Below are 70141 nucleotides of genomic sequence, written 5' to 3' on the forward strand. Positions count from 1 at the left end.
AGAAGGCACCAATGGATCGTTCTACTACATTCAGGCTTACGACCCGGATTTGAATCAGACTGGGACTCTGTTGTACGAGATAGCTGATCAATCTGTAGCAGGAGTGTTCTCTGTGGACCGAAGCAGTGGATTAGTGAGCGTGGCTCAACCAAAGCTTCTTGACTTTGAAACAGTGGAACTTCACCAAGCGTGGGTCAACGTGCGTGTGATGGATACCGGAACACCTTCGCTCTCTTCAATTGGCCATTTGGTGGTTCAAATTCTGGACGTCAATGAAGCACCTACTAGCGTCAGTGTTCTAGATGTAGTAGTTCCAGAAAATACCACGACTGGGACGGGAATACTTACGTGGAGCGTCCGTGACGAAGACGTAGGCCAGCAATTGACGTATCAAGTGATGAGTGGAGTACATACTGGCTTGATTCGTTTCCGTGATAATGGCAGTCCTGACGTGACTTTGGAGACTTCACTAAACTACGAATCGCTGATCCAGTATGAGATTATACTTCGAGCGTGCGATCCGTACGCCATGTGCACGTCTACCCTTCTACGTCTTGCGGTTGTGGATTGCAACGAACCTCCTTCCTTCTTCCCAAACACCAATATGAATTTTGAACTCGCGGTGGCAAGTCACGCTACTTCAGGCACTGCGATGGGTGTACTACAGGCCGGCGACCCGGATTTGGGGGATGTGTTGACGTTTTCTCTCGTACCGTCAACAAGTACTCTAACCACAAACGTGAAAGATGGTATCAGTGTCTTTGCTGTAAACCCTCAATCTGGTCAGCTGTCTGTGGCCTCTTCGCAAAGCATTCAGCAGCTCCAAACAGGTTACAGCTTCATGCTCACAGCTAAAGTGACCGATTCGAAGGGGCTCGCAGCGACTACCCCGATTATAGTTAACGTGGTTGCCAACAATGCTCCACCGGTTTGTCAAGCTGGCATCTCTGTCTATATGAGTGAAAACGCCCCAGTTGGGGCTCAAATTGGATCGCCGCTATCCTCCTACGTGACCGATGCTGATATTGGAACCACCTTCACATTCTCGCTACAGCATCCGTATCTCTCTGTGAATCCGAGCAGTGGTCAACTATTTGTTACGAGCGGAAGTAATCTCGACTTTGAGTCCAGTACACAGAACTCGACAACGGCAAGTGTGGTTGTTACGGATGATGGCGCCTACCACAACGGTCTTAATACTTTAGCTACAAGCTGCATCGTGATTGTGACTGCGTTGGATGTAAACGAGGCCCCGACGACAACAGATCTTTCTCTCAGTATCACTGAGGGTACGTAAAAGAATTTAAATGTTTATTGATATATTAACAATTATTATGGTATTCGTAGGTACTAATTCGAATCCATCACGCGCTCTACCGACCGAGACGTTTACATTTCCGATACGGTCACCTCAAGATGATTATGTCATCGCAAAGGAAGCTACTGGAGGTTATGCCACGAACTCGACTCGAAAAACACTTCCAATGGGCTACGACTTCTTTAGCCGAACTTCAGTCGGAGTCGTACTACGTTTCACGGGTGTTCGGCTTCCCGATGTGATCGATCGTCTTTCGATGGCGCAGTTGCGATTCGCTGTTCCATCTGGAAAAATTGGTCCCTTTTCGATTCAAATACGAGTGATTAACGAATCTGCCGTTTCGTGGAGCTCCAATCAGCCACTGGAAAGCTTTGGTATGCCGGCCTTTGTCACGTGGACGGTGGAAAAGGAACTGTCGGCTACAACGATTTGGTCTCCGAGTATTACGTCGCTTCTAGTGGGTTTATTACCTAACATTCTGAGTACTAATAACGTCGCGATCCTAATCACCGGAGGAGGAATCGGAGAAGTAAGCGCCTTCGATCGCGGTGCTGCCACCGCTGCTGTTCTCGAAATGACTGTCGCTCAAGGTAAGACGCAATATCTGTACACAAAACATTTTTTTTACTAACACGTTGACTGATTTCCGTATGCTTATTCTTGCACATTTTATAGTTTCACGAGTATCAATTATGGGTGGGATGGTGTCGTATGCAGACCCGGATGCCCTGGACAGCGTCCGGTTCGCAATCGTAAAAGGAAATCCCCCCAGCCCCGTGTTTTTTGTGGACAAGAAGAATGGCGAGATCACTGCGAACATCGACCTCCTCAACTTCGAAGTTCAGAACACCTACGAGCTTCAAATCTCGGCTACAGACACGTCGGGCTTGGCGGCTCTATCAACGATCCGAATCGCGATCGCGGATGCGAACGAACCACCGGTTGTGAGTGAAATGGTTTGTTACGTTGCTGAAAACACACCTGTTGGGTCGTCAATCTGTGCTATCCCCGCTTCCGACCCGGACAACTCTGATTTGGCTACTGGTAAACTGGTATACTACCTAGCTCAATCGTCCAATAGTGAGGACACGACGTTCCAGATCGATCCACTTTCAGGAATGTTGCTGGTTGCCAATTCGACTCTTCTTAATTTTGAAGTAAGACAGAAGTTCGTAGTGACTGTATGCGCAAAGGATGACGGGAATCCGTCGTTAAGCGGGTGTGGCTTCACGACAGTCTACCTTACCGACTCCAATGATGCGCCCACAACCATTACTCCACAAATATGTACAATGGACGAGTACATGTACGATTACACTGATGAACAAGTCGGTCGACTGGTTGGCACCGTGGTATGCAATCTCACGGTTCTTGACGAAGACAACGGTGGATCAGCGAATATTTCCTGGAAGAATCACGTTTGGCAGGTGGTCGAAGCGGATCGTGGATGCCCGTTTAACCTTACTTCTCAAGGTCAGGTTGTAGTGAATAACCCTCGCTCCGTCAACTACGAACACCAAAAAGTCTGGTCTTTGCTGGTGCAAGCAACGGATTTGGGAGGTCTATCAAGCACCCCACAACGAATCGAGATCATTATTCAAGACGTCAACGAAAAACCGCAGATAAGTGCATCTACGTTCTACATCGACGAAAATTCGGTCGCTGGTACCTTGGCTACAGGAAATGTTACAATATTTGACCCTGACACGCGAAGCGATGGTCAACCCGACACTGTTATCATTCGATTGGTAACCGAGCTCGACACGTTTAATGTTGTTAGCAACAACATTCGATTGGAGAGTGGTACACTAGATTTTGAGTCCAAGTCCTCCTACTTGATCTCCGTTGTGGCGACTGACCAATCTGGAGCTAGCAGCAGCGTTCAGACCATCAATATTGTGGTCAACAATGTCAACGAAGTGCCGACTATTGCTTCAATGCAGGTGTCAATTCCCGAGAATCAGCCTGCTATGACGAAGATTTTACCGGCGGTTAAAGCCAACGACCCGGACGGAGATAGCGTGTCGTTCAGTTTAGTGTCAGAGACACCAAAAGGAGCTGCGACACGAGCTCCGACTGCGTTCGGGATCGATGCGATTACTGGTCTTTTGTTCCAGCAAGTGGGTCAACTAGACTACGAAGATGCTACAGAATATGCCTTGGTCGTGAAGGCGCGAGATACCGCTGGACTGTTTTCAACCGCTATTGTTACAGTCACCATTACGGATGTCAATGAAGCACCAAGTATTCGACATCAGATCGTCAGTATTCGTGAAGACGCAAGTGTTGGCACCTCAGTAGGTCAAGCGTTTGCAGCTCTTTCATCAGACCCAGACTTGAAAAATGGAGTCGAGGTGCTGACATTCACGATGGCTAATGCGAGCCAATCGCCGTTTTCTATTGACTCGAAATCGGGTCAAGTGGTAGCTTCGGCCCATCTCGACTTCGAAGCAGTGTCAGGCTACAATTTACGTGTGCGGGTTGTGGACTTAAACGGCCTATCGGGTGAAGCTGACTTCGTGGTAACAATTATCGATGTCAACGAACCACCCGTCATTGGGTCTTTTAGTATATCTGTGCCCGAGAATCTCGTGCCAGGATCCACTCTTGGTGACCCTGTTATAGCCATAGACCTGGATACTGGGTCCAACCTTTACTATGATCTCATTGGGACAAGTGACATTGTGACGGCCTGTATTCGAGTTAACTCCTTTACTGGACAACTGGCATTAAAGGTCGATTGTTCGCTGGACTATGAGGCTTCGACGGGTAACACCTTGTCAGTTATCGTGCGAGCTTCCGATGGAGAGTTCACTGTGTCAACGAAAGGAACCATTTACATTATCGACGTGAATGAGGCACCTGTGCTAGTGGCCTCGGAGTCAACGCTGTTGAAGGAAAACTCCATCGACGAGACGGTTGTCACTCTCATTATGGCTCAGGACCCCGACGTGAACGAGTATCATCAATTTTGGATCTGTGAACAAAGCCACTCAAACGCCTTTCGTATCCAAACCACTGGTGTCAACACCGCCGAGATTGTCGTGAAGGACGCTGCAGTGTTAAACTATGAGAAGAATCCGTCGCTCTGGATTGATGCGTGCGTTAAAGACAGAGGCAACTTAACTGCAAGAGCACGGTATACTGTCAATCTCGTGAATGTGTTCGAGCCACCGTATTTTGTCCAAGAGACCATCCAGTTCACAGTAGACGAGTCGATTCTGGTTGATAGTACTATCGGGTCGCCGTTATGTCGCTTGGTTGTTGATGAAGAGAATTTAAACACTGTCATCGGATGCTTCGTCGAGATGAGCATCGTGAACACCACGTGTGGCCGTCGTGCATCGTTTTCTTTGGATTCGTGTGGCCAAATGACCTTGTCAAGTGGTGAACTGGATTACGAGACAATGTCGACGTGTGTCGTGTATGTTCAACTGCCTGTGACGAATCTTTACAACGCCAACACTTCATCTTTGTCTCTTGTGGATACTATCGCTGTGGTTTTAACGATATCCGACGTGAACGAACCCCCTACATTCGCACAGAAAGTGTATCAATTTGGTCTTGCTGAGTCTAGTACCGAAGGAACTTTAGCTGGGGTATTATCAGCAACCGACGTCGATGCCGGGGATATTGTATTGTTCCAGATACTGAATGCTGAAACAGGGTATGAAGGGGTGTTTAAAGTGTCAATATCGGGTGAAATTACGCTTGCAGGGTTGCTGGACTATGAGAAAAAGCAATCTTATCATCTTTCGGTGCGCGTACTTGATCGGCTAGGAGCTTACGCTGACGCAAGCGTCATTATCAGTGTTACAGATAGTGATGAGCCCCCCGTGTTTCAAGCTAGTCGCTATAGTTTTACTATGGTGGAAAACGCACCCGTCCAGACAGTTCTTGGAGATGTTACAGCGATCGACAGTGACACGTATCAGAACAAAACGATGGTATATAGTATTATCAGTGGGAATGATCTGGGAGCATTCGCAATGCTGTCGGTAGCTGGAGACGGTAGGATAGTGGTGAGCTCTCAACAAGCGCTCGATTATGAACGACAAGGATCATTTACTCTTCTAGTAGAAGCGACTGACAGCATTCAAGGAGGATTGCGGAGCTTTGCAACGGCTTACGTGGACATCAAAGACGTGAATGAGCCCCCTCAAGTTTCTCCCGTGACGGTCTATATCCCTGAAGATGCTGTGATTGCAACGTCAGTGTTCTCGTCTGCCACGCTTAACAAAACCTTCATTGGAAGAATATCTGCTTTGGATCCCGACGCCAATGACACATTAACTTTTACAAAGACAGACCAAACCGATACGTTTTCTGTGGATCCTGTCTCTGGTGCAGTGTTCTCGAACCGATTGCTAAATTTCGAGAGAAAATCGCTCTATTCGATCTACATCACGGCAACGGATAGAGGTCATCTGACTGCAACCGCAGTGCTGGAAATCGTCGTTCTGGACCGTAATGACGCTCCGATTATCACTTCGACGGCGTTCTCATTCGCCGAAAACCAACCTCGAGACTCTGTTGTTGGCGTTATTCAAGTCACTGACGAAGACTTCGATCAGCAGCATTTCTTTACGGTGGTTGGAACGACGCTGGTCTTAAGAAACAACTCGACGGAAGTTAGAGCCAACAATGACGTGGTTTCTGTTGGACGGTCATCGGGCTCTATTCAAGTTTTGAATGACACGGTGTTTGACTATGAGGCGGTGCGTCAGGTGGTGGTCGTGGTGACTGTGAGTGATGATGGCAACCCGATTAAACAAACGACGGGATCTCTGACGATTGAATTAACCAACGAAAACGAGCGGTGCGCGTTTCCTGAAGCTGTTTTGACACTTTCGATCTCTGAGAACGTGGTAGGAACGGCTGGTCAAGTCCAAGCTGTTGATCCGGACTCAAACACGTCGCCGCCCTGGGGCTCGTTGAGCTACTACATGATCGATGACGAAGCGTTGGATAACGCTGTGTCACTTTCGAACACTGGCGAGGTCGCGGTAAAATCTCCTCTAGATTATGAGACTCAACGCAAAATCGTATTCAAAGTCGCGGCAGTAGACGGCGGTGGCTTAGTCTGCTCGGCTTCAGTACAATTGCTAGTCCAGGATAGAAATGAGTCTCCAGTTATTCAATCGGGGCACTTTTGGGTACCAGAATCGGTTGATGGGAATCTGGATTGGGTGCGATCGGATGACGGAAGCCACGCTCGTCTGTTGGTTTGGGATCCAGAAAATGACACGGTGACGCTCTCCCAGAACTCGTCGGACTATTTCTCCATTTCAGACGACGGATTCATTTATATGGAGAAGCCTGTTAATTACGAAGTCAAGTCGTCGTATGATCTGCTAGTTACCGCCATCGACTCGTACGGACTCCAGACGAGTGCGATAGTACGGATCGATATTGCAGACCTGAACGAGCCTCCGGTATTCACGTCTCAGCCAACACTATCAGTGTCTGAAGGCGCATCAAGAGGAACAGTACTGGGAGTGGTGGGAGCAGCATATGATCCAGACGAGTACGATGTGGTTTCCTATCAACTCATGTCGGCGACAGACCACAATGGTTTGTCTGTCGACATGTTCATGCTTCATTCTTGCGATGGAGAACTTCGTATGAGCAAGTCGGATGCGCTGGATTACGAATCACATGATCGGTATGTTCTTACAATCAGTGCAACCGATCGAGCTGGTTTAATGGTATATTCGGAACCTCTTATTATTGAATTAACCGACGTGAACGAGCCACCACAGTGCCGTGATGCGACACTATCCATCTTGGAAAATGCCACAGCAGACGAGCGGTTTGGGCCGATTCAGTGGGAAGATCCCGACTCAACCGCCAAAAACAATATCACCGTGTTTGAAGTGATCAGCGATACCGATGAAATTAGCTATGGGATGTTTGAGATTCGACAGACCAACGATGACTACTGGATGGCTTTACAAAAGTCGGGTAGTCTCGATTATGAGTCGGTGAAGTTGTTTACTATACAGGTAAGAATTGGCGACTCTTTCGATTCAAGAAATGACCCTTCCGCGACTAGCGTTGTGTCTTCTCTGTCTACGACGTGCTCTATTACAGTCCATGTAGTGGATGTGAACGAACCGCCCATCGTGGCTAGTGTAATCAAGCGAGAAGTTGAAGAGAACGCTCCACTTTATGCCAATGTGGGGCTACCGATTGAAACGAATGATCCGGATGCCCAAGACGTGGTCCGCTTCTCCATTGTGACTGACAAAAGCGGTCCAGTTCCATTCACGATTGACTATAATACCGGCCAACTCCGTGTATCTGGAGATGTAGACTACGAAACTCAAGACCTGTACTCATTACATGTTACCGTCGAGGATTCAGCGCTAAATGTGGTTGCAACGCTGGTTGAAATCTCAATCGTAGACGTCAACGAGCGTCCACAACTACCTCGAAACTGTTATGTCCGTGAAGATGGTAACGCTGAAGACCGCTACGAATACAACAAAGACGTGTGCATCGAAGCGAGCGAAGATATCGAGGTTGGGGCTTTGTTACACCAGTTCACAGCTCTGGATCCGGATAGTAGCCAACGTCTGTTTTATTCCGTGAGCGAGTCTTCGAACCCTTTTGTTCGTGTTACTCAAAATGACGATCGAAGTTGTGAGTTGATCTACAGTCGAGCGATCTTTGACTATGAGAGTTCCAAGCTGCATCGAGTACAGCTCACCGTCACTGACACGGGGAAAGGGTTTCTGTCTGATACAGTAATGGTCTTTATTTCCATCGTGGATGTCAACGAGCCTCCGAGTCTCCTACAAGCTTCAACACTTAATCTTGTGGTTGCGGAGAATTCTGTAAGTGGTCAGGTACTTGGCCAACTGCAAGGTGTTGATCCCGAAGGAGATGCCTATAAATTCTCATTCAAAGACTCGAGTCCAGTCCCAAACGCTGTTGAAATTCGCCAAGACGGCCAGATTCTTACGACTGGCGCTTCTATCGACTACGAAGCGTTAGCAAACATGAATTCTGTATGGGTGGAGCCAGTGCTGACGATCCGAGGTGCAATCACCTCGTTAAATGCTGTTTCAACGACCTTCGCCTTTGTCATCACAGTGGCAGATGTCCCTGAACCACCTTCGTTTAGTAACAAGCAATACGCTCTGGCTGTTCATGAGTTAGCCACTGCAGGGTCCATTGTTGGGGCACTACTAGCTACAGATCCAGACTTGAATGATACGCGAAAATTTACGTGGGACACGAGCGATGCAGCTACTAGAGCTGCCAGTGGCGTGTTTGACGTTGACGCAATGTCTGGAATGATTTCGCTGCTTCAAAAGGGGGTTCTGGACGCAGAGACGACTCCAACATACAAACTCAAGACAATTGTGACCGATTCAACTGGTTTAACGGATGTTTCGACTGTGGTTATAACAATAGTGAACGACAATGAGCCACCGCTTTGCTCTTTACTTCAGTGCTGGGTTCTAGAGAACTCGGCGGGGCTCTTTAAGGGACTGCCCGGTACTCAAGGATTATGTCAAGTGGAAGTGCAAGACTTGGATATTGGTCAGAAACACACGTTCCAGTTGCTCTCCTCTCCTGATAGTACTTTCTTCTCCATCGATTTTGCAACTGGACTAGTCCGCTTCACGTCGGGTCAACAGATCTACGCTAATTTCGAAGTGCAGAGCGTGTATCGCCTCCGTTATCAAGCGAATGATATCCCCGATACCGGCTTATCATTGAGCTGTAGCAACGAAATCGCGATCAGCGTCGTGGATGTCAATGACGCACCAGTAATTCCAGGAAGACAGTCTCTTGTTGTAGCAGAGATGAGCGCAGAGGGGACCATTGTGGGCACTATTAGCGCAGTGGATGAAGACAAGGGCGACGTGTTGACGTTCACTTTACAAGATTCAAACTTACCGTTCACACTTGAGCCAGCTACGGGGGTTCTGACGGTTGCTGATGGCTCTATGATTAACTTCGAGTCTACATCGGTGATGTATATTACTGTGGCTGTGACTGACCGCGAGGGCCTTCAAGCTGTGGCGATATTAACTGTCACAGTGATAAATATCAATGACCCGCCGGTGTTGCAGTCAGCGAACTTCACTGCGAATGAGTATGCTTTATCAAAGACCAGTGACTCGTCTGGAGCTCGAAACTTGGAGTTGCTGGGGTCTATCCACTGCTTAGACGAAGATGTCGGCGATGAGTTGTCTTTCACTCTACTAAACGATACCCCTGCCTTTGTGATCGAAGCGAAGAGTGGAATGTTGTACGCGGAAACGAGGTTTCTTGATTTTGAGACAACGCGAGCTTTTGATTTGGCAATCCAGTGCTCAGACGGACAAGCAGCTGCTGTGTCAACGTCTTGGGTGTTTGTGACGAACCTGAACGAAGCACCGACAGTCACTGGAGAAGTGTATCGAGTCCAGGAGAACACGCCACTTGGCTCCAGTATAGGATTCATCCGTGTTTCTGACGTGGAGCACGACGATGAAAGCTTTTTGACGATTGCTAGTCATGCAACAGGAAGTACCAACGTAGTGGCCAGACTCCAAGATCAAGCGCCTGTGTTTTCCGATTCTCTGGACGTTGAGTGGACGAACATTCCCAAGATTCTACCGGACGCTTTCTTTGTTACCACTTCGATGTCAGCGCCGCTATCAAACGTCAAGCTCAACTTGGCCAGCTCCGGAGACATATTTGTACTGGTAGAAGACGATTCCGATGTTCTTCCGGCCTGGATGTCACAAAACGCGTTCGTGAAAGTGGAAGGTCAAACGATTACAGCTCAAAGCAGTACTAGTGCAACCAGCTATGAGATCTACATCCGAGAAACCTCAGGCGGTGACTTTGAGATCCCTGACACCGCAGCGTTCAACATGTTGTGTGTTTTTGGCGCGTATCCTTCCCCGTTGGAATATTTCATTCACGGACCTAGAAGTGATTGGTTCGATGTCTCAACGTCTGGAGAATTGCTACTTGCTACCGCCACTCTCGACTTTGAATCCATCGCAGCTAGCGCCCAACCGCTTCAGATCAGTGTGAATGTCGTGGATAGTGGAGGCTTAATGGGAGAGGCGACACTGCCCATCTATGTAGACGATGTAAACGAGGCGCCAGTCATCACGAGCTGCTGCTTTGAGATCGCAGAGAACCCTGCTATTGGTACGATGATCGGCGAACTCACAGCAACTGACCCGGATTTATCCGATCAGATAACTTTCGAGTTGGCCTTCCCTTCCACGGATATATCACTGACTTCGAGCGGTAATTTGTCCGTGCGTGATAGTTCATTGTTCGACTATGAACGAAATTCTTTGGTCACAATTCGCGTACGTGCTTCAGATAGAGCAGGGCTCTTCCATGAGCGTGAAATTCAGATTAAAGTCTTGGATGTGAATGAACCACCGGCGTTCCAGCAAACGTCGTACTCTTTTGGTGTTCCGGAGAACGCTGCATCCGGATTGAATTTCGGAACGCCGATACGTGCGATGGATCCGGATCGTGGTCAGACTGAAACATTACGATACGAACTAGTGAACAAAAACGCTGGAGGGCTACCATTCCGACTTGAGAGCTGCTCTGGTCAACTTGCAGTCCAGTGGGATAAATTGGACTACGAAGGTACGAACCAGTATTTCTTTGGCGTGCGTGTGGTAGACTCCGGCTACCCGGTCGCGTTGGACGCGCAAGTGCAAGTGGTGGTGGATATACTTAACGTGAACGAGGCGCCACAATTCGCTGAGTCTGGGTCTTTGGTTATTCCGGAGAATGCTCCAACTGGAACGTATATCGGGAAAGTAATCGCCACTGATCCGGATCACGCGTCCGTGTTGACATTCCATACTAATGCGAGTACCTACGTGTCGATAACGAATAGTGGGGAGCTCTATGCGGCAACGTCTTTCGACTACGAAACGATGCCTGTTCTCTATGTTTCGATTACAGTCAAAGACAACGGCGTGTCCTGCGATCCTACAATGGATGTTTCGAACTGTAAATCTATCTCGACTACTATGAACGTTGCTGTATTGGTTCGAAATGTGAACGAGCCCCCGTCTCTTACTGCGGGTACATTTACTATCCAAGAGAATCTCTCTCCAGGGTCACTAGTTGGAAAACCGATCCAAGTGGCTGACGTGGATGGAACAGTGGGAAATAGCTCTGGATTCTGGATTCAAAGCGGCCTCTCAAGTGGCAATGCGTCCGAATTTACTATACGTAGTGATGGCCAACTTCTAACACTTCAGACTTTGGACTTTGAAAGCAAAGCTCAGTACAAATTACAAGTAGCATACTCGGACGGTGAATTCACGGCCTTCCTCAGTATTTCGGTCGCTGTACTGGACGAAAATGAGCCCCCATCGGTTGTAGGAGGCATTCCAGGGTTCATTCAAGAAAACAAGCCTCCAGACTCCAAAGTTCTCGTTGCTCAGTTTACTGATCCCGATCAGACTTCAGCTAACGTGTTCACACTCATGGACAGCTATGCTCCTTTCCGGATTGACCCGATCAGTGGAGAACTGCGAACAACTCGTGTATTGGATTATGAAAAAGATCCTACGACGTTCAGTCTAAACGTCCGAGTTTGTGACGCTGTTCAGACGACTTTATGTGGGAGTGGCTTTGTCACTGTCCGTGTTGATGATGTACCTGAGGCACCGTCGATGAATGCTGTGATCTGTACACAAGTGGAGAATACAGCCGCAGTATTAAACGACCAAGGAGCTGACGTGTGCACGTTTATTGCCAGCGACCCTGATAAGGCTTCGTGCTCTTACTATGCCCTTGTCGAAGCGAATTCTCCTTACCAGTTGGTGCATGACACGATCGTGAATGGTGTTGCTACAACCAAAGTTCTGGAGTCGACGCTATGCACTAGTGAGCGAGTTGGACTTGCTTGGAAAGCGTCATCTTTGCCGGATTTCGAGATGGTAGCTCAGTATTTCGTCACCATTCGAGCTTCAGATGAAACAGTGAAGACGACTGGCTATTCAGTTGATAGTCGAGTTACGGTGAACGTTCTGAACGCCAACGATTGCCCGACATTAGCCACAGTGTCCTTCACAGTACGTGAGCGCTCAGAATCTGGTACGCAGATCGGATATCCACTACCTGGCAAAGATCAAGACGTGGCTGATACTCTCACGTATTCGATCGCAAAGACGAACGCTACGTCCGGTTTAATTGGAATTGACGCGATGACTGGACAATTAACGGTAGCGAGGACACCCTCGGGCACAGAGTTCGTGTATCCGGAGCAGTACGACGTGACTGTTTCTGTCACGGATAGCAGCGTCAGTCGCTGTTCGACCACTGCAGTCATCAAAGTACTCACGACAAAGTCCAATTTTGCGCCAAGATGGCGTAGTATACTACCCTTTTCGTTTGATATCTATGAGAATGCCGCTGCAGGGACCCAAGCTGGTAGTGTACTGTCGGGTTTTGTGGAAGATCCGGACAACGACGTGATCCAGTTTACGCTGCAGTCCAAGACCGACACGTATTGTGCTGATACCTTTAGTCTTGGGCTGACAAGTGGAGCAGTTGTGCTTCGTGCAGGAAGAGTCTTGGATTATGAAGAGCGACGAACGTACGTCTGTACGGTAGCAGCTTGTGATCCGGCGCAAATGTGCAGTACAAGAGACGTCACTGTTCATGTCTTGAACGTTAACGAGGCGCCAGTTTTCAGCGATCAGACGTACACATTCGTGGTGCAAGAAAACAATGCGGCAAACCTGGCGCTGCCACGATGTATCAGTGCTATGGATCCTGATGAAGGCGATGGCTACGCACTTACGTACACAACGTCATGTTCGAATGCCAGCGACTGCTCCTTCTTCTCGGTAAAAGTTGAAAAGGACTGCAGTCAGACGAGATGTGCTCGAATCATTGTCAAACCAAGTCTCAACTTTGAGGCTCGACGTCGCTACAGCTTCAGCCTTGTCGCTCAAGACCCTGGTAGACTTACAGCCACGACGACCATTGTTATCGACGTGGAAGATGTGAATGAAGTACACTCCTTTGTTGGCTTCATCGCAACGAAATCCGTGCAGGAGAACACAGCGATAGGCTCGGTGATTCTGCGAGTCAGCACAACAGACCCAGATATTTACTCCGACCCGTTCAAGACCGTCCAGTATGCGCTAAGTGCAGTGTCTCCTCCTGGTCTCAATGTGTTCCGAATTGACTCAACAACTGGAGATTTAATCGTGAATGATCTCATTGATTTCGAGGCCGTTCAAGCCTATACACTTACCATCGAAGCTCGAGACTCCAGTGGTATCAACGCTTTAGCTATCACCAAAGACCTCGCTATCACAGTGAAAAATGTAGAAGATACGACGCTGGAGTCGTTTGAACTGGTAACAGATAGCTCTCGCAGAATGGACACCATAGGTGGCGAGAAGTTCCTCCTGACGGGTACAAATATTGGATTCAAGCAACGCGCTGATGGCTCGGTGGTAATTAAACAGCTCATTGTGCAGTATGGTACATACGGAACAACGTCACCTTATACGGCGACGAAATGTTCTCTAGTTAATGGAAATACTGGCGTTGAATGCACCTCAGCCCCAGGTGTTGGAGCCAATCTCTACTGGAGTATTACTCTCGTCATGAACGTCCCAAGCCTTGGCGATACGACGTTCCAAGCATCCTCTTCCGTTCCGTTGTCATCGTATGGCGCTCCAGTAATTCACTCGGTTGTGTGCAACACTGCGTTCCCTACAAACGGCAGCAATGTGGACAATATTTTCATTTACGGCGACAATTTAGGATCTACGGCATTGTCAAGTTCCGAGCCGCCTGTAGTTCTCTATGGCTTCGACTTTGAGGCACAGAACTGTAAGCTGCTCGCCTCAAATGTTGCTTGTCGTAGTGTTCTGGGAACGGGTAAAGATCTTCCCTTCACGATAGTAATTTGCGGTCAGGCCAGCGCGATGTTCGCTACCAGCTGTCAGTACGCTGCTCCTATCATCACTGCAGTGACAACATCAACAGGGATGCCAACATCTGGAGGTTCTACAGTGTTGGTGAACGGCAGTGGGTTTGGATGTCAAGGCTGTGCCAATGTCACAGTAACGTACACGAATTCCCTCCATTCTTTCGAGTTAAATGACTGTAAGGTTGTGGTTGACCACGTCCAGTTGACGTGTGTGTCTCTACCGGGAGCAGGCGGGGGGTTCCGATGGCAAATCTCTGTAGACAACCAAGTGAGCGCATTGACTAGCACACTCTCGACTTCTTACGATCTTCCTGAAATTCTGGAAGTCCTGGGCTTCAGAGACGCCCCCACTGCAGGCGGGACAGTGTTCCAGATACGGGGTCAAAACTTTGGTCCTGATACGGCGATTTTCGTGGATCCAATTGTTGAATATTCATTCGATGACGTGACAATTCTTCAAGCTGTGCAGTGCAAACGGAAGTACACGGATCCCAAGACCCATAACTTGATCCAGTGTGAATCAGTTGCTGGCAGTGGCTCATTCCACGCGTGGCGTGTTACTATTGAGGGTCAAGCATCGCGATGGTCGACACATAATACGTCGTATGCAGGACCAATTGTGAATAAAGTGTTCCGCCCGGATGGAGAAGCAGAGATTCAAACGAGTGGGGCGCAACAAGTGGTTATTACTGGCAAGAATTTTGGTATTATCAACGAATCCGTGATAAATAAGGTGACGTATGGTATCAACGGAGACGAGTTTACTGCTACGAATTGCTCCATCGTGATCGATCATGAGCGTATCTTGTGTACGACGGCACCTGGTGTGGGGAATCGTCTTGCCTGGATTGTTACAATTGACGGGCTGACAAGTGCGACGCCTACTATCAGCTATGCGAAGCCGTATATCACTGCGCTGGACGGAGAAGGTGCGACGAATGCCCTTGTCCGTGGTGGACAGAGAGTGATTATTCGCGGTGGTAACTTCGGACCTAGTAATGTGGCAATTGATACGATTTCCTACGGCTCCTCTGGACGAGAGTATCAAGTGACAGACGTGATTGAACACAACGATTCTTCTATTATCTGTACGACTGCAGCTGGTGTTGGTGCGAATCTCTCTTGGATTGTGTCTGTGGGGGATCAGGAATCGAGTTTATCAGCTGTAACAAGTTCGTACGCACCTCCTGTAGTGACATCCTTCTACCCTACTGTAGCGCTAACGGACGGCTCAACGCAAGTCACCATTATTGGAGACAACCTGGGAGCGAATGTGACTCTCGCAGCCTCTCGAATGATGTTCTCGCCACCTCAAGCCAGTTTATCAACGCGGCGTATTCCTACGGTCAATTTCGGAGACTTTGGCGACACGAATACCAGCGAGTACGTCGTTGTTCGGGTTCCTGTGGGATACGGCAGTGGAGGCTCCTTGCAGCTTCTGGTCGGTACCACAAGTATCCAAAAGAGTGCGCTACTGACGATAAGTTACGGGTGTCCTTCGATCGACTCGGTGTACACTGATGAAGGCCCGGGTGATTGTCTACCTTCTTGTATACAACTCACTGTTACAGGCACGAATTTTTACACCACTGGCCGTGTGCTTATTTCTAAATACCCTCTTACTTTGAGCAATTTGGAAGCTGCAAGCTATGAATTGTCCGTTGAATATTCATCCTGGTCTCACGATACGATTATTATCCCGAAATATGTTGGAAAACTCGGATACGTAACAATTGTGATCGGCCGAGAGAAGATCCTGAGTAACTCGGCTCCGTTCAGTTGGGACGATCCTGCTATTCTTGATTGGTACACATACAGCCCTACTTGTGGAGTACTCGATTGCTCGACAAGCTACCGCTTGGATGGAGATACGAAGCTTTTCCAGACTGAAACAATTGGAACAAATGGAGAACTTAACTATCTATCAGCAACGAAAGGCGGGGCGACACTGAGTCTCTACGCCAAGTACGTTGGTCGAAATCCGCGCGTCTCCATCGGAACCAGTGCGTGTAACAATGTCGTGATAACAACACCCGTCATTCCGTCGAGTTTGGTACTGTCAGGAACAATTTCTGGTGTGAGTAGCATTCGCCTGATATCGTGCACTGTCCCAAGCGGTCAAGGAAAGATGCTCACGCTCATTGTTACGCGTGGAACAACACCAAGTAGTCCAAAATCGTTTAGCTACATTCCGCCTATCGTCGATTGGACTGGAAGCTCTGCGACGCTGTCCTCTACCGCAGGAAAAGTGGTAACATTGACGGGATCAAACTTCGGTACCAACCCAATTGTTTCAATGACTTCCAGCTCCAATGTGTCTGTTTTACTTGACATCACAGCGTTTGATCATGGTCATGTCACGGTAACAATTCCTCCTGGAGAAGGTAAAAGCTACACGTTGAAACTTTTCGCTGGGAATCAAGAAAAATCGACCACGTTTAGTTACAATCCTCCCGTAATAAGTAACATTGAAGTAGTTGACGCAACTACTGCCGGTGGGTCCACGATGACAATTCGCGGGGAGAACTTTGGAACAAACACATTCTCGAATGAGCACAAAGTTACACTTGGCGACGAATTCTCTTGTATCATTAAAAGTATTGACCACGAGTTGATTCTGTGCACGACAAGTGAGGGTCAAGGCAGTGGACATGACGTGGTTGTGACCGTGAGTGGTCAAACCAACGTGGATAGAGCGAGGAAGTTCAACTACGACGCCCCCGTTATCTACAGTATCAGTAGAAGCGATGGCCCAACCTCAGGCTACACCTGTAGATGTACAGATCCTGATCAGCCCTGTGCTACACTGGGCACACCAATTAAGTGTCAGTATCTCGAGGCAAGCTCGGCAAGCTCTTCTCTCGATTCGTACTGTGTGCAAGCCATTTTGGACGGAGTATCACAAAAAGTTACAGTCACGGCGGTGGAAGACGTGTATTCTAGTAACAAACCTGTGTATCTGAGTGACGAGGTAGATATACAGCTCTTGTACACGGGTGGAATGTGGCAGTTGATTGAAAACGACGAGAGCATTTATCGTGCTAGTACAGCCACAGCAAGTCCACCTCCGACAGGCTGGCTCGATGTTACAGTGGATCCGTCTGTCGATGCAACAATGAAAGTATACCCAGGTACGTGCTTGAAGACAGCTTCGCGGGCTTGCCCTGCGACTACGGAACTGTGTGAACGTGTGTCTGTCACTCTTGTGGGCAAGAATTTCGGCGTCCGAACGCTTGACTGGCATCTTGAGCTAGCAAGTAGCGATGGCACAATTGAAACAGTGAATGTTACCGACGACGATATCGTCTACTTCAGCCACACGAACATCAAGTTTAACCTGCCACCTGGACAAGGAACTTCGAGAATCGTTAACCTCACTGTGTCTGAGCTTCAGCTGGTCAACACTTCGATTGGATTCGGCTATCAAAGTCCTGAATTGATCGGATACGAGACCAGCACACGCAACTTGTCGACTTGTGGGGGCTACACGATAACTTTGTACGGGAAAAACTTCGGATTCAGTCGATCCAAAGTCCTCATTGGCGGTCGAGATGCTCGTGTCGATGGACAAAGTTCTCATCCGAAGGCTTGTGGGTCCGACACGTGTGAGTTTTCATCAAGCGGGCCTTGTATCGACATCGATACATTGGTGTGTTATCCTTCGCTATACGTCGTCAGTCCGACCTTCAGCTTCCTCGATCTTTGTGACGACAACAAAGGAACGCAAATAATGTGTGAAGCTGTCGACTCGGCGGTAGAATTGGCTGAAAATTTCACAAGTCACTCAGATTTTGTGATCGAAACCACAGTCCCCGCAGGGTATGGGGCCGATCTGGAGGTGTACGTGATTGTCGACGACCAACCGAGTAATGCGTTGACGTTTTCATACAATCAGCCAGTGATAACAGCTCAAATGCCGAACCAACCGGATGCCAATGGAGCCAATGCGATCACAATCAAGGGCACCGACTTCGGTTGCTTCCCGAACGACGCTATCACTATTTCCTTCGTCCCTACCGACTCCGTTCAGTCAATCACGCGAAAACTGGAAACAACAAGTAGCATATCGGTCTTGGAAACCACGTTTGAAGACGGAATGTATCGCCAACTAGCTGAAACAACAGCTCCAGCTACAACAGATAATAGTACAAATTCCACCGGGACCGTTGTCTGGAATAGCTCTTCGGAATTGATCTGGTATCCTCCCAAGACGAAGGCTGGCATCACTAGCATCACCTTGTCGGTGGGTGGGAACGTCATGTCTGCTACAAGTCAGACGCAACTCAAGTTCCAATGTAGTCCAGGCTACTACCGAACGTCGACCGAGTTCTGCGACGAGTGTCCCGAGGGCGCTACTTGCGCGGGTGGAGACGAGATGCCGTTGGCGAAACCTGGTTACTGGCGTGAAGGCGAAGTGGTCTTTGCATGCGACCCCATGTACGCGTGTTTGGGTGCCAACCGATGTGCTGTAGGCTACATGGACATCCGATGTGGTGAATGTGAGAAGGACTACCACAAACTCAACTCCGAGTGCGATCTCTGTCCTGACAACAAGTGGAGTTCGGTTGCAATCGTGGTTATCTGTCTCGGAGTGGCATCCATCGTGAGTTATCTATTAACTCGAAAAGGAGTGAGTCTCGGTCTCCTGTCAATTGGTATCGACTACTTCCAGACTTTATCCATTTTTGGGAATGCTCGGATTTCCTGGCCCTCGTCGCTGATTAACCTGTTTTCGACGTTGTCGGCCTTCAATCTGAACTTGGAATTGATCGCACCCGAGTGCTTTGCTTTCCAAGTATCGTTCGTCAACAAATGGTTCATCATCGAGCTGTTCCCGCTCGTGGTAGCGGCCACTTCGCTCGCAATATTTGCCGCGCTATATGGGTACAAACGTTTTATCAAGAGACGACGCACGAGACTAACGTCACATTTGCCTCAGCTGTTCGGCTCGACGCTTGTGATGATGTACTATCTGTTCCTGTACCTGACACGAACAACGTTGGATGTCTTCAACTGCGTTGGAACTATCCCATCCGATGGCAAACTATACATGGTAGCCATCTACACGCAATGTTTCAAACCCGGTGGCATCCATATGCAGCTCTTCCCATTTGCAGTACTGGCCTTCGTGGTCTACTCTCTGGGGTATCCTCTCTTTGTGCTGTTAACGCTATCACGTAACCGAGCGTTAGTTATGGAGGACCAGCTTCTGAGAGCCATGCAGCGAGGAACAAGTCGACGCACGAATCCCAACTGCTGGGTGTTCCGCAAGAAGTTCTCCAAGCTGTACTATCAATTCAAGCCCGATTATTGGTTCTGGATGGTGCTTATCATCCTGCGAAAGTTCTTGTTGGCGGGTATCGGCCTGCTCTTCCGTCAAGACCCAGTCTTCCAACTAGCTACAGCCACGTTCGTATTGTTCGTAAACTACGCGCTACAAGTGCGTTGCCGGCCCTACATGAGTGCTTACGAGACTCAGAGAGTACTAGCCGATTACGCCAAGCGAGTGTTACTGGAGACTCGACGTGCTAAGGCTAAAGGCGAAGCTTTCATTCAGCCAGCACATCTTCGAATGGAAATGCACGCGTCTACTGTGACTGCGTGGAAGAGTGGCCATGGAGATCACAGTGGCAGTGGCATGGCTGGAGGTTCTGCCTCGCCAACGTCAAGTGTACGCGGAGCTAACGAAGCGATCCTTGCGTCACAGGAGCCGCAGAATCTGGTGGGATATCTCTGGGACCACAATACTGTGGAGGCGTGTCTACTCTTCAGCGCTTCTCTTGTCTTACTAGCCGGTGTCATGTTCGAGAGTGGGCGACTTGGAAGCAACGAGACCGGTTTCAGAAACGCTTCAGCTCAGATGCTAGCGATTGCGACCACGATTCTTGTGGTGGTTAGTTGTGTCTACTTCGCGCTTGTGTTGATCACGGAGCTGGTTGTTGCACTTCGACCAGACTACTACAAACGCATCACTCGAGTCCAGAAGGTCTTCAGTAGCCCTCGTCGCCATCTGAAGGATGACGTTGATGTAGATCACGGGAAGCGTAAAGGGCTTTCGACGGGTGACGATGATAGCGACGACGACGAGGATGATGAACTGGAAATGGTAGCGACTATGACTCAAAACCCACTGCACTTTAATCGTGCATTGGCTGGTGCTCGTATACGAGCCATGCGAGTGAGAGAGCGTGACGCGCTTGCTGCTTTACAAGATATTCAGCGTCGGGGATCAGACCCGAGAAGGAACTCGCCTCGACGGCAAAGCGAAGAAGGAGCCCTTTCTGTTGAAGATAATGTGAGGAGAAGGTCCCAACGTCGACGAGGTTCTAAGCGAGATGGAAACATCCTGGCCGAGTTGGCGTCGACTATCGAGGAGACCGATGATGTGAGCAGGCAATGACGTGATACCAACGATTCCTAGACACCAAAAATTCATGATACATTCTTACATTACTTGGTATTCCCATTCAGTTGTCGTAGTTTTTGTAGCACTGTCAAGGTCTTTAAGTCAGTTTGAAAACTGCACGTCTGCTGCTCTGCAAGCTCTTGCCAGTGGTTTGGAAGCTCGTCGTCTTCGGTTGCGTTAGGTTGACTGCGTCGAGCAGCATTTAGGAACAAGTCTTGGTGTCCAAGATGTCGAAATGCATCCGCAAGGTTCCACCAAGTCGCGTGTTTCTCCTGGTCCGAACACTCCACACGTTCTAACGCGTAGAGGTAGACTCTGCAGGCTAGCAGAAAATGGCCTTGCTCCAGCGCTCGCTTCCCTAAATTTGTAAGTAAATCCCACTTTTCTTTCGAGTTCATAACTCGACCATTACCTCGAATTGCTGCGCTGCTGGGTCTTTCATCGTTTACTTTCTCCAGATTCCATTGCCGTAGTGCAGCACGCCACGCCTCTCTCGCCATCGACGTATTTGAAGTTCGCTCTTCTGACATATTACCACCAACAATTGCCAATTGTTCGTATCCCATAGCTGCTAGTGCTAGAATATCTCCCTCTACATACGGTGGCGGTGGGATATCGTGAAGATACGTCAAATATTCCACGCTTTGCTCCCACTCACCTAGTTGTTGTAGCTCTACCGCAGCTAGTAATAACCATAGCGGGAATTGGGGATGTCGAGCGAAATACTCAATCAACTTGGCTAATAAGCGCAAGGAATCGCCAAAATGTTCCATGTGCATCATCACAATTGCAACATCTTGTAACACTAGTGGATCGACACGTTTACCAGGTGTACAGCTTTCGAGTACGTTGCAGTACAGTTCATGTGCTCGAGACAAATTGAGCTGATCGTAGGACGTGTACCACGTCATGTGATGCGAATAGGCAAGTGTTTTCTGCAGCTCCAACGTCATTTTCCCGTCTCTCATCTGCCAAAGTCGTTCCAGAATGGACGCAGCATTCCAAAAATCGCCTTGCTGGTGCAGTTCAACGCCTCGTTTTTCAAGAATTCCATCAAGAGAGGCATCATCTGGTAGCGTGTTGTCATCCGTCGAGGCTAACTGCGCAGCTTCGTATACAGCACACCGCTTGGCTTCCTTCTTAGCAAGACGTGAAAGCAGCCACCTTGTGAGAGTTCGTCGCAGTTTTCGGCGTGCATTCGCTTCAATTAACGCTTGAAATCGCTTCCGAACTCGAGAACTTCGGTAAAATTTCTGGATTTGAATGCTTGCCTTGTTACGATGGGCAAGTCGGGCAGTGATGGCTGCGTCTCGCCATTTGTACGGATAGTACGTGCTCTTCCAGAAGCGTTGAAGACGTCGAGCCATCACGTGTTTCTTGATTTTCACATAAGGATACACGCGTCGCACGAAAAAGCGACGAATCCGCACCTCTGCTAACTGCACTTTTCGCTGTCGTTCCATGAGTCTTGTTGCCTCGGAATCTTTCGCTTCTCTTATCATAACATCGTTCTTTACGCGAGTTTCTTCGGCTGCATCACGGAGAGCCAGCAACATTGATTTCTTCGTACGAGCCTGACCCAGCAGTTTCATGAGGACGACAATGAACTGAATGCAAGTTCGTAAGAGCGACACTGACGCTCGAGCCCTGGCTCTGCGTCGAGCTTCTTCACGTGCACGACGTCGTCGGTTAGCTCGCTCATTTCTTCGACGACGAAGACGACGGCGAACGAACGACTGGATAAAAGTTACAGCAGCGTGAACTTTTACAGTGTCATGCCTTTGGTCCATTGAGCTATTAGCAAGCTCATCCGCGTCAATGGAGAAGTCAACATTATCTTGGATCTGGAGTAGCGGTGCGTCAATGTCTTCACTTGCTAAGCACAGTCGTTCTACGAGCTCCTCGATCACATTAGCCATTTCTACACGCTCTCCTGTTGTCCAGCACATCAAAGCACTTGGTGGTTCACCTTTCCACAACAATGGAAGCCGTGGACGTCTTCTTGAGTATGGAATATAATAGTTGATACTCACGAGATTTTCATCGTCCTCTTCAAATTCTTCTTCCTGCGTTGCCCTCACCGTGAGCTTTTCGTTTGGCTGCGGTACGTGCATCACATTGAGCTTCTTGTCGTAGAAACGCAACGCTTTGATTTCAAGCTCCTGTTGGTATCGATGTCGTCGCCGACGCATCACGTGCGTACGCCAAATTGCAGTCGTTTTTTTCATTACCGCGTAGCTCTTCGAGTAGAACACCAGATCATCCACTCCACTCCGACTCTGAGTCTCGTTGTAGCGCAAAGTCTCGGTCTATTCACTTCGGTATCGATACCAATCAAACACAACTTTCGAGCTCTCGATCCATTGGGGCTGCACTGGTTGCATCCACCCTGAATCCGTGTTAGTTACTTCAATCGATGGACCCACCTGAAGCGGGGATGCATCCACTTCTGCATCGTTTTGGCGGACTCGCTTCTTTGTCGGAGATCCAGCTGACTTTGGTTTAACGTTGAAGACAACCGACGTGCCTTCGCACTTTTCGCATTTCCAGATCGGCGATGTATCGCTTTGAGAATTCTGCTGCTGTTTCCGAAGGAGAAACCCTGGATGCTGCTTGAGTGGAGGCGAGAAGCAATAGAGATGACAGCGGAACGAGCACGTCGAGCATCGCACCATGAGTTTCCCATTCAAGTCGCTTTTGCAGCGATCGCAACACTTTGGAGCTAATCCGCGCTTCGGGTCGCCATTTAGAAGTGCGGTTGCTTTTCGTCTCCGCTTGAATAATTTGGTCTGAATCACGTTGACGTTCTCATCGTCCAAGGCTGAATGTTGTCCATCGAGGCTTGGACTACCGAAGTCTACTGCTTGGACCCCCACCGTCCCCATTAAATACAGAAGTAGGGTGAAATCCACCAAGAATAGGCTTGTATGGAGCAGAACACGTGTGTATTTCCAGAGTGCAGCTCTATGTATTTGTATTATCTTGACTTTTTAGCTTGACACTTGCATCATTTTCCTTACGTGGTTCTTAAGGATGCTCCACGTACTTCCAGTCCCACCCTTCTCGACGCAACTCGACGGTAGGCCAGTAGTGGTAGTCTGTCTTCAACGTGAACACCTTGGGCTTAGTGTTAATGGAAATTGTCTTCAGACGCACCGACTCGCGATTGTCCAGGCGTTCGACCACACGCAAGAAATCGTCCAATGTGCGGGTCGGCTCGCCGTTGACTTCCACGAGCCAAATCGTAGCACGCAGACCGTACTTGTGCGCCGGAGAGCCATAGCACCACCGCGAGCAATACACACCGCCTCCTTCCTCTGGGATATAACCCAAGCTCGCTACTGCATAGTGGGGACTCTGAATGACAAGACCACACCAGACAATGACGCGATCAGTGCCCATCGCCGAGAGCTGAGACGTGCTGACACTCACTTCCATCTCCTTCTGGTCCCGTACAACCAACGCCGTCAGCTCCGTCTTCCCGTCCACAGCGCGTTCCACATCAGCGTCCCGGACTAGAACTTGACCATCAATGGCAAGAAGCAAGTCGCCGCTCTCGAGTTTGCCGGCGCAGTCCGTACCAGCAGCACAACGCTTGATCCCGAGTACTTGACGCTTGTCTTCGTAGCAAGACTCGAGCTTCTGGATCCACGCGTCCGACAGTCCTAGACCGGAGCGAGCCTTCGACAAGGAGAACGTCAGCAATTGCGCCGGCAGGATGTTTACAGATTCCGGGATACGAGACGCCCGCAGCTCATCAACAATAGGTCGAACGACGCTAATCGGTAGGCCACGGAAGACTTCCTTGCGACCAGCACTGTCCTGGTAGCTAAACGAGAGCCAAAGAGCATTCACCGCCCCCATTTCGTCGATAAAGACACCGCCCACGGACTTGGTGATGCGGTCAAAGTGCAGCACCTCAATGTTGCACGCTTTGTACCGTGGCGGCTGGAAATCCCGCAGCACAAGTCGGTCTAGCTTCGTAACAACAGACTTCATGGTGACAACAGTCCAGTTGCTGCTCAATCCGATGTAGTCAGCCGTCTCGCCAACTTCTAGCGGCTTCTCAGCCAGCTCCACGCTGCCAATATGACTCGCTACAGCGCCCAGTGTCTTCGGGTCATACTGCACAATAGAAAAATTGTGGACAGGGTGTACAAACACCACTTTAGCAGGCACTTCGACGCTTGCAGCGATAGTAATCAACACGTCGCCTAATGCGATAGGGACGGTGTTTTGATCCACGAGCACAAAGCCTTTCTCAGCATCCACCACAACGCCCATCCCGTGATAACTCGAGCTCGAAATGCCGTCAATCATGTACGGAATGTCAAACGACACCATCACCAGCGACAGCAGCGTCTTCTTACCGATAGCATTGCCTCCAGGGAAGCTCAACGGGGCTGGCGCAAACGTCGGGTTTCCATTGGCAGTCATAAGAGCGCTCTCTCCGTTTGAAGCTTCTAACGTATACGGCTTCGAGTACCAGAGTCCGTCTTCGTCATTGCGAGTACACATTTGCATCGGGAACCATAGCCGATCCATCATAATGAAAGCAGTGCGGACACGATGACGATCACGGATCATAAAGTACCTTAATACGGTACGAAACCCATTCGGCAGCGACGCCATAACGCGTGCAAAGTCGTCTAGTGTCGGTGTGGCTTGTCCTGCCACCGATGTGATGATACAGGGCTGAGCTAGATGCGCCTTCATGAACATGTGTCCGGCTTGAGCCAGATACACCCCACCCACAGGTAGTGAGGCGTTGCGAGCTTGCTGATACGACAGCGCGTGTACAATTCCTCCTCCAATCTCCAAGTATCTGTCGGGTGTGATGGAGTGCAAGTCTGCGATAGTAATAGTGGCTGTGTACTGCTCGTCTCCACGTTGGAACTGCGCTTCAACGGTCTCTCCAACGTGAGCATCGAGATATTCTTCAATGGCCAAAAAAGTCGCTCCGTAGTGTCCCGCAAACTTAATAAGGACGTCTCCAGTGCGCAGCTGGTCGTGTGCTGGTCCTCCTTGGACAACCTGGTCTACTACGAGCATACCTGTCTCTTGTGGGGACTGTTGTCGCACTCGTGCCTCTGTCTCTCCGGGAAGTCCCAGTCTCCTCACTTCATCGAACGCTGTGTGTCGAAAGATCGTCTGGATCGTCCCTCGGGGCACCGGTTTGCCCTGTTGGATGAGTCCCAGTACTCGTACGACTCGATCCAGAGGAAGGTAAAAGGAAGAAGCGGCTTTCTTGGCGCCTCCAGCATTGAGCGCAATAGCGCACCCGTCAATATTAAGCACGGGAGAGCCACTAGAGCCTCCACTTGTGCTACTAGCAGCTGCATAGTAAAAGGTGTTAAAGTCGTTATAAGACGTCGAGCCGTAGGACGGCGCGTCGCGGTCCAGTTTGGCTAATATGCCCGGAAGAATGGACAATTTCTCGCCCGCATCGTTGCCAACCACGCGGATCTCAGCGCCGATCTTGGCGGCCTCGGGTCGCAATGGGATCTCGTGCAACTGCAGGAACTTGACCTTCTTGGGGTCGAACCGGAAGAAGCCAAAGTCGTGCACGGGGTCTCGGTAGATCGGCACGAGGTCCACTTCTTCCTTATTGAGGAAGATGGCGTCGGCTACTACAGGCCCGGGAGTCACAACGTGGCGGTTGGTCAGGATCAGACCGCGCTCCATGTCCACCACGAAGCCCGTGGCCACGCTGAAGCTGGCGCCGTTGCCATCAAACGCGCGCACACTCAGTAGACGAATGCTTACAATTGCTCGGATGCTCTTCTCCAGACTCTGCAGCCAGCGCTTGGACTCGCCTATGGCTGCATCCACGCCGAAACCGCCGAGCTCGTAGGACGACGTGGCCTCCGAGTCGCAGGTCTTGAGCATCGGCTCGTCATGCTGCTGCTGCTCCTCCATAGTGACCGAAAGAGACGAGGGGGGATGACTGGTTGATTTGGCTTTGAAGATGGTCAAAGCGGGAACAAACTGAAGTTTGCAGACTAAGTTCGAATCCAAGCAGACTTGTGGTCCACACATAATTTTTTGATATGATGGAACAAATATAATACTACCGGTAGAATGAATTATCAGATTTCTGCATAACCCGCTTCAACTTTACTCGCTTACGACGTGTAATGTGGGGGCGTCGTCTCCTCTTCTTGGCGTTTGGACATTCTGAGAATCGTGTCTGTGCGTTCCGGGCTGCCCTCCTCCACCACCTTGCGCTCCTCGGGCGTCTCGCACTTCGGAATCGCCTCATCCGGGTTGTATTCGATGCCAAAGGCCTGGTACACATTGCGTTCATGGTCGTCCATCCACTTGGCAAGTTCCTCATCCTCGGCGCGACCAAACGGCGTCTCGACCCACTCGTTCTCGAACTCATCTGCAGTGCCGTTTGAACAGATCGTCTCATGACCGCCCTCGTCCTGCGTGTTGGAGCGCTGCCACACCATTCTCAACTTTTTGCCGTCCATCTCGCGCTCATGCGTGGCCTTCAAACGGCCCGTCGAGTCCTCGTAACGTCGACGACTCGAGCCGATGCGGTGGCCACTGTGGTCCAACACGGTAGAGTATGTGTACGAATACGACGAGTACGTCGGGTGCGGCACCGCGCCTGCTGCACCGGTAGAAGGCTCCGCCTTATCAAGAGCAGCCTCAGTCCCCTCCTTCTCCAGCGGGTTCTGGGCGCTATATTCTGGCGCTGCGGCCTGCAACGTCTCTTTAGTCGCTTCTTCGGGTTTCTTAATCGGCAGGTCCTTAAAAAATTCGTCGTCGCCCTGATGCAGATTCGGTTGCACGTCGGGCGTGAACGGCGCAAACGGTGGGAATCGTGGCGAGAACACTCGACGAGCCATCACCTCCACGTCCATAAGTGACTGCTCTAGCGATGCCATCGGATGCCATAGCGACGGCTGCACGCGATCCCACATCCGAACGGAACGGCGAGTCTGCATACCCCGCGAGCTGTCTCGAGTCAGCGCTGTCAAAGCTCGGGAAGACGAACGTAACATGATCTTCAGCCTGATGTTAGCTCCCCAAAGCAAGAATACAAGTGAATCGGAAGTCCAAGCCATCATCGAAGTTGGTGGCTGCAAGGAAGACAAAACACTCTGGGACGCTAAAACGTGCCCGTTGAATTTCCTTAGCAAACACCTACTATGACCGGGGACAGGGAGACATTTTCATGGGGTTGTACACTCGCTGCCAAAGCAAGACAGACACAAAGCAGCCATCGCACGGCTCATAAGGCCAAGGTCTCGGTCAGTGTCTCCCCTGTCCATCCGTACCTTTTCTCTAAACAAACTTCCGCGCGCTTGTTACTTTTTCTCACTTACTCATCCACCAGTTAGGCCATCAGATTGTTACCACAGCTCCTGCAGAAACGCGCTTCTGCTGGGTTCTGCGTCGAGCACGAGCTGCAAAGACCCGGCTTCCGCTTGGGTTTACTCTTGAAGGCACTCTTTTTCTTCTTCGGCTGCGGCTTTGGCTCTTCGATTGGGCGCTCGATTAAGTAGGAGCCTGGTACGTAACCACGCTTGTTTCGCAGATCCACCAGCCACCAGCCATCATCGTCCTGTCGCCCAAAATAAGGCACCGTTAAATGACTCATTACCAGTTTATTTCTCTCGCAATGAACGAACCTTCTGGAGAATAGTGACTTCGTCGCCAGGATAAATAGTCAATTGTGTGTCATCCTGGGCGTCGAATCGATAGCCAGCAATACCCTTGGCCACTGGGGCCATGTTCTCTCTGTTGGATAGCGCATCAACGCCACGTTAGTCCATCTAATCATTGCCAGCACCAAGCCAAAGCGTTACATACGAAAGGCTGGGCTCATCCAGCGCAATTGCCTCGTGTTTGCATTTCGCGCAAACCGCTTGGCCTTCGTGTTCGAAGAAACTCTCTGCTGGACGATAAAACACCACACAGAGACTGAATTAGTATCGTGCCGCTAATGCATTATGCTTCATCCAAAGTGAGCAATGGATTCGTCGCGTACCTGAAAGGGAGGCGCTGCATTGATAGCACACAAAGCAGTCCGGGTGGTAAAGATGGTCCAGAGCCTTGACCACTTTTCCCTTAAGCACCTTCTCGCATCGGTGGCACTTCTTGCCGAAGCGAGCCTGATAGCATCCTTGGTGGAATGCCTGAAGCCGCAACCAACTTATCGTTAAGCTCGAGTACCATACCCACCGACACACAGCTCTAGCATTACCTGGTTATCCTTCTCTGCGTAGCCATCATCTTCAGCGATAACACGGCTACAGTAGCTGCATTTGAAGCACTAAAGACACACAAAACCAACAGCACAGTTAGAAGACGTCGTCCACTACTCCATCGTTCCCATCCACGCACCTCGTAGTGGAAATACTGGTTCAAGGCTCCGACTGCTTCTCCTTCCAATACAAGACCACAGCCGCCGCACAATTCGCGATCGTCTTCGTCTTCCGAAAACGTCTCTGCGTTCTCATTCACGGTCCTCTCCACCGTCGAACGCCGCTGCTTACTGCGTTCACCGGCTCCTTCTGAGATGCCGCTTAGGTCTGACAAGCGATCTTCATCGAAAGACTCGAGGTCAAGCACCTCCGACAAGCGCAGTGATTCCCTTTGACCATTGCCCATGTATCCAGCGTAATCGCCGTCGCTAAGCAGTGAATCGATGTCCGATACTTCAGAGATCCGTCCATTGTGGCCCGACATATCGATAGGCGTGGCCTCGAGGTCAAATTCGTCAAGGTTTGACGTGCTAGATCGCAAGCTATCCGTTCCCGATCGTCCATTGCCCTTCGCCACAGCAGCAGCAGCAGCTCGTTGGATTGCCACAGCCTCTGCTGCCTCTTGCTCTGCCTGTGCACGCGCAGCTGCAGCCGCTTTAGCCTCCGCCTTCGCCTTTGCACGTGCAGCCTCCTCAGCCGCTTTCTGTGCCTCCTGCGCTTTCCGCTCCTTCTCTTCCTCCAGCGCTCTGGCCGCCGCAAGAGCAGCTTCTTTTTCCGCCTTGGCCTTCGCCGCAGCCCGCTCCCGTTCCAGCGCCGCTTCTCTCTCCTCTCTCTCCTTTCTCTCCTTCTCCGCAACACACTCGCCGCAGACTAGGAGGTCGTTCTCTAGCTTAGCTCCTGCTTCCTTCGACTGTTTGTTGCACACAGAGCACACCATACAAAGCTTGTGGAAAGCGCCATCACCAGCGCGGTACACCCGACCCAGAATCTCCTTGTCGCACACAAAACAGTGGTTAACGTCCTTGGCACAGTCCGCATGGTACGCCTTCTTCTTAATGAGCGTAAAATCCTCGTCTTCCTCGATGGATTCGCGACATCCTTTGCATAACAGGCAGATCTCGTGGAAAATCTGGTCCTTGCACACCTTCGTGCGGCCCAGAATGGTCTCCTTGCATGCGTAGCACTTCCTGAGCTTGCGCACCTCGCCAGGTTTAAATTCTGTGCCTCCAGACTTGGCATCTGCACCACGCGCAGGTCCATTGGGCGGTTTGGGGGCACACGAGTCGGCAATGGCAAGAGCTTCCAAGCCCAGCGGCGACTGGTACTCCACGCCTGCCTCTGCGCTCTGTCCGGCGCCTCCAGTGGTACGCTGCAGCTCCATGAATCGCTGATTGGAGGCTTCACGGGCTGCTAAGATCGCAGCATCCGTGACGGGGATAATTGGGTTCTCAATGTGCAGATACGAGCCGGGAACGAGGCCCTTCTCGCCGTCCTTTATGACGAACCACCAGCCATCGTTGTCCTTCCGCACGACGTCCACTTCGTCACCCTTAGACAACGCCAATTGCGTGCTGGTATCCTGTGGGACGAAGTTGAAGCGAGCAATTGCCTGCTCCTTGCGCGCAGGCTCCGGTACAGGCTGCACCCTAGAAAAAATCAATAGGATAACGTTACGTAAGTCTCAGCAGACACAGCGCACTACCAGGAATATGCGTACGACGCACCCCATCATCTTGATACGTGCTGCCGCTGTGAAGGCCGTGGGCACTGCCGGGACACTCATTTTGTCGCCTCCCGGCTCCTTTGACGCTGCCTTCCACGGGTTCTCCTGGGTCGTCACCTGCAGCCATTGACAGCGTAAATATCCCCACTTCTAGTTCTAATCACGCGGATTAACCGCCATACGCACCGCCTTCTCGCCGCACTTCCCACACGCGTCCTCTTCCACAAAGTCCCCGCATCTGATTAAAAAGGCAACGTGAATTAGACTTTATCGGAGGAGACGGAGGCTGAGACGACGATGTACTTGGGGCAGAAGCTCGGCATGGCTCGTTCGCTTTCTCTATCCGCCGCCGAGTGCGCTACTGACTGCTAAGGCGGTCCCCCCTTCGCTCGCTTCACGATGCCGCGAGGCTCTACGTCAATCGTCGACTGTAAATCGACCCGAGAGCCGGGCTTGTTTGTAACATATTGGGATTTGTATGGGGTGTGAAAACGTGGCAACAAGAGCATCAACTCTACGATTGGCAGAAAAAACAGAAGTACCACCTAAACGATTGGTTGAAACAAACATCAGTTTTTGACTAATCGCTGCAACGTCAGCGTTTGACTGGACTGTACCGACGTCGGGATGGACGTCTCGAACGTGTTGCGCGGTGGCTTGCTGTCCGCCAAGGCACTGCAACGCGTCCAGGAGCTGGGTGTATGCGATCGATGCTGTCTGCGCTTCGCTGGAGTTGAGGACTCGGACGTTTACGCGTGAGTAGCTGGAGCTAAACATGACCAGGATGTCTAGAGCCAATGACACGCATTCCCAGCTGCAAATTAACTCATGTTCTGCTGTATTTGTCTGCATATTGTCATTGCAGCTACACTGAAGAGAAACTTGCAGATGCAATGAACGATTTTATTAAAGAGAGTGGCGTGGTCGAGCCGAAAGAGGTCGTCGGTATGTAGTACCACTACAAAGAGGATACCAGCTATCCAGCCATTGTGCTTACAGCTGCCATTTGTGCTTGCTATTACTAGGCTGCACGTGCTGTGTGGGTGTACTGAATGGCGCATTCCATGAGAAGATTCTGGCGGATGTACAGCAATTAGCAGAGGAGGCCGACTACGACGTCAAGGCCTTCTCTCTAAACATCAAACTGCCCAGCGTCGTACTGCTGCGGGAGTACGCGCTGCTTAAATTCTTGCGCTCGAATGTCGACAATTTTCCGCGCAAAATACCGTTTGATATGAAGGATGTGCTTAAGGTGAGACCCACGAAGCCGTATGCTTGAAACCTGTGCTTATTCCTCTCATTGCTCTTGTAATAAACAGTCCTTACTGGCGCCTACCATATCGCGAATGCTGAAGAATGCCGAGTGTGCTACTAAAAGCGAATTCGCAGTGCTGGTCGACATTAAACACGATGAATCCGCTGACGAAGTGCGTCAGATTCCGGCCATCAAGGTACGTCACCAAGCTAACTGTAAAGGCATGTGGTTTGATTGTAATTACTCACGTGGTTATATCTATCTGCATTGTTGTTACTTTTGCAGAAGCAGCTAGACGGCACCCGAAAGCGTGGTCGTGGACCACCTCCGGTTTTCGATGGCTTTGGTGCGGTTTCTCGTGCTCTAGCAGCACTGACGAGTATGCCTGAGTCAATTAAAAGCCCTCCCTCTCGGCTCACTACTGCACCGGAGGCTGCTGCTTCCTTCGAGCGCGACTCCGTGTACATGCAAGGACGATACCTTAAATTCCAGCGTGGACTAAGTCAAACGCCGTGGGTTCTGGATGGTGTGCGAATGGGCGAATCATCTGTGGAAGAATGCATTGGCGATGTCGCTCTGCCGTTTTTTCGGGGATCGAGCTACAAGTTCCACACTGCGGGTCGTGAAGATGTCGACGTGCGGATGCTTGGGAACGGAAGGCCTTTCATCTTGGAGATCTTGGGTGTGCTATCACGTGTATGTTTGTTGTAGTTTGGTAGCCCTTACCGACTGTTGCTGTGCATTTGCAGATGCCAAGAAGGCATACCTGAGTGAGGACGAGTATGACCAGATTCAAAAGGCTGCCAACGATGCGAACAATGGCGCTGTCGAGATTGTGCAAGTCAAGAGCTCCACAAAGGACTATTTCGCAGCATTGCAGGCTGGTGCTGACTCCAAGAAGAAGACTTATTGGTACTAAATTATATGCTCTCATCATTTCCTATTTAACTTGAGCTAACAAGGGACTGCGGCAGCTGTGTTGTTTGGTCAGAAGGAGAATTGACACCGGAAGCTATTGCGAAGATTGACTCGATCCAAGACCTTACCATTCAGCAGCAGACACCCGTCCGTGTGTTGCACCGCAGGACGTTGATGACGCGGCCGAAGATTATTCATGCAGCCAAGTGTGAGGTGTTGAACAAGCACTACATGCTTCTACGTCTCACCACATCTGCAGGAACGTACGTCAAGGAGTTCGTGCACAGTGACCGGGGTCGCACCAACCCCAACATCGCGTCGATCTTGGTATGTTGTGACGCTGAACGTTTGATAAATGGCTACTCTGACCACTTCATCTTTTCCCTGTTGTGTTATTGTAGGGCTGCGATGCTGATATCATCCAACTTGACGTCGAAAGTCTGATCGATGCCCAGTAAAGACTCAGATCCGAGCCAATACATCACATAGAGATACCCCCTTATGACGTCACTCAGTAACACCCTCACTCGTCTTCGGGAAACGCTAAGGATTCATATTGAGATTCGTCCCACAGCTCACCAATCTGGTCGAGCAGTTCTTGAGCTCCCTGTGGCAGTGCAGCTGCAACGTGCTGATCATCCTCGCCATTCTTTTTTGCAGCAACTGATGGTCGAAGCTCCTTCGCAGCCACTGCGGATGATGATGCTTGTAGTAAGTTCAGCACCCCCTTCGTGTTCGTGTTCATGCTGCTTCGAGCATCACTCTTCTGCACCACCGTAGCCGCAACTTGCTCTTTGAACTCCTGGAGGTTTACGATATGTTCCTCAAGAGATCTCTCCATGATAAGCCTGAACACGCGGACTGTACGCTTCTGCCCAATGCGATGTGCTCGATCCATTGCCTGCAGATCGACAAAGGGGTTCCACGAGTGCTCAAGGAAGATGACAGTGTCGGCGCCAGTGAGTGTGAGTCCTAGGCCTCCAACGGATGTAGTCAACAGCAACACGTCGATCGAAGGATCAGCATTGAACTGCTGCACAATATCGGCACGCTTCGTGTGTGGAGTTCGACCATCCAGACGACGATATGTCACGCCAGGCAACGCGTTTTCCAACATTTGCTCCGTGAGATCCAGAGTCTTCTGCAGATGAGCGAACACCAGACACCGATGAGGAGAGAAGCTGGTATCGTCATCACCAGACGCGGAGCTCTGATCCCGTGCCGCAAAGTCGCAGCACTCTACCAAGAGATCGTGCAATCCCGTCATCTTTCCCGAGCTCTTCCAGTCCACAAGCGCTCTCTTCTCCTTTAGAGTCAGACCTCGAGTAACTGCGTCGTCAGCAACCAGCGCTGGGTGTACGCATATCTTGCGAAGTAGTTGGAGATTTGTCAGCACGTTGGTCAATGGTTGTGTATCCACACGCGTTTCTTGCTTCTTCGTGGCTCGAGTAGATCGCTCTGAGTGCACGTGTTCATCTTCTGTCGACGACGCCAGCGCATAAAGCCGTCTCTGCAGCGGAGAAAGAGGTAGCAGCACATTGGAGATGATTTTCGGGGGTAGCTCTTCCAGCACCTGGTCTTTCGTTCGCCGAAGAATAAATGGTAGAACCTTCTGGTGTAATTTCGAGATTGCGATCGCTGCCTGCTCCTTCTGCTTCGTCGTGGCATTTCGTTCTTTCGACTTAGTTATCGGGAGGACAAACTCGCGGCGAAACACAGCGAAGTCGCCCAAGTATCCTGGCATCAAGAACTCGAACAAAGCCCACAAATCGCTAACATTATTCTGCAACGGAGTTCCGCTTAAGGCGACACGATGCGATGCGTGAAGCTCTAACACCGCACGAAATAGTCCCGTGGATGGGTTTCGAATCAAATGCGCCTCGTCAAGCACCACATACGCAAAGTCCGCTGCTCGTAAGTACTCAATATCAGTACGCAGAATCGAGTAAGTCGTCACGAGCAACGTCGGACCATGATACGATATCGAGATACCATTCCTGCGACGTAAACGCTTCCGATCACTCGCTGGCAGTGAATAATCGACGACGGAATGAAAGACGCCAGGAATGTACTTCTTGACCTCGTGAATCCAGTGATGAACGATGATGGGTGGACAAACAATAATGCAAGGCGTGGCGGCATCTGTCGTTCCTAACGTGGCTGCCATAGCAGATAGCGTCTGTAGTGTTTTACCAAGACCCATATCATCCGCAAGAATTCCGTGGAGATTGTTCTTGGCCATAAAGCTGAGCCAGTCCACTCCGTGCTGTTGATACAAGCGCAATGACGTCTCAGGAGCTAACCAAGACTTCACATCGGTATGCTGAACAGCCTTCCCAGCCGTGAAACTCTCGAGAAAACTGCGTGAAACAGCGTTTTCCTCCACAATTGTTCTCAGCGAACCAGGAAGCGACCGGGCCGAAGCACTAAGCTCGAGATCCATTTGAAGCGGAATCAAGGGAACCAAGTCGGCAAATACCCCCGCAGCAAAAGTGCGAACAAGTTTAGACTGCGAGCTCATGGTCTTCATCGCGTAATGAACGAGACTTGGTATGTATGGCGTCAAGTCAGCTCCAAGCGTGTGAACGATACGATCCAACACCATCACAGCAGCTTCAAGCGCTTCAGTCTTCGCAGTGCCAGGGTTGGAAAATGCCACAAAGATCGAGTTGTATACAACGAGCATCGCATGCTCGCGATGTTGGTCTTCAGCGTTCTTGCAGATAGTTGCAACAGCTTGAGCCACCATACGTCGCGTTTGATGGTCTTCACAAGTCTGCTGCATCAATTGCGCCATTCGATCTAGCCAAGATAAACAGGTCCTCATCGCACCACTCGTAATATGCGGCACCACCAGCGTGATTAAGTGCATGCTTCGTTGGATAGTAAACTCGTCGGTATTTTGCTGCATCCAGGCCTTGGAAATGGCATCCTCCAACGCATGACACGTTTCAAATAAACAATCTCCAGCGCGCTTGCAAATCGCACTCAACGCTGCCTCCGCGCCAGCAACTCGGACTTTTGTCTTCTTGAGAACGTCAGGAGGAACAGAGGTAGGGTCGTCCTGCGAGGTTTTTTTGGGGTCGCTGGTATCGCTCGATACATTAACCAACGCTGCAGCACTGTTACAGAGATTGGAGATGATCTTTGCGACACATTTCTTTTGAGTGCGTGCTTGATCCACCACAAAGCCCGCAATCGTCTGCGAAGAAATAGTTCGGAATGCAAATTCGTCTTCCTCCTTGATCGAGTTCATCAGCGCTTTGACCAAGAAGCCGCTCTTTGTAGGAATCGGGACTATTTCACAGTACGCACTACTGCCCAGACCTTGTATTCGGTGATAAAAGCGAGAGAAGCTTTGTTGAACCAGTTCGTCCACCAAAAACACGTCTTGTCGCTTGAAATGTGCCAGTTCAAACTCGTTCGGGTAACTTTGCAAGGCCTCGTAGGGGAACAGAGCGATGTGTTCAGCGATTTGTCGTGAAATGTCTGCTGCTGACGCCGAGGCTGGTCTTTCTGATGACTGAAGCGAGATCCCTGCCGACGAAAAGATGTCGATAATTCGAGCTTCCATCTGCACGACTCGTTTCAATGAGCCATGCTGCTCGATGTAGAATTCTGCTGCTACATCAGGCTGAACCGCCCTCCACTGATTCTCCGCAAACGACCCGAGAGAAGGTCCAATTGCGTCTTGTAAATGCTGCATTCGTCGTGACTGTTCTTGCGGGTTTTCGGCATTTAAATGCTTCTCATAGTAGCCCCATTTTGCCAATGCAAGCAGCACTCCACATTGACGCTCTCCAGAGCTGCTGCTTAAGCCATCGCGGACTAACTGAACCGACTGCGTCATGCACGCACTGGAAAGAGGAACGTGGGCAACAGCAAACCCAACAGCCTCGGCAAACACTACTCGTGAGGACAGGTTCTCTTGTGCTACTTGATCTGCGACGCAACTTACATCTGCAACGGACACCACATCTTCTGCGTTGGTCATTGCAACGTTTAAACAGCTGATCTCATCCGTCGACCACAGTAACTCCATCCACTTTGGTACTTGTTCAGCAACAACAGGCACTAGTAGCTCTTCTTTCGACAGCCTACTGACCACTTGTTTCCACGCAGATAGTAAGCTTCGTTGAACCGCCTGCTCCTTCTCAAGAAGTACTTGAAGTAGTAAATGCGGTAGAAACACTTGAGCAAAGTGGGTTGGATTCGACTTTGAAGACGAAGATTCGCCCGAAAAAATGGCTGCCACGCAGGTTGCACTGGATGCTCGGACAGATTGCGCATGGTGATGAAGAATTGGAACTGTACGCGATAAGTTCTGCCAAAGAGCTGTCTGAACTCCAATATTACTCTGCAAACGTTCTGAAACTCTTGGGTGACTGTGCCAAGAGCTTAGTGCTCGGACAATGCTTGAGGTAACCATCCCAGCTTTTTCGTGACGCTCCAAGGAACCCCACAACATTTCAGCAGCACTCGCAATCTTCACACGCTCAACACGATCCAAGAACGAAACGAAATCTCGAAGTATGTCAGCGGCCAGGACGAGCACGTCCTCTTCTGAATCGGAATGGGAGAATGCCGTCACAACATCATCATAAAAGAGCGGAATCAGCACTTGCGCATGCTTCTTATGAGCTTGGACCAGATATTTCAGTCCTAAGAGCCCACCATGACAAGCCTGCCACGTTGATCCACTGAACAGCGTCCGCACAACTTGCAAATACCCCACCAGAGTCGCTTCGCTCGAGAGACTACCAAGCAAAATACCGAAAACCTGCGCGCAAACCTCGCGTACAGGAGAAACCGACCCATCCGCCGAGTAGTCCACAAACTGATCCAAGGCAAGTACACAGATGCATCGTATCAAACACTCTTCCAGCCACTTATCAACGAAACTTCGCTGCATGATGTTGTCCGCCACTGGACGAACAGCTTCGACAGCAGCTGTGAAGTGAGCGGATAGAAGAATCTGCCGTAACGATAAGAGAGCGCCGTGGCGAACTTCCCACTTGGAATCAAACATACTCTCGAACAAATCCGAGACCAACGCTGCGACGATTGTTGCGTTCGTTTGCGTCTTAGATTCATCGCCCTGACCGTTGGAGCCAATCCCAGAGACCATAACCACATCCTCAGCATCACCGCAATGACCCGCTTTCAGCCGTTTTACGTCACTCTCTGAAGCCGTGTCATTATCGAAGCGACGTTTGGGTCGTGATGGAATCGATAACATTTCACTTGCTTGCTTCCGGTTGGTAGCTGTAGAAAGCTCCTCTTCAGGGCGAGGTTGCGCTTCGCTAGCCTCGATATCATCCGCAATCTCCTGGGCATCTGCAGTATCCACACATTAAATCAGTACCCAAACAACGCCAAACTGTGTTCGACAATCTTTCATACGGTCTCGATTAAGTCGTGGAAGTAGTTGCTTCGTCAATGAATCCTCGCGTGTTTTCCAGATTGGCCCTCCTGCTCCACTTAATCGCCTTAACAATAGTCGACGTTGTTTCACAGCATGAGCCTTCCGCTCTTCCTCCGTCATATTCGTCGTGTATTGATATTCCTACCTCACACACCACCCAACGTCAGTCCCAGTAATTCTACTATCTTCATAGCTGCTCTACCTCTCCTCCGCTGCGCAACAAAGGTGCGCCCTCCTGCACCACCTTGTTGATATCCACCGTCTGCAGATTTAGCGCCGCACTAGAAGCTTCATGACTAACAGCCACAGCACCACAGCAACCATAACAGGTTCAGCGATAATTCATTGTCGCTACTGACCTATGCCCGTGTACAAGAATCCACGTACACGAGGCCAAGGCGAAGAGATCGGCGACGTTCTCGTCCTCGTGCCGCAAGGAGTGCGCCACCACATTAAGGCACTTAGAGGCAGCTACACGAATATCCCACTCGCTGTCTACAATCAGAGGTCGAAGTTGCTGCAAGATAGACGCACAGACATCGGTAGAGCGTGCGGCCACTTCGCCTAATTTCTCCGCCGCATTCTCACGGATCTGCGCGCTGCTTCCATCTGCTCTAGCAGCGCAATTACTTCAGTTAGATAGAGAAAATAAACACGCACTTGATGAATGCATAATCTAAGCCGGTGGACAACTGCGGACCTCGTACGAGCAGGAAGAGACTCTCGAGTCGAGTTGCCTGCGCACTCATGATTAGATGGCACTATCACGGTCAGGAATAGTGACATGTGACAATTTGAGACGTCACTCTTTCCCCTCTTAAATAGTGACCTGATGCCACGCACTTTGCGAATCATTTCGCATAATGGAGGACGCAGCCACGACTGTGCAGGAGTTCGAGCTCACGTGGGTCGTTTACGACCCAAAGGATCCGTTCGGGGCCATTCTGGCACTATGCACGCTGTCCCCCATGTGCGTTCATTTTTTTGAACACGAGTATGAATATTGCTCCCTCTGACATGGCCCTGTAGCTTCCTCGTGATCGTGTACCTCACAGTCGTGGCCTCGCAGCGAGACTTGGACAGCATTTTCATGCTTGTGGGGCAGGTAGGAGAATTTGCGCCTATTCTTGGTGTTGTATGGGCTGTTTGGGGGGGCATTAACGGACTTGCTTGCTCGCAGCTCGTGAGCGTCGTGCTCAATAAAGTCTTAAAGAAACTCATCAACCAGCCGCGACCGGAAGGCGCGTATATGAGCGGACCGGGGATGCCATCGGCGCACTCCCAATTTATGGGTTTCTTCGCAGCTTACATGGTGATCTACACATGGAAGAGGTGGGGATAGATACCGTGCGATAACGCTTCAAAATTTGAGGCACTGACAAGCTGTTCGTGGCTGTTACCAGGCTGAACTCCCGTCGATTTCTGGAGCAGTGGTTCACTATTTTCAGTGCTGTTATGTCGGCAGTGTTGACCTGCTACTCGCGAATCCACTTGAACTACCACTCGATTGACCAAGTGGTTGTTGGTGCCGCCGTCGGGGTGCTTACTGGGACTGTCTGGTACGCTCTGGTCGCTGCGGTAAGCTGGATTAGCTACTATTACTATGCCTACTGTTGTGTAAATTTGACATCATTCACGGAAATTTCAACAGGCCTCTCCGTGGTTGTTCCCTCGTTTAGTGGAGTCGCGCCTTGCCAAGTTTTTCTACGTCCGCGACATCTCGCACATCCCCGACTTGACTGTCTACCAACACGAAGTTTGCAAAAAGGCTACTGCTACTTCTCCTAAGAAGAAGTCTCAGTAGGTGTATGAAGCAAAGAACTACGCACGGGGAACATCAAATTCTGATCGTGCTTGCTTAAATAGAAAAAAATGTTCATTTATGACGGCGCTGCTAATAAGGAGACCACCTTCATGCCGATCCGAATGACGTCCAGTTCCTGTATCATTTGCTTTACAAGAAATGATGAGAGCACTTTATGTATCGATTTCGGTCGGATAAATGCTCGTCTACAGTACACTTAACTTGCTCTTTGTACAATTATCAAAATTCATGCTTTCTCGCTGTAGTATGCACTTGGATCATTCTTGACTACATGTAGAAGTCGCGTAAGCTGAAACCTGTTGGATGAGACGATGACATTCCGCTCAATATCGTCGTGGAAACGCATCGTACAGTGAGCGTTCATCGCAAACGACAGCTCGTTACCCTTGTATGTGCTAGCGAAGCTAGTTAAGCGTGTTTCTTCTGGCTTCAAGACATTAATGCACGACAAAGAAATTAGTACATGTGATCCTATCAACTAACTATTGAGTTGGAATGGACGCTACACGCACTCTTCTGGCAACTTTGATTTTTTCCAAAGAAGTGAAAATGAATTGGCAAGAAATCGATGCACAAGATTTTCAACCAAGGCTGTGAACCCTGAAGCCTTGTCTGGACCCTTCTCATAAAGGTGATGACAACGCCCAGCGCCTCATGCTCTCCAGGAATGACGAAAAACGAAACCAAAAATGCTCACGTTGTAAGGTGCAAATCGCATCGGATCATCGGTTGATACATTTTTTTCGGTACAGCAAAACGTGGCACTCAATGACCAAGACAGCGGAGACCAAGGGCAAGGCGCTCAAGGCCTTCGAGCTCACATGGGTCATATACGACCCAACAGACCGTTTCGGCGTCATCATGGCGCTCTTCACTCTCTCGCCAGTGTACGTATTAACATGTCGTTTGTTTTAAGGACTTCCGGAGCTAACTAGAAATGCAACGGCAGATTCGTGACGCTCATGCATGTGACGCTCGTCACCTTCCAGCGCGACTTGGACAGCGTCAGTATGTTTCTTGGCCAGGTAAGGACTCGCCTTTTGCTGCATTGGATTCAATTACCTTGACTAACGGCTGGCAGGTCATTAGTGAAGTGATCAACAAGATCCTCAAGAAGACAATTAACCAGCAGCGACCGGATGGCGCACGTATGAGTGGCTCCGGAATGCCCTCAGCCCATTCGCAGTTCATCTCGTATTTTGCCTCCTACGCCGTCGCCTATACGTACTCGAGGTAAATCCATCCGGTATGCTCTCAAAAGTGCAGGAAATTACTAACCGTTAAAATTTGTGTCCGCAGGTTGAACGCACACCGCTACATCGAGCAGTGGATCACTATCGCCGGCTGTATTTTCCTTGCTGCGTTCACTTGCTACTCTCGAGTGCGCTTGGGCTATCACACGAAGGACCAAGTTGCCGTGGGTGCAATTGTCGGAACGATTGTCGGCTTCAGCTGGCATTCGCTAGTTTCAACGGTACGTCTTGGTCAATCTTCAGCGGTGCAACTCCACGCTGACGCTGCTATTCAGCAGGTGTCGCCATGGTTATTCCCACTCATCGTCCAGTCGCGACTCGCTCAGTTCTTCTACTTGCGTGACATCTCCCATATTCCCGATCTCATCGTGTACCAGCACGAACTCTGCTACTCGACAGCCGCAGCCTTCAAAATTAAGTTCCTATAGACTTTCCTGCCAACTAGGAAACACGCCTGTGATTTAGAGGTCTTTCAAGTCCAATTAGAAAAAGCTAACGTGCATTGGTCAGCGTGACCTTTACACGAATAATCAAATAATGGCGCACTATCGTTATACCCCTTCATTACTCTTCAGCTCTAGCTGGCCGTCTGACCCGACGGCAAACTGTGAGAGTAGTCGACGTGTGACCGCTTAAAGTTCTCAGCCCACATTTTCTCAAACAGTTCTCGCTCGTGTTGCGGCTGCGGTGGACGAAGCTCCTTTGGCAGTTGTGCAGCTGGCCTGTGGCCCACAGGGTCTGTTGGCCGCGCGTTTACCTTACCCATGTAGCCTCCAAGGAAATTGATCAGCACAGTCGGCTCGTTGGATTCGTACATGAGCTCACGCATGAAGTTTTCGAGTGTAATACACTTCTGGTGCAGATACGACGGCTCCAGTCGGTTGAACCAGCGCGTCTCGATGCCTGCCCATGCGTCTTGTGTGCGTGTGTACCGCGTCTGGTCCAGAGTCTTGACTAGCTCTCCGAACTCCGAGTACCGTCGCCAGTCTGCGTACAGCTCCTTGCCGAGCATGAGTGTGATTAAATACTGCGCATGGCGATCGGCACCAGCGCGTGACTGCACGATACGGAACTTTGGGATGGACACTGTGGCGGAAACCACTTTGCTGTTACCCTCTGTGACGATAGTAAATGTCTTGTGCGCTGCTGTATTGCGCGTGTTGGTCTGTTCATCGCCCAAGACGTGGACGTTGCCCACGTCAATAAGTCCCAAGTCGGCACTAAGTCGACGTCGCAGCGAGTGGACGGAGCCGTCGCCGCCCCAGCTTTCGCTGCTCGAGTCGATGTCTGCGAACCAGCCCCACTCGGCGCTGCCTTCCTTGCTCATCATGGAGGACGAGCGGATGCGCGACGGCGGACCGCCTTCTCCACCACCAGCAACAACGCCACACACAAACGTCCCAACGACAAGACAAGTCACCAAATCACAACAGTCAGTTCATTCGTCTGCGACGTCAACTTCAAGCACAGCAGGCGGCAAGAATTCAAGTACAATGCGGCTGTTACCGTACCTCGAGGTGACGCAAAGTGAGCGTGGGCGCGCATCAGCTCCGACTTGACCGTGCGCTGGTCGCAGGTGTTCATGTATGTGGCAATAACGTCCACGGCGGGTCGACCGCGAGGAGTGTTGGTCACCATCGTGGTGGATGGTACCGAATAGGAGAGCGACGTGGGGAGCTTGTCAGAGTGTTCAGGCGAAGAATCGGCCGTGTCGGAAGTCGCGTCGGATGCCAGCGAAACGCGGCGGCGAGCAGCCGAGTCAAAGCTGAATACGGCGCTCACACTCTCACGGCATTTGACGTAAGGTAGCGACTGTACTGTGAGCCGCTGCAGCTTGTCTTCGTCGGCGTGGAAAGCGTCGGCGACCTCAGCGGCGTCCCCATCGCTGGCGCTGTCATCTCCCTGGTGGAGATATTCCTTTGCGGTCTCGATCAGGTTCGGATCGGTCATCATGTCGGAGGAGAGACGCAACAGGCGCGTAAGGCGCTCGCGAACGTCCTCGGGGGCTCCAGGCGCGTGGTAGCTCAGCACTACTCCTCCGTTAACGTACGGGGCCACCGGCTGCGGCCGTGTCTGCAAGCAGAAGAAGGCCTGGCCAATGATTCTGCTGAGTCGCTCGCTCTTCTTGGCGGCGAAACTGAGTTGCCTGAGCCAAGGAGAGAAGATCCAACGAATGCGTAGACTGGACGCGAAGAGCGATGAGCGATCGGCGACGCTGATGGTGAAACTGGCGCGTTCTGGGGGGAGAGCTCGAGCGAGCGATCGCTGCAAGCTTCAGGCGCTGGTTGAGTATGAGTAGTGACGTTGAAGAACCGTCGCGGGAGAGTAGTTTTCCTTCCAAAATCTTATTGAAATGGGTACAGCGTGTGGCCCAAATGGGAGGCGTTACGAAAAGTGCCTTTGCACTGCCACGACGACGATTACAGTATAAAGCAAGCCTTCTACGAGCCCAGGGATAGGGGAGCTTGTATCTTCAAGGACCTCGGCTCCGTCATATCTTTTGGAGCCAGGCGAATACAGCACTGGGCTCCACCCAATTAAGTCCGAGAGTACAGACCCAACGCAGGCTCTCTTTGAGGCTCTTATTCCAGGCTCTTGTGGCACTTTATTTTAGTTATTCAGGCTCGTGTCTACGCGACTTGATTGGATAACTACATTTCAGTTTTCTAGGATGCAATCTAGACCACTTGTCGACTCAACACAGCTTGAAGCTCGCAGCTCTCTTTTCCACACTTCGAAAATGTGGCCAAGTCTGTTCCAACGCCTCCAAGAGATACGCGCGCTGCGCGCAAGCGGGCAGGACCAGGAAGGACTGACGGGGGGGGGGGCTGGCGAAGCTGCGTCCCCAGACTCTGATAGACGAGATGCGGCCTCCCGTAGAGCACCACAAAGAAGCTTAACGTCCATTCGACCGCGGTCGCAGACACACGCAGTCACTCCGCCCGTCAATAACTCGACAAATGAGCAGGCTAGCCAGAATGGTGAAGAAGTCATTGCTTCAAGTGTTGGTGCATCGCGCGCATCAACTGTTTCAGCTGGTCAGGTGGACCAAAGCACAGCAGCACGTGTGCCACCGCATGGGTCTTCGTCAGCTGTGGTGGCAGATGCTCACAGCGTGCGTGGTATTGCAAGTGATATCGAAGTTGCAAATATAAAGCCACCCGCTGCGGTGACAAACGCAATCGCAGCGTTTCCTGAGGTGCCAGGGCTAGTGCTGAAGCCTCCTACAGAAAAGGAGACATCCTATATATACAAATGGGGCGTCCGCGTTGAGGTCGTCGAGCGTGGGGTTCCTGTTCGTCACTGGATTTACCTAGCTGACGAAACCTGCAGGAGAAACGGAACCAATTGTACACTGTCCTGGTATCGCACGTCTAAACCGGCGAATCACTTAGCAGCGGCCCACCGAGTTGTGTCCATGAGAACGAAAGCACAACTGGGTGAGAAACGAAAACGTGAGGACGAGATCGAGCATTTACGTTCTTCATCCTTGTTCAAAAACAATCCGCGCAGATTTGCCTTACTTATGGAGACGCTACGAATTATCAATAACAACCTCCCTTTCAGATTTGGTGAGTACCGAGAATCCCGTATTGTCGAGCCCTGCTAAAGCGAGAAGACGTACAGATCATTATAAACGCAGCCAAGATAAGACGAGCAATTATTGAGCTCTATTCGTCCACGCGAGTCGAGATTATGAGCGTGTTGGGGGACAGCAAACTGGGGTCCTTTGGCAATTTCGTCATAATGAGTGATTTCTGGACGTGCAAAATTACCCACAAGAAATACATGGGCGCTCGTGTATATTTCATCGACTCTAACTGGGAATTCCGATCTATTCTTCTCGGAGTGCGCAGATTTTCACCAAGTTATGGAGACCGTGAAATGGGGATTCAAGGTCCTTACAAGGCTTGGACTCTTCAACTACTTGGTGATTTTGGGCTGACTCCGAGTGATTTCTTCGGTGCAACAAGCGACGGTGGCCCTGATGTTAAAAGCTTGCTAAAAAGGGGGCTGAAACTAAAATGGGAATGGTGCATGGCTCACATGGCGCATGCTGCCACTAAAGAAGCCTGCGGAATGAATGGAGATGCTCAGCGGTCCCATAATCCAGTCATGACGGAGCTGATTGCCCGCATCAAGAGAACAATTTTTGACGTCCAGTCTAATGAAAAGACTGGAGATCTGTTTGCTGCACTTTGCCGAACGCAGACAATCACCTCTACTACCCAGTTACTAGGTTACGCGGCGAATCGGTTTTTGAGCATCACTGGCACCATCCGCCGAATATTGGAGAAGTGGGGAGCACTTGTCGAGTGGTACGACGAACGCGCCGCCTCGCCCTCCGACAGCGCGTATCTCCGCCATCTTTCAGGCTGAAAAACCGTCGCAGGGATCTTCAGCAGATTTTATCACTGCTGGATCCAATCTCGAGGCTTAAGAGACTCTGCCAGGCCGAGCGTCCTAACCAAGTAGAAGTGCTCATGGATCTGTATCAAATACGTCTCGACACATTGAATTTGGAGGAGGCTTTGTTAGATTATCGATCGAAGCCCGATTCGCTCAAATGGATTGCAGTAGACGACCTGACAGAGATTGCGGTGCAAACTAGGCGATTATTACGCAGTGCTTTTGATCCGCGTTTCTTCTGCCGCTACACAAGTGAGACTTATCTCGATGAAGGATCTTTTGTTTTCGAAATGCAGCAAAGACTGCACCCTGACTTCAAAAACCCGGAGAAGTCCCTCAACGCGGTCGTGAAAATGTTGTACAAGGAAAAAGAAATGTCGGAAGATGCAATAACCGTGTTCGTTAGCTCCGTGAATGAGGCAGTGAAGACAAGGCTTCGTACATTGATGGAGAAGGTAGTAGACCCTGTTGCAAGTGATATGGTGCGTCGTCAGCATTCTGCCGAAGATGACCCACCCCTCATCAGCGGTATACGTGCACGGTTTGGAAACCGTGCTACTCAACGTCCGTTTCCTACTCAACCTGATCGAGTTAGCCAGGAGCTTCGCAACTGGGAGATTGATCAGACTGAGATGAGAGCCAATGAAGACGTGCTTGCTTTTTGGATGCGAATGGAGCACAGTGGCGGCTACAGTATATTACCGAGGGTGGCGAAAGTTTTATTTGCTTTACCCTCATCATCCGCCCAGATCGAGAGAGACTTCAGTGTGTGTGGGGAGATGGTGACATCACAACGTGCAAGCCTTTCAAACGAGAATGTCGACATGTGTGCTTTTCTTAATCGAAACGAAGCCTTTGTGGACATTGCACAGTGCGAGTCAATCCCGGACGATGAACTGGATTCTCATATCCCTCAGTGTGTGAGCTACGTAATGGAGGCTACACCACGTGATGATGAAGACGAAATGATTCTCGACTTATTTTCTCAAGCGAGCGTTGAAGAAGAGGAAAAGGGTGTGTGATACTACTATTGCAGCGGTCGCCGTCCATGTATCTACATTTTCGTCATTTTTCTGGCGAGCGACGACACCTTCATAACCTGAAGCTCTTCCATACGGCGGCAGTTCAGCCAATATGACATGACCGCTTCCGACCATGCACGATGAGTGGCTGCGCAGATGAAACGGCTTCTCGATGACCTCTTGTTTGTCTGGGGTTGCAGGCAACGTAGTGATGTTCCAGGTGTCAACTCGTTCTCACCGACCGTCGACGTCTCGTTGCAGTACTAAGTGGTGGGCTCGGCTACGTCATCTTCCTCGCCGTATACCATCGCCTGACCGTTGACGCTCAATCCCTCGCCAGCGTTAATGTGGCGCCGCCGTGCAGGATAAACGGTTGAGCCCCGTTGCTCTTATTCAGAGCCATCCAAAGGACATATCCGTGGTATTCTTCGCTACCACGAGAAGGTCAATTTGCTGTCCGATGTTAATAGTGATGTTGGTGATGAGCTTGGACGGCTCCAGTGATTCTCCGCTCGGTGCGATGGCGCGAAGTTGATGCCCGTCAATGCTGAATTCAAACTGGTCAAGTGCCCTCATGAACATGAGGCGGAGGTGATATGATTTACCCGCTTGGAAGCGGAAATGAGTAAGTGGCTGGTCCTCTGGGCACTGTTTGAAGCCGTGTGATGCTGCAGCGGCACAGTTGTAGCGACCGCGATTGTTGATCAAGATTAAGCCTTTTTTTCGCCAGTTGGACCTTGTATTCGGCGCCGACGTCCATCTCCCAAGGCTGAAGCTGATCCTCGCGTGGGTGAATTATCAGAGACCCACGCTGACCGTACGTGTACTGGGTATTGTGGTCACAGTGCCACCAGAAATTACCGTCCTTGTCTGCTCCGAAATGATGCGTTGTGGGGATGTAGCACTGCGTGATAGCCGATAATCAGTTCATCGCTTGAGTGCCGAGCATGCCAGTGCAGACACGTGGGTTCATCCAGTCTTAACAAGAATGTCATTGAGCAAGATGTCGCGGCTGTCGACAAAAGCGAGACCATTTTGGCCGGGGGCAAGTTCCCTGGGAAGGGCGTTTTAACAGAGAATGGGTCCCCGTGTCGGACGAGAGATCACGGACACGGAGGCGTCGTCGCCGGCATAGTAATCGTAGGCGAAGCTGTCGTGTCTGGACTAGAGGGAAAGGTGTCATCGTCGCCGGCGTTGACGAGGAGGCAGCGTATGTCGTATCAGGAAGCGATGCTACTGGGCAAGGCGATTCCTCCGACATGGTTTGTGACAAGTTTGTCGAAGGCTGTGCGTCTACGGTATCGTGAAAGTGATTAATGTGTAAGTCCGTCCCCACTGGCATTGGCGTAATTGAGTTGGGTCGGAAAGCAATAATAAATACAATGTATTAATAGCTGTCATGGTAGAAGGATAGCCTCTCGACATCATTGATGGAGCACGAAATGTATTTAAAAATCATAACAATGACTAACATATAGAGGTCGGTGTCATCATCAGCTACCATTCGTCTCGTTCTTGTGAAGAGCATCGTATCGGCGAGCGGCCAGTTCCGATCGACGCTTGACAGCTTTCTGTGCTTGGTCAATTGCGCGCTTGACCTTAGTAGAATGATGCGGCACCGGAACTTGCTCTTGCTGGGATCGGAGCTGTACAGGATCAGATGAAACCGGGGGAATTGTGACGCTAAGACTTGGTGTAAGCTGGAGAACTCGACGTAGCTCTGCTTGGACATACTGCTCCATACGACCCACTCGCTTATCTTGAGACCACTTATTTTCTTTCGCCAGATCATTCATGTGCTTTACAAGGACGGGTACTGTATTATCCCCGCGCTCAGTACGACGTTTTGGTGGCACTCTAATAATTGGTGACTTCTCATTCGTCTTGTTTTCGAGTTTATCGAGTCGTGCCTTCAGTTCTCGAACTTCTGTGTTGAGTTCTGTGCGGGTGCGCTCAAGTTCCCCTTCAACTGCGCGAGTGGCCTCCATTTGACGACGCGATTCAATTACGCGTTCCTCATGGGCTTTTTGTAGCATGTCACGGACTCGGTTTTCCATGTGTACCTCTGTCGCTGCGGATTCATCTTTTAGCTGCTGGCGAATGTTTTCACGCATGTTGTTGCCAATCTTTTCGAAACTGTTTATCATTTCGTTGCTAATCTGTGAGTGCGCTCTGTACAAGATGCTTAATTTTATGCTCCATCTTCTCTTCCTGATTAGCCACGTACTCCGACACCAGCCTTTGAACGCGCCAAATCGTCAATCTACCGGTGGTAACACCTCCACTCTCCTCCAACTTTGCAATACAGTTCTCCACAATACTCGAAGTCATCTGCTGAAACTTCATGTCGATCTGCTTCTGCATTGCATCCCACATTTCTTCCATTTGGCCTTTTACATCTCCGTTAGTGGCGGCCTGTGGTTGCAAAAGCACACCATCTATCCGCTGCGCCAGTGCGCTATGAGCATTTGTGATTGCTACTGTCATTTCTCTCTCGATCTGCTCTACTTTCGCAGCTTGGGCTGCTATCGCACTCTTCATCTCCAATACTTCAAGATGCGCGACCCCCCGCGCAGATTGCAGCTGCTCCTGGATAAATAAACGCGAAGATTCATTACCTACTACCTGGGCATTGGAAATAACTTGCAGTTCTTGTTGTAGAGCCAAGTTAGTGTCTTCCAGGGCCTTTCGTATCTGGCCCTCAATCCACTGTTGGTGTGCTGCCAGCTCAGCCGTACTGCTTCGAGCATCGTGGTGGATGGCAGCCAAGGCGGCGTGGTACTCTTTCGCTTGTTGAACTTGATTGCTCTGCATCATTGTAGTCTCTGCAGCAAGTCTTTGGGTCTCGCTCCAGAAGCTGTCGACGATTCTTGAGACTTGAGACTCTAGGCGAACATTCTGCGCAGGGGCATGTGCAGGGACGACAGCAAGGAGCTCTTCATCGTGTACCTCGGTAACAATCCCTTCCAGTATGCCCGCTTGGTCTTGTGCTGCGGCACGGGCCTGAGATCTTGTTAGAACCATGGCCTTACTGAGACGCCCTGGTTTGCTGAAATCTTGATCTGGATCCTGGATATTCAAATAAGTCACACGCATCTAAATTAACCGGGATCCCGACCATAACAACGGACTCCTTATATTTAACTTATTTAACACAGGATCCCGAGAGCCCGCCTAGTTTAAATTCCGGGCTCCACCCAAGAACCCGGGAGCCCGGCTCTTGCTCGGGCTCGTAGGAGGCTTGGTATAAAGTGAGCCGCAGCAAGGAACACGGGATCTCTTGAGAAAAAGAAATCGCTTGATCGCCTAAGTGACATCCGAGCACGTACCGCCGCAATCTCTGCGTGACGATTAAATTGAATCAGTATTGAGTCAGCGAGCAGATACTGCAGCTACATGTAGCATTTTCCGTGAGTACGCTTTTTATCTTATTGACAATTGCAAGGGCGTATCCTGTCCTGTGCTGTATCCAGACTGAGGTGCATACCGGTAAGTGACACTGGTGAAGTCATGTTGGTTGATATGTACACGAGATGAACTTACAAAATCTGTAAAAACAAAAACTCTGTTCATCTCGTATGCCATTTAATGGCGCTCTAACGTTAATTGAAATTTGAGCGCTGTTAAAGGTACCGAGCAGCTCGTACTTAAGCGAGAGCTAGGGGCAAATGTCTCCAGGCCCGAGTGATGTCCTACAGGTACCGATTACAATTCAGAGCGGTAATATTCGGTATTTTATTGGCAATTGATTTCAAAAATTTCATCGTTTGTAGACATTAGATCGTGTGGCTCTCGTGGATCCAGCCATGCACGTTGCATGAATGTGACTTGTTTTACTGGTGTGTTGCTTGAAGGTACATAAAACTTAGTGTTTCACGGGCAGCATTCATTTACTTGTAGGCGGACTGTCCTTCCATATGCGGGTAATCGCGAAAGGTTGTGTACGTCGATCGAGAGGGGAAGAACATCGAGAACGTTCAGCGAGATGTTAGACGGCCAGAAACCAGCTTCAGCGACTCAAGCGCGAGTTTCACAAGCACAAGAAACGCGTCAACACGGTAGCTCAAGCACTAAGACGGAAAGCCAGGCACTGATTAGCGACGATAACCCCAACGAGACAGTGAAGCATTAATGTGCATGAATTCATTTGGCAAAACTAAATGTAGCTACATCAGACGTTTCAGCATATAGCGGAGCTTAAAAATCGTATGAGCGGTAAAGTTGGTTTGGCTGGCAGTGGAATTTCTCTGAGGAAGCACTCGAAAAACATAAGGACAGCTACACCACAACTTGATCCATCTGGCTGTCGTGAACGTGTTTCTCGCTTGATTGTCAGAAGGGTACATATTTCTCCAAAAATACACTTCGGTTGGGCTTCACAGATATCGTAATTCTTTGACTTCGACGCTTGAAGCGGGTCAAAGAGCGTGATTCTCCGAGTCTCTCTCCGAAAATCGATCACAGCACCGCACCAGTGGTTGTTGTCGATATGCAACGGTATCAGCACTATCTTGTTTGTTTTCGCGAACGGGTTGCCGGCTTTGACAGTCGTAAGCTGCTGCTCTCGGAGCTGGAAACGCAGGAAGAGGGGTTTGACGACGCCAACATCAGGATGTTCACGGTGTAGCAGCGCTATCCCGTATTAGGCTCGGTGACGGAAGGTACTGCAGAGGTACCCAACACTTTCTGCTCTGTAATTGGATGTGTTTGGGTTTCCTTAGGTATTGCTGCACGCTGCGTCGGAGCTTGCTCGTCTAAGGACGCATCACTGTCGTAAGCCGTCAGAGAGTAGGAGGCCCTTGTGGTATCATTGCGTCCAGAACCATTGTTATCGAGCGAAAAAGGCAGCGAAGCAACCTGAGACAGCGGTTCAACGCGATTGTCTACGCGTCCGACAAACGGAGCTACTCCATCCTTGATCACCGCCTCGAATTTCTCCAGTGCTACCATCATCTCTCCAAAAACGTAGTTCCATTTCTGCTCATGATATCGGCAATACTTATTCCACGTTGGAGCGCGTGCTTGTATTTTGTGGATCCGTTCAGCACTTGATGATTCTTTGCTGCCATTGCAGAATCGCAGATTCGAAAAGCCTTGCACGCAATTTTAGTGTCTGGGATATCTTCTTCAGCGGCTGGTTGGTTAAGTTTGCACACCAACTGCCACCGAGACGCGATGTTGCGAATAGGAATAGCAGTCTTGTCGTTCATTAGACGCCAATACATGACATGACGGCATGGTAAAATCATTGTTCGCAGAAACACACACGAGCACTGATATCGCTAAAGGCACCTCAATAAACATATATAATTATATAAGGATTACAGATAAATTTCCACTGGTTCACGTACCGAAGTATCCACGTGATATACACTTGTACAGTTGTCTCCAGTAAGAAGAAACAAACTTGGTTGCAGCTCCTTTATCTCGTAATGGGTCTTTCTATCCTTGGACATCCAGTGCTGCTGCTCAATTAGCCGGTACGCATAGGGACTTACATCACGGGCAAGAATTTAAATTCTTCATCTGCACCTTCGTAGCGCATCTGACCAACATCAGTTTTCTTCTTGGCGTACTCCATCTCGGCAACGGCTTGTAAGAACATCAAGGTATCGATGCATTCATCCAACGCCATGTCTGCCCTTAAAATATCCTTGATGTGACCCACGATGATTCCAGTCTGTGGTAAAACGTAGCAGAGGCCCAAGTTCAGTACTAATTTAGAAGCAGCATTCTGAAAGCCATTGCACCTGTTGTTTGTGTGATTCCCTAGATGGGGTACATCAGAACGCGCATACAGCACCCATCGTTCCTTCATAGAGTCCCAATTTCGCATGAAATATTCCAAGAAAGGGTGCTAAGGCTCTGTAATAGTGTCGCTGTCTCGAAGCTGAACTCTATCCAGCAGGAAGTACATGTACTTCAGATATTTGATGTACGCCTCTGGGGAAGCAGCAAGTCTCATCATGTCGACAGCATCATCCACTTGGTCTTTGTCAAAGCTCGAGGGTCTTCCATACTCACGCTTCACCATTTCAGCACGAATATACTTCTTCAGATGGAAATGGAAGAGAATAATTTTCAAATCCGGAAATTCGTTCTCCAGCAATCCAAGCTCGCCCATATCCTTGGCGATGACTATTACCTTGACCTTCTCCCACGAAGAGTTGTGAAATTTTAAGGATCGAATTGCATCTGTCAGACATTCCGCGCTTTCATTCTCCATAAGACTGTGATGAACGTACTGGCCCTAATATTGCAGAACGTTGAACAAATAAGTTAGTTACAAATAAAGTAGCTCCAGTACCTCATAGAGAGTAACTCCAGTACTCAAGCAAGACACTTGGGTAACTGGAGGTACTTCGAAGCTGCATCGTGTACAATAGTCACTGAGCGAGTAGCGAAAGGTACCTATACTCACATGGCCATATACATCGCTCACCATGAAAGAGAACAGCTTGTAGCGTGACGCATTCGTATTGTGCGTAGCATCGACTAGCATAACTTCAGGGAACGCTTTGAACCAGCGTCGCATCTGCCTTGTTTGTAGCGTGATTGTCTGTGGGATCTTTGCATCGGTAATGAGCACGGACGCACGATTTCCTCGACTCTCACACACACCTCGCAAGACGGTGGCTAACCGCTCCTCAACGGCAGCACCCTCCTTTCGCTTCTCTTTCATCTTCGCCACCATGTTGTGGACATCCCGTAGCATGACGTTTTTGCCTACATCGGTCATCAGGGAAATAGTAGAAAACATGTGAAAACAGTAGCAGAGCTTGTAGGTACACCTGTCTTCTTTCGAAGGTACTGCATGATCAACTTCGGTTTCGATCCGGCAGCCTGGAGCTCGTCGACGAAGGCAAGAAGAGCAGGGTTATCCACGCGTCGATTTGGGGCATGATTCCCGTAAATCGTCTTCGACACCTTGTGGTTATGCTCAACGCTACAGGCAGTGACCCGCACCATAATTTTTTGAGCGTCTTCGGCCCCATTCCATGAAACTGCGGCTTTGATGCTCGCCTTGCATCCCGTACTCTTTTCGAAGTAACTTTTCCGGATTCCTTTCCCTCGACTCTTCCGGTTCCAGCCATGAGTGCACACTAACTTAATCCAGAAGTTACCAAAATTCTCCGGAATTAAGCGTTCAGCTCCGTCGTCAACGTCACCATCGTCGCCATCGTCACCGCCTTGTGGCCCAAGAAGAACCTCACCAGCACGCTCCTTAATCTCGCGGTTACGCTTCGCTACCGACGTTGCTGTGCGGTGACGGAAGATCTGGTGTGTTTGTGTTTGATACTGCGCAATGTACGCATTGAAATCATCCCAATTGTCGTGCCATTCAGCATCGACCGGGGGTGGCGTCCAAGTGGATGACGGAACATGCAACTCGGGTTCACTATCACTCATAACTGCATGGAGAACAGAAACACAAAAGAACAAATTAGTCGGTAATCCATATACATGCCTTCTGGGCTGCACTGACCTTCTGGGCTGCACTGACTTGCGCTAGAAGAGGGCGAGTTTTGAATGATAGGCTGTGAAGTGCCAGGATGGGTGAAAGGGGGGAGAGGGGTTGTCATTTTTTATAAATATGGGATCCCTAATTGGAGTCAGCGGTATTTTACCTGGGAAAATTACGTACGAATACAGTTTGGTTCCGTTTAGATACGATTTTGCTCGGTACCGCTGACCAGTCTCTTGAAATTTTGCATGCGCAGTTCTTTGAATGAACGCGCACGCAATGGGGCCAAATCTGTTAGTGACTTGATTCGAGTGAGATCCAGTTAAGTACGATCCACGTTCGCTTAAGTACGATCTGGGATACCAGGAAATTTGTAAGCGAGTCGTAAAAAACCAGAACAAATTAGTTATTTTTTAGCTTTGCTATCTTACCTACCTTTGGGCAGCCAAATATGTCGTGGTGCGCTATGCTGTTCGTTTTAGAGCTTGTACGACCAACTGATGTTTCGTTTCCGCACTGAAAAGAACTCGTGCGTATTATTCTACAGCCATGAATCACAGAACAGACATCGAGTTAGAAGTCTCAAACGGATCCGAGATCTGTAATGACAACTACCGCTCTACCCCTGCTGAAAGCGACACTATTCCAAAAACGTATTTGAGTTACTTCCCGAAAATATGAACAAAAACACACCAGACGTACAGGGCGTACGTCGTATCACCGTGAAGGCCCACCACCGATAGTTGACTCGGTGGGTGACGCGCGCTGGACTGTGGAGCGTATCGCTGGCCACGAAGATGCCCACAGCTCGGCTGCTCAGCGTAGCGTCCGTAGTCGTGCTCTTCGCGCGGCCCCGACCGAGCGCCGCTATCTGGTACGTTGGCTCGGTTATCCTCCGAAGCATGATACGTGCGAGCCTCGCGCCAATCTTCTCCGCGACGTTCCAGACGTGGTTCATAAGTATGAGACCATACTGCTTGAGAGGAAAAATTTCGCGGGTCACCCCGCGGAGACCGTGAACGAGATCGAGAACGCCCACGCGAACAGCCCACACGAGGAGGCGACAACGACGCCGCGCTCCGACGCGTGCAACGTCGGCGTGAGCCGCCGTGATTAGCCACCTGATCCATACTGGATAGTGTGTGCTCGTACTTCCCGATCCATCCCGACTCTTCTCCGCTGAGTGGCCGCTCAGCGAGATGTTGCCTCCATTCGCTTTGCGTCGGACGGGTTGAAGTAGCACATGACTCGCATCCCTCTCTCACGTGCACGAAGCAGAGTCGATCCCTATTCCACGCGTTGTTGCAGACCTTCACGCCGTTTGGATCTGCAGTGGCCACATATAATTTAATGTTACTGTTTTCTTACATTATGTGCACTACATGCAGAAAAAGACGAGACGGTGGCCGTAGTCGAGGCGTAGAGGACCGATCATTTATATTTCTGCTGTATTTGTCTCGTTTAGTTGTGCAATTATGCTCTGTCGTGATGCTATGTAGGTGCGTAGTTGTGACGCTGGTCACGACACAAGCGGGAAGGTTAGTTATTACGCATCAGGTGGACCACCAGTGATGGCTGACAGGCAGTTATTTTTTTTCACGGTTTTATCTACAGGTAAGAACGCAAGGTATGAACATGCGTGTGCGTTGATTTCTTAGTTGATCAAGGATCACCCGCACCAGCTCACACTTAGCCACGGCTGCAAAGTATTAATATACCCCCAACTAATAATGTGCATGTATAGTTACATATGTGGGGTAAGGGAAAATCGCACAGTGCCCTCACATCAAGACCCAAAGTTGCAGTAGAACATTACTGAATTTCGTGGAAATTAATGATAACGTTAACAAACCAGATCGTGTAAGACTTATGCTTTTTGTGCTCCTTTTTTAATTAATCTAAAATTAAATAAAAAATCGCAGTGCACATAAGTTCAGTCTTACTTTATTCAAGTAAATCGATTTGTAAAACAAGCATCCAGTATAATTAGCTTTAGAAAATAATTGTTTTACACCTTTGCCAGGTCAAGATAGTGCTACTCCACTTCAAATCGGATTTTTTGAAAAATATAAAAACGAAAACTTGATTACGAAAAAGTAGCACTAAAAAGGAATTTCAAAGTGGCGATTACGCAGAGCAAAGTGGTCTCCGCAGGTTGAGCTGCAGCTAGGTGCCGTACTGCATGTCTTCCATGCGCTCCGCGGCAGCAACGGCATGCTGGCAATGCAGTGTCATCCTGTTAGCAAGGCGTAAGTTGATACATCCGATGCGGCGCCTCGCCGCGCGCCCCAGAATCTCCATCCGAGCAGCCGCAACCGTCCCGCGAGGATGCTCCACAACCAGCCCTTCACGGGACAAGGCAAGGTTGGCCTTGATCTTGGCCTTGAGAATACTGAAACACCCTGCAGCACCAGCTCAAAAGTCGGTTAGTATGCCATTTAAACAATATTGTAATACAGTATACTGTGTGCCTTGAATGGGGTTACATATTGGAGAGTACGAAGCCAGCCGTACAAGTACCAAATCGGCTCGTTCAGCGACGCGTGCTTCCGCTTGCTTCCACAATTCGACGTGCTGTGGTGGCGGGGATGCCGTTGTGGGCGGCCACAAGCATCCAGTCACCGCCAGCACGGTGGCTGTCGAGGACACGAGCTCTGGCAAATGCGGGGTGCGAGGCTCTGGGCATCTTGGGGTAGGTAGAGGCTTGGCTTGGTTGGGGGCTTGGGAAAAGATTGATAAGAGAGAGCGAGGAATGGCAATGATGTGCTCGCGCGCACGCTCATGGGGGTTGATCCGCTTTGAGCTGCGAATAAACAACTTTGAAGTACGGAGTGCGTTTACTCGACATATTTGTGAAGTGACATAAATTCTAATGTAAAAACTGAGAATAATTTTCAAAAAGGTTTAGTTACTTCACCACTTTGAAGTAGAGTAGCACCATCTTGACCTGGCAAAGGTGTAGTATAAATGAATGTTGTAAATCAACCCTTTTTCAATAAAATTAATCGGTGAAATTAAAAAACCATTTTTTAGATAACAAGGTACTTACCCTGCTTCATGTCAATATTTAGTTAAATGATGTATTAGTTTCATTAAAGAGACTTGCGTGAGTGTTACCTCGGATAACATTCGCACGACATTCGAGATACACATATAGTACAGTGCATCAATATTCGTACGTTCGGTTCCACAGTAAAAGTACTGCCAGTACAGATACAAGTATACAGTACTTTAAATACTGAACCTTAAGTATTAAAAACCGTTTTTCCTCAACAAATAGTCGCTTCGGTTCACGTACTAGTATATTTCACTTCCATTTGCACAGAGCGTCGCTGTGGCTAGATCAGTGCGTCAATTTGCAGCTCTCATTCTTTAGCGGGGTAAGAGTTACCGTCACTAGCTTGCACTATAGTGTGGAGGAAGCTCGCGATAATAAAACCAAGTCTTAGGTTTGTGTCAAATCCAACTCTCATTTATTTGGGACCAGGGCGGCTATCCGTGGCCTCGTGTGAACCACTAAAAATACATGTCTACACCTGATTAGTCAATAAGTGAGTCTGCTTCTCACTATCAACCAATCAGATGGTGACACCTTGGCACACGGGTAGCGTGTGCCACTTTGGCTACTTAGGTAATAACTCAACAAATATCTACCTACTTATGTAATTGGAGCTGGGCCCGTTACAATACTCTCCTCTCTAAGTTGCGCTTACGCAACATAAGCGCACGGAGCACATTTGAAGAAAAACTCAAAAACCAACGTAGCGAAGATGACCGAGGACAGCACGACGCAGTCAACGGGCGTCAGCAGCAGACGTCGACGCACTAGCGGCGGCTGTAGCCCAGACAGCCGAGACACCGGCAGAGCCGACAGTCACGAGGATCAGCACCGGAACACGCGGTCGCGCATGATAGATGACGATTTGGTTCCCTGGGACCTGTACGATTGACAGGAGCGGAGAATCCGGATACACTCGACACTATGAAGAACCACTTCTGTCGCTTTCGCGCGACGCGGAAGAAGTACATCGAAGGCGCTGATCGTGGGGGACTTCGTCGCTCCTGGTGTGCCTTCATCCGACGATGGAGCCGGATGTCGCATGCTGGAGAAAGCTGCATCGACTGGTTAGCGAATCGCAAGGAGACCCTCGCGGATCCTCCGATTGGAGGGCTGAGCGTACATGTACAGAACTGGTATGGGTGGTTCTTGTCCGTGTATGCGCCGATTGCCTTGTGATACCGCCACAACAAACCTTTATATAAAGCGACACAATGTTTCGATTAGTGCGTTTTGGCCAGTGTTCCATCAGATCTCAGTACCCACACCACAATACTTACGCTAGGTGTGGTCAATGCAAAGAAGGCGAACCAGGGCTTCCAATAAAAAAAATTGGTCAGAAAATCTACGAAAATATTTGTACGGATTACTTCATATCTCGTCTTGAATTAATAATTGGAAAAACTTACGGCTCCCTTTTACAATGTATTACAGCACTTTTCTCAGTAAAGTACGTCTTTTCGCATAATTACTTTTTGTGTACCCCAATTACTGCTACATTTCAAAGCACTAGTAGTGGAGCCTCGAAGCTGACAGCAACCTAGCACCGACAGTTTGGTTCTTCATTCTCTTAGCCTCATTTCCGAATCACGATAGCGACGCACAGCTTGTTCGCCCCGAGACAAGTCTGCAAAAGGTCATCATACACGACCAAGACGAGGCGGTGGCAAGCTTCCGGTGCCAGGCTCTGTCGTGTGGAAGCAAGCGCATAGCACAAGCTACAACAATCTGCTCGATTAAGTTCTGAAGCGGCACCCGGATTACGTGGCCACTATGGTGACAATCGGCACCAACACCGCTACGCTTATCAGCTTCATTGACCAAAATTACCAGACTGTTTTCTCCTGGTTTGACTATACTACCGCGTGCAACCTCCCATTTTCGTGGTACGAGAGCACTACTGTGATCAAGTACACCTATTTAGAGAAGGTTTCATCGGAACCTTCCCTAAAATGGTGTCCTTCTTAAGTACGCCGGTTTGGTCTTGCTTCAGGTCGAAATTGACACTGATTTGACACTTTCTGTCCAACTCCGTATCACGTTTGACGCGTGGATGCTTATATCCTAGCACTATCTGGCAGTGCTCGCCGTCTTCGAGCACGATGGCCGGGCTGACGAAGTGCTTGTTTCATTTGGCCCACTGATTCGTGATGAAGTCACTGATATTCTCCAATTTGCTGGCAATACCTCTCACGGTTAGCGTGTCCCACAGCCTCAATCTCGCCGTGCTGAGATTTATGGCCGACCACGACGTTTTGCTGAACAAGCTTCAGGACTTGATGCGTAAATTACACCTTCTCAATTAATCGGCAGAGCTTCGGTAAATTATTGTGTTTTGATTATTTAATTGTTTTTTTCTATATCTTCCATTTTAATTGTAGAAGAGCTTTTCTTAAAGACCTGTGTTGCGCCAAGCTACCGCGGTGACTCGACATACAAAATGCCAAAAAGCTTTTTTGCAATTAAGGAGTTTGTCGACATGTCGGACGACGAGTTGGCGGAGCTCATGTCGACACGTCACGAAGAGAACATGCTGCACCTACTTCAGGACAGCTTGCGCGAGCTCAAGGCGACGTCGAAGAAGCTGCAGAACGACGAAAAGATAACGCTGCTTGACGTGCGTGACCTTTTTGACGTTCTCATCGAGCAACACCCCTACGCCGCGGAGTACATGGCCCCGGACGCTTCCATAGTGCATAATCCAGCGTTTGAATACGCTTGCGTGAAGGTCCTGTTGGGAAGGAAACGGAACTTACGGCTGCGGAGCGTGAGTTGGTGGCTACGCTTGCGAAGCAGGTGGCGGAAATCCCAAGCGTCCGCAAGAACGACAATGGCGACCGTGATGACTTTGCTGACCGCACGCTGTGTGCATGCAAGAAACAGCGCGCTGAAGATCGAGAGTACAGTGGCGTCCAATTCATTCCGCCCACCTCGAACACAGTTGAGCGGCTGTTTAGCAAGGGTCGTCCTGTGCTATCGTCACTCCACCGCAACAGCATTCTCCCCATTCGATTGGAGATGCTGTTGTTTCTCGAGGTCAACCGCCGCTTTTGGGAAGCCTTCCCAAAAGCGACGGTGTCAAAGTTGGTTAGCACGTAGGCATATCGTTTTGATTTAAAAACACCAAATATACAGGCTTCGAATATTTGTAGTAGATTGAATAATTCGTTTTTGGGTTCCAAAAGTACAGTGAAATAAATTGTTTCTTGTGATGGCTGGAATTTGATTTCCACGCCAATTTCGGTGGCTCTGAGGAACTAAGCACCAGCACTTCCTCTTGTTGGTAAGCTCACGAAGAATGTGAATTCTCTTTTGTTTAGTACACCAAGTTTGCATAAGTTTATATCCATGCGAAGACTTTTTCCCGGAGTGAAACCTGTGAATTTAATGCAAATTGGTAGGAAATTAAGACCCGCTCATTTGAAATGTGTAGTAATTGGTACCTACTATTGGCGTGTGCACATGATCTCCCTATAGGGCTGTACGTACTACTACTCGTAGCACTAGGATAAGCTTATTTATCACCCCAGCACCTAACAGCAATTTCTAGGACGCCTCAGTATCTTGTCTGACTACAAGAATGAGCTCAGCTACTGACTTTAGCATAATTTGATTCGATGGAGCTAGTCTCCACACCGTTGTATGATCTTTAGCCTTGTCTTACAACGCTGCATTGCTTGGCCGTGTCAAACAACTGTTAAGACTGATATATAGATCGAATGGGGCGATATTTGCCAAAGAACGATTCCTGGTCCACAATGAGTCTGTTTGACAGTGGCATGGTAGCTGGTGTGCGTGGTTGCGTGGCGTTAGATGGCTACATATACCTGACCCGCTGGCAAGTTTCACATGTGCGGACCCACTTGCGTACCCACTCGTACATGTGGAGCCAATAGAAGTCTCCTGACAGTGCCGCGTACGTCTTCTCGCGACCGAGATGCCCTCCAGTCGGGGCGTCAGGGTACTCGTGGATTATACGCGCACGTAGATCAGCGTCGTTTGGGACGACGACTCGGGGTCCATCGAACCTGTCGATGCTGTACTTCATCAGATTGCCGTCATGTCTATATCGATCGATCTGATTACGCGTGAACCTTGACAGAGCACTAGACGTGTCGCTACTAGGAGCGCGTAGGTGTTTCAATATGGCACCGTATATAGGGTCATCAGTGTACGCTGTTGCGATCTCGTCGCCCAGCGGGAGCGTGGGCGTGGTCAGCGTCAGGTTGATGCCTGACGTCTCGCAGACCGCACATTCGTCCTCATCCTCATCAGCCACCTAATCTCCTAGCGCTTCACGGGAATCGTAGTCCGGACGCCAAGACAGCGCGTCGGCGAGAATGTTATTCTTGCCCGCTTGTAGTGAGCAGCGAAGTTGTACTCGGAGAAGAAAGACAGCCAACGGGACATCCGTTGCGACAAGTGAGGACTCTTCATCGCTGTCCACAGCGATGCGTGATCAGTGTAAACCGCAAACGAATGTTCACCGAGCAAGTGCACTCTATATTTGGTCAGAGCATACCGCATTGACAGGAGATCCTTGCCGTGGACTGGGTAGCTCCTCTCGGCTGGATTTAGCTGTCGCGACTGATAGCTGATAACGCGTTCATGTTCGTCATCATCGAACTGCATCAGCGCACAGCCGATGGCAAAATCGCTCGCTGGACAGACGCCGTGAAATGGATTCGAGTCATCAGCAAGCTTCAAGATCGGCGCAGACGCCAAGCTCCTTTTCATCGAGTCGAATGCAGCTTGGTGGTCCGATTTCCACTTGCAGATCACGTCCTTCTTCAGTAGCGAGGACAGCGGTTGGATCAACTCAGCGTAATTCTTCGTGTACTTGTGCAAGTAATTGGCCATGCCAAGCCACAGACGCAACTCAGGGGGGCTTGTCGGCGATGGCAAGCACAGATAGCCGAGACCTTCTCAGGATCCGAGCGCACACCGCTCTTGCTCACGTAGCATCCCAACACCGGAATCTCCGGTACACAGAAGACACATTTCTTCAGATTTGCGTAGAGGTTGTTCCCTCGCATCACCTGGAAGACTTGCCTCAGGTATTTCAGATGTACTTCGGCGGCACTGAGGTTGCCCTCAGCGCGGCTGTGCACGAGACTGTCGTCGAGGTAACTCGGCGCAAATCTCGGAGCGGACGAAGCACATGGGAGACCATGCGATTTAAGGTGGCAGACGCGCTCTTCAGACCCTGTGACATCACGCGCCACTTCCACAGCAACCCGCTCGGTGTACTTACGGCGGTGAGAAGCACATCACATGCTCTCATCAGGATCTGATAGAAGTCATTGGTCCGGTCGATGGCGCTGTAGATAACGCTGCCAGCCATGGAGTCCACTACCATGAGCAGGGGGGGGGGCGAAGGATGGGCTGCCACCGGAGGGTTAGGTCCTTCGTTACAGACAATAGAGCGCCCCGCACCTACCGGTCCTGGTCGTTTTTTTAATGAGCGAGTGTTCCGCATCGGCGTGCGCGACGACGGGAGCTGGCGCGCGGTGACCTTTTTTCCCATAGCGAGCGCAAATGGGGGAGCGATTGCTTCGCCCACCGCTTCCGCGGTAGGCCCCGCGACGTCGATCGGTCGACGCGTTGATGGCGTCGATCTCCATGGGATCGGGGGTAGACTCTCGGGCTTCCGCAGGTATGGCTGCGGCGTACGACGCAGCGACCATTTAATCCTCGCGAATCGCGAGTGCGAATGCCTCCTCGAGAGAGGACGGTTCAGCTCTGGTAAGACAATAACGGATCATACCCTCGCGCATGCCGAACACGAATACGTGGACTTGCGAGGTCATGCCGATTGGCTTGGTCAAGATGCATGAGGCCAGATGTATCGTTTTCTGAACGTAATCACGCATGAACATATTCCCTTGGCGAAGAACTCTGCACGAACGCGAGGCGCAAGTTGCTCTGGAAAGTTTCCAGAGTTGGGAAAGCCTCGTGTCGACAACGAGCTTGCCAAGGGCCCATTCTTTGACCTTCCCGGCTAACCGGGAGAGGAGGAAATTGACCTTGGGGGATGACGCCTCGATGAGTCGCGAGGCGCTAGCGATGTCGATCTTACGGAACAACCGGTTTAGCGGGAGTCGGTTTTCGCCAGCGCCAGAATACGTAGACGTCTCCAACTTGACGACGTCATTCTGGGATGGACGCGAAGGAGTTGACACCCGCCGATTCGCATCGGTGAGCTCGCGTTTTATGACCTCTTGTGCTGCAAGACGTTGCTGGTCCGGCGTTGCTGAGCTCAGCAGCGATGCAACAACGGCATTTTCGGACACCGCTACGAGGCGGTGAAGCGCTTTCCACTCCACGCGAGTGAGATGAGGGAAAGCAGCGTGCTCCAGGGTCGTCCCGGAGATCTGGACATGGCTCATCGTAGATTTGGTCGTTGGAAGGACTACGATGTGCTACCTGGTGTAACGGGGTAGGCGTTACTGTCACTAGCTTACACTATAGTGTGGAGGAAGCTCGCGATAATAAAACCAAGTCTTAGGTTTATGTCAAGTTCATCTCTGATTTATTTAGGACCAGGGCGGCTACCCGTGGCCTCGTGTGAACCACTCAAATTCATGTATACACCTCATTGGTCAATAAATGAGTCTGACTTCTCACTATCAGCCAATCAGATGATGACACCTTTGCACACGGGTAGCGTGTGTCACTTTACCTACTTATGTAATAACTCAATTAATATCTACCTACTTATGTAATTGGAGCTGGGCCCATTACACAATCGTGCTCACATACACACGTTGGTGCTCAGTGTTTGTGCATGATGGATCAATGATGTAAGGACACATGGCATCGACTTCATATCTAGCATCACGACGCTTGTTCGGGTTCGCGGGCGGACCCAGAGACGCGGTGACCTGGCTACAACAAATCATCGTCGTAGGGCCAGGCGGATGTTTGACTGACCAATTTCGACTGCAAATTGCGAGATGTTGCAGTCTGCAATACCTCGGCGTCGTGGATGAGACCACCGCTAGGGAAGTCTTGAGTTGGGGCCATTTCTTGACAAATCACGAAGTAAAGTTTTTATCAAAGAAATATATCGCGGGGGCAGATGAGGGAGTACAGTGTGTTTGCGATGCCTCCAGAGACTCGAGGGGGTTTGGGGGTTCACACCGGCGGGTATATCGCGTGATCGGCGAGCTCAGTTGGCCGCGCAACGAGGTACGCGTTCGACACCAATAATACTCTGCCAGCTGACTACGCTCAAATCGAATTATCTTGCTGCAACACTCATTCATTAAGACTACATCTTAATGCATCGGTAAATTTTTGTTTGTGTGTCGAAGTGTGTACGATTTTTTCTACTGTAACTATCATATCTAAGGCCAAGCCTAATCATTTTTGCTGTTAAGGTAAATCGTCAATTTAGCAGCTTTGCCAGTTAAGTAGCCGCTTTATTATCACCCACCCAAATTCCTCAACTAGAACCGCCCATCTACTGGTATTTGTGACTCACTGCTTGCTTCCATCTTATGCTTTTTTCTTAAAGCGGGCGAAACACATTCTTGAAAATGATTGTCACGGTCGTTTAAACTGCTTTATAGCGAGACGTAATGATTTTGTGCGCTTGTCCGTGATGAGAGCGTGCTAGTGCCATAGTAAAGCAATATCAAGTTTGAAAAAGCGTAAAAATAAATTAACTGCCTAAAAAACAATAAATACAATCTGATACAAACTGTATTGAAATGCCACAACGTGGTACAAATTGCCACAATTCGTATACAATCTACAAAAACCTGATACATTCTACCACTAAATTGAAGATCGCCGCTTCACATTCAGAGCACGGCATGCATTGAGTCCCCCCGACAGCTTACCTGGATGTGCTGTCCCCATCCAAAACTGTCGTAGACCATGACCACTACTCGCCATACAATTTTCAAAACAAAAACAGCCACACGCGTGAAAGGAAAAAACTTGTATCGCTCGGAGTGTCACGGTGTACAGTTAGACGGTGGATTAACGATGCTGGCTGACTGCCTGCAGAAGGTCTACTCACTCCAGACTCCCCGGACCACGTCCAAGCAAGCGGGACCTGCGGCCAAGACAGTGACGTTCCAAGTGTGAAGTCGTGGAGCAGCTGGTCGTGGCGGGAATTGGAGCTGGACCGCCACGCACGAGGGATCTGACAAAAGGTAAGAAGCTCTAAAAACTCTTAGCGAGGTGAAACGAGGAAGTCAGTCGTGGATTTCCTTCTAACAAGAAACACAAGAATATATCAACTTTTACATTACTATCACAGTAGTGTCGCTAATACTACTACCTCCTACGTCGGCTCAAGATACTCACGACCCCGATTAGAGGAAGACCGCGACAATTTGGTGGAGAAGCAGGGTATCTTCTAGCCGAATTTCGTAGGAGTACAAGCGTAAGAAGAAGCCTTGGCAACGGAGTGCCAAGGAGGAAGGAGAGAGAAGTGGGAAAAGGATGAGTGCTGAAGGATGGTCCAGCGAGGGACTTGGAGCCGGTGAAGAGGTAGGGGGATGGGCTCCTCCGTTGGAAACGGAGCCCGTGGAGATCCTCGAGGAGAAAGAGGAAGCGCGCGCTGAGAGAGCTGCTGACGGCGGCACGCCGCAGAGACTTCAAGGAAGGGAACGCCAGGGAGATGGCAGGGAACGTGGCACGCCGCAGCGAGCTGATCAAGAGACGGGAGGACTCGAGACACGAGTGGTCCACGTGGAAGGCGAGGACATGTTCGACGTGGCGTCTTCGTCTCCGGGAACGAGAAGGACGGTTGAGTCTGTGTCTGGAACGCCTCAGGGTGGACAGATGTCCAACACAGTCCTTGAGCAGTGGGCACGTCAACCGGCGCCGAGCGAAGGAACGACGCCTGCAAGGACGACGACGGGTACGCTCTTGGACGCTTCGGTGATGGACTCGGGAGGTCGCCGCGAAGTGGGGTTCGCCTTGGATCGGACTCGTCCCTCCTTGCAACCGATGGACGACTCTAGAAGGGACGTGCCCATGGTCACGTCAGTGTACGGACAACCCAACAACAACGTACCGGGCCAACAAGGAAGCCGACGTGCCCCAGGGGCTACACATGCTGTTGCTGGAACACCTACGCGAGCGTACGTACCTGGTGGAAGTCGAGGAGCGACGCCTGTTCAATCGATGAGAACGCCGACGAGAGGAAGTGGGACGCCGACGACGGACCCAGCCTTATAGGCTCTCATCATGGACGGTCTCGCCCAACTGCTACAGAGGGCTGGAGTGACGGATGGAACGCCGGTGCCGTCTCCAAGACCTCAAGCTACAGGACACGTGCCTCGTACCGTGCCGACACCGACCCGACCAATGACGTCTTCAGTGATGGGGTATCAAGGACCTATGACCCGGGGATGAGGAATCAAACGCCGGTTTCGACACCTAGCCGAATGCCGATGGCTGCTATTCCTTCGTATGGTGGCGTGTCAATTCCAATGGCTGGTTCCACGTGGAGCGGTGGAGGTGGTGGAACGCCCCAACGGAGTGCGTTCTACCCTCCCTTCCAACCGCCAATGACGTCGACACCTGGGTGGGCTGCTGCTGGAACGATACCCGCGTGGTCTGCTGCGTCTGCACGGCAGACACCTGCCAGCCCCAGAAGCGGAACGTACGGATTGCCGTTCCAGAGAACGTCTCCTATGAATGTTGCGACGTTCCAGGGACGAGCAGGAGCGCTAGGACAAGAAGGGAACGTGGGTGCTCAAGGAGGAAGGTACGCACATAACGCAGTACCTCCGCAAGGGCAAGTGACGAGTCCGTACTACGACCAAGGAGTCCGCAATGGCTCGCACGGGTCAGGGAGAGGTGCTCAGCAGGACGTTCCGATTGTTGGTATCCCGACGGAATTGCGGAACGCAGTGAAAGTTATCGTTCCATTCTACTCCGAGACGGCCACGTACGAAAGGGCGGCCGCGTTCTGGCGTTCCTTCGAGAAGTGTACGCTCGGTATGGACGACCAAATGCGGTTGACTGCCTTTGAGCAGTGTCTGAAGGGCAAGTTGGGTCAGGAGTGGTGGAACAATGCGAGGATCAACGATTTTGAGACCCTGCGCGTGAGATTCCACAACCGCTTCATCTTTCAGACGCCAGCTCAGTTGTGGAGCCGACTCAAGGCCGCAAAGAGGAACTACGGCGAATCTGCGGAAGAGTGGGGCGACCGGATCATCACGATGTGCGAGTACCTAAACTATCACGAACCTCGTATGCAGTACGAGTTCTTCCTCGATGGGTTAAGGAACAAGCAGATGCGTGCCGTTTTGAACGCGAACCTAGCTGCGTCGATCCAGGAAGCGTGCGCTTTATTGCTGTACAAGAATCTGCACCTCCCTGTGGAAGAAGAGGACGAGTTTGCTAATAGTGGAACGACGGTGAGGAACGTGAACGCGGTGACGTCCACGCAGTCGCAGATGCTCCAGCAGCTTCAACAAATGAACCAGTTAATGCTGAAACAGCAGCAGAATCCTGGAACGTCACAAGGGTTCGTTGGCGCCGTGGCTCCTACGAACGTTCCAAGTACTGGCATTCCAGCTCCGAATGGGAACGTGGCTGGCGCACCGCTCGGACCTCTTCGCATCCGACTAGGGCCTGACACGCGTACCACGGAAGGCAAAATGGTTTGCGGACGCTGTGGTCGTGTTGGATGTGGACGTGAGACGTGTCCCCGTGGACAAGGCCGTTGCAATCGGTGTTACGAACTTGGACACTACTCGATGGAGTGCAACTGGCCAAGACCCCAAGGGAATTACCGGAACGGAGAGCGACGCCAAGCGGAATGTCTGCTGTGTGGTAAGGCGGGTCACCTGGTGGCGAGATGCCCGAGCCTCGATACTTTGCGAGATTTGATGCAGAGCGTGGCCGCTGGGAACGTGACTGCACCCGCTGGTACGTCCCAACAATGAAGGGGGCAGGAGGAAGGGGAAGGAAGTGTCGCTCCTTCCTCTTGCCTGGTTGGCGACACGAAGAGAGATGAGGGTTCACCGCGACAGGACTTGGCGGATGGACATCAGAGGGCTCTCGGGAGAAGTGTGATGAGCGATGAAGGCGCACGTGACGTTCCTGGCACAAGCGTAACGACGGAAATTGTGGAAACTATGAGTGGAACGAGCGGAGAGAGCAGTCCGACGGAACGGACTGGGCTAGAACGAGACGAGAAGATTGAGGGCTCTACGGAGAGGCCCGCACGAGACGGAGTGGTCGCTGAGGTAACAACGGAACGTTCCTCTGCGACGCTGAACTGGGAAAGCGAAAAGAGGGCACGTTCTGAGTTGGTACAGGACGTCAGTAAGGGAGCAACGGAACGCCCCGAGACTGCGTCAGATGCCAAGAACGAGTGTCTAGAGATAAAGGGCTCTATCGAGAAGCCCGTACGAGAGAGAGTGGTCGCTGAGGAAACAACGGAACGTTCCTCGGCGAAGCTAAACTGGGAAAACGGAACAACGGAACGTTCCAAGTCGGTGGAAGACGTCAGTAAGGGAGCAACGGAACGCCCCGAGACTACGTTGGACGCCGAAGAGAAGTGCCAAGAGAGTGAGGGGGTGGAGACGCTGTCCACCCGCTCAAAGCAGTACGAAGGAGCACTCGAAACGATCACAGAGGACGCATCTGGCGCCAGGTCAAGTCAGTTCTCGGCAGTCATTGGACAAGTGAGTACAGGTCAAGAAAGGACAGAAGCTCAGAAGGCCGAGGAGGACGAGGAACGTACTAAGGGGAAGGATTCGACGCAGCACTACGAACGCCTGTTTACCGACGAGGAGCTGGATATGCTCGAGCACGGTGGCAGCCAGGTAGTGAAGAATGAACCCGAGGTGTACGGGAAGGAACTGGAAGAACGATTGTTCCCGATGAACGAAGAAGAGGTGCTGCTACGTGCCAAGCGGAACGCGGATGAACAAAAAAAGGGAGCAACGGAACGCCCCGAGACTACGTTGTTGTACGCCGAAGAGAAGTGCCAAGAGAGTGAGGGGGTGGAGACGCTGTCCACCCGCTCAAAGCAGTACGAAGGAGCACTCGAAACGATCACAGAGGACGCATCTGGCGCCAGGTCAAGTCAGTTCTCGGCAGTCATTGGACAAGTGAGTACAGGTCAAGAAAGGACAGAAGCTCAGAAGGCCGAGGAGGACGAGGAACGTACTAAGGGGAAGGATTCGACGCAGCACTACGAACGCCTGTTTACCGACGAGGAGCTGGATATGCTCGAGCACGGTGGCAGCCAGGTAGTGAAGAATGAACCCGAGGTGTACGGGAAGGAACTGGAAGAACGATTGTTCCCGATGAACGAAGAAGAGGTGCTGCTACGTGCCAAGCGGAACGCGGATGAACAAAAAAAGGGAGCAACGGAACGCCCCGAGACTACGTTGGACGCCGAAGAGAAGTGCCAAGAGAGTGAGGGGGTGGAGACGCTGTCCACCCGCTCAAAGCAGTACGAAGGAGCACTCGAAACGATCACAGAGGACGCATCTGGCGCCAGGTCAAGTCAGTTCTCGGCAGTCATTGGACAAGTGAGTACCGGTCAAGAAAGGACAGAAGCTCAGAAGGCCGAGGAGGACGAGGAACGTACTAAGGGGAAGGATTCGACGCAGCACTACGAACGCCTGTTTACCGACGAGGAGCTGGATATGCTCGAGCACGGTGGCAGCCAGGTAGTGAAGAATGAACCCGAGGAGTACGAGAAGGAACTGGAAGAACGATTGTTCCCGATGAGCGAAGAAGAGGTGCTGCTACGTGCCAAGCGGAACGCAGATGAACAAGGGAAGCCGACACTCGCGGAAATGAGTGCCGAGCTTGGGATACCGGAAGACGTGTTGAAACGTACCCGGGAGGTCTCATCTGGAGATCTCGGAACGCCAGAGTATTGGCTGGACTGGTACGCTCACACGCTAGAGAC

At 50.4% G+C, this 70141-nt stretch overlaps 12 protein-coding genes across 12 annotated transcripts; 5 read left to right on the forward strand and 7 right to left on the reverse strand.

Moving 5' to 3' along the window:
* Positions 1 to 10194: 10194 nt before the first annotated feature.
* On the forward strand, positions 10195 to 20661 carry PITG_09983 (protocadherin Fat-like protein; the record flags this gene model as incomplete). Its single annotated transcript, XM_002902473.1, has 1 exon — positions 10195 to 20661. One exon carries the CDS (start codon positions 10195 to 10197, stop codon positions 20659 to 20661), a length of 10467 nt encoding a protein of 3488 aa, XP_002902519.1.
* A 50-nt stretch (positions 20662 to 20711) lies between these two features.
* PITG_09984 (uncharacterized protein) lies at positions 20712 to 23342 on the reverse strand (the record flags this gene model as incomplete). The annotated part of the gene is made up of 4 exons (XM_002902474.1): positions 20712 to 22403; positions 22500 to 22944; positions 22999 to 23093; positions 23175 to 23342. The coding sequence occupies 4 exons, from the start codon at positions 23340 to 23342 to the stop codon at positions 20712 to 20714; spliced, it is 2400 nt and encodes a 799-aa protein (XP_002902520.1).
* A 352-nt stretch (positions 23343 to 23694) lies between these two features.
* PITG_09985 (pro-apoptotic serine protease nma111-like protein) lies at positions 23695 to 26556 on the reverse strand (the record flags this gene model as incomplete). Its single annotated transcript, XM_002902475.1, has 1 exon — positions 23695 to 26556. The coding sequence occupies one exon, from the start codon at positions 26554 to 26556 to the stop codon at positions 23695 to 23697; it is 2862 nt and encodes a 953-aa protein (XP_002902521.1).
* A 1459-nt stretch (positions 26557 to 28015) lies between these two features.
* On the reverse strand, positions 28016 to 30932 carry PITG_09986 (uncharacterized protein; the record flags this gene model as incomplete). The annotated part of the gene is made up of 9 exons (XM_002902476.1): positions 28016 to 28243; positions 28311 to 28419; positions 28492 to 28576; positions 28670 to 28817; positions 28886 to 28954; positions 29026 to 30532; positions 30611 to 30726; positions 30796 to 30847; positions 30913 to 30932. 9 exons carry the CDS (start codon positions 30930 to 30932, stop codon positions 28016 to 28018), a joined length of 2334 nt encoding a protein of 777 aa, XP_002902522.1.
* A 304-nt stretch (positions 30933 to 31236) lies between these two features.
* PITG_09987 (tRNA pseudouridine synthase, putative) lies at positions 31237 to 33284 on the forward strand (the record flags this gene model as incomplete). Its single annotated transcript, XM_002902477.1, has 8 exons — positions 31237 to 31364; positions 31475 to 31554; positions 31635 to 31861; positions 31929 to 32060; positions 32150 to 32548; positions 32625 to 32776; positions 32839 to 33109; positions 33184 to 33284. 8 exons carry the CDS (start codon positions 31237 to 31239, stop codon positions 33238 to 33240), a joined length of 1446 nt encoding a protein of 481 aa, XP_002902523.1.
* A 21-nt stretch (positions 33285 to 33305) lies between these two features.
* On the reverse strand, positions 33306 to 37811 carry PITG_09988 (uncharacterized protein; the record flags this gene model as incomplete). Its single annotated transcript, XM_002902478.1, has 3 exons — positions 33306 to 35810; positions 35892 to 36707; positions 36783 to 37811. The coding sequence occupies 3 exons, from the start codon at positions 37809 to 37811 to the stop codon at positions 33306 to 33308; spliced, it is 4350 nt and encodes a 1449-aa protein (XP_002902524.1).
* A 324-nt stretch (positions 37812 to 38135) lies between these two features.
* Positions 38136 to 38956, reverse strand: PITG_09989 (uncharacterized protein; the record flags this gene model as incomplete). The annotated part of the gene is made up of 4 exons (XM_002902479.1): positions 38136 to 38348; positions 38410 to 38503; positions 38591 to 38816; positions 38908 to 38956. The coding sequence occupies 4 exons, from the start codon at positions 38954 to 38956 to the stop codon at positions 38136 to 38138; spliced, it is 582 nt and encodes a 193-aa protein (XP_002902525.1).
* Positions 38957 to 39070: 114 nt separating this feature from the next.
* On the forward strand, positions 39071 to 40011 carry PITG_09990 (dolichyldiphosphatase, putative; the record flags this gene model as incomplete). The annotated part of the gene is made up of 5 exons (XM_002902480.1): positions 39071 to 39177; positions 39237 to 39312; positions 39388 to 39539; positions 39611 to 39785; positions 39859 to 40011. 5 exons carry the CDS (start codon positions 39071 to 39073, stop codon positions 40009 to 40011), a joined length of 663 nt encoding a protein of 220 aa, XP_002902526.1.
* Positions 40012 to 40609: 598 nt separating this feature from the next.
* On the forward strand, positions 40610 to 41713 carry PITG_09991 (dolichyldiphosphatase 1, putative; the record flags this gene model as incomplete). The annotated part of the gene is made up of 5 exons (XM_002902481.1): positions 40610 to 40919; positions 40982 to 41057; positions 41114 to 41265; positions 41332 to 41506; positions 41564 to 41713. 5 exons carry the CDS (start codon positions 40801 to 40803, stop codon positions 41711 to 41713), a joined length of 672 nt encoding a protein of 223 aa, XP_002902527.1.
* A 118-nt stretch (positions 41714 to 41831) lies between these two features.
* Positions 41832 to 43780, reverse strand: PITG_09992 (uncharacterized protein; the record flags this gene model as incomplete). The annotated part of the gene is made up of 3 exons (XM_002902482.1): positions 41832 to 42572; positions 42797 to 43557; positions 43731 to 43780. 3 exons carry the CDS (start codon positions 43778 to 43780, stop codon positions 41863 to 41865), a joined length of 1521 nt encoding a protein of 506 aa, XP_002902528.1.
* A 163-nt stretch (positions 43781 to 43943) lies between these two features.
* PITG_22905 (uncharacterized protein) lies at positions 43944 to 44279 on the reverse strand (the record flags this gene model as incomplete). The annotated part of the gene is made up of 1 exon (XM_002902483.1): positions 43944 to 44279. The coding sequence occupies one exon, from the start codon at positions 44277 to 44279 to the stop codon at positions 43944 to 43946; it is 336 nt and encodes a 111-aa protein (XP_002902529.1).
* An 83-nt stretch (positions 44280 to 44362) lies between these two features.
* PITG_09993 (uncharacterized protein) lies at positions 44363 to 45231 on the forward strand (the record flags this gene model as incomplete). The annotated part of the gene is made up of 3 exons (XM_002902484.1): positions 44363 to 44400; positions 44619 to 44725; positions 45143 to 45231. 3 exons carry the CDS (start codon positions 44363 to 44365, stop codon positions 45229 to 45231), a joined length of 234 nt encoding a protein of 77 aa, XP_002902530.1.
* Positions 45232 to 70141: the final 24910 nt, after the last annotated feature.

This window comes from Phytophthora infestans, genomic scaffold (assembly GCF_000142945.1).
Source record: "Phytophthora infestans T30-4 supercont1.17 genomic scaffold, whole genome shotgun sequence".
In the NCBI taxonomy this organism is placed as follows: domain Eukaryota; phylum Oomycota; class Peronosporomycetes; order Peronosporales; family Peronosporaceae; genus Phytophthora; species Phytophthora infestans.